The 54,141-nt window shown below is 38.5% G+C and overlaps 1 protein-coding gene across 1 annotated transcript; it reads left to right on the top strand.

Annotated features, from left to right (window-relative positions):
* The first annotated feature begins 11,275 nt into the window (after window positions 1-11,275).
* On the top strand, window positions 11,276-45,362 carry LOC104519003 (cAMP-dependent protein kinase type II-beta regulatory subunit). The gene is made up of 10 exons (XM_029086677.1): window positions 11,276-11,427; window positions 25,467-25,521; window positions 26,671-26,754; window positions 37,974-38,080; window positions 40,204-40,357; window positions 41,672-41,773; window positions 42,378-42,452; window positions 43,226-43,291; window positions 43,453-43,591; window positions 45,098-45,362. The coding sequence occupies exons 1-10, from the start codon at window positions 11,276-11,278 to the stop codon at window positions 45,229-45,231; spliced, it is 1,068 nt and encodes a 355-aa protein (XP_028942510.1). The 3' UTR covers window positions 45,232-45,362.
* Window positions 45,363-54,141: the final 8,779 nt, after the last annotated feature.

Here is a 54,141-nt window from a genome sequence, read left to right on the forward strand (position 1 = left end):
CCCGGGTGAAGGACTCTGCACTTGCTCTTGTATTGTCATTCTTTAATAATTCTGATTTTTCTTCACTAAAATATTTCAGTATCTATGTCTATGAGAAGCTCAACTTTGGTTGCTGTGCTCTTTTGTTCTTTGACATTTGTACGTAGATCAGGGAGGTGTGCTACCTCCGCTATAGGCGATAGAGCATGAATCTGTAGGCCGTAGTATCTGCTTACCAATTTTCTGTAATAATTCCATTCCGTGTCTGATTTCATGTGGTTTGACCTTTGTGCTGTAGAAGATTTTTTTTATAGAAGATTTTTTTCTGGAGGATAAGAGATTAATAAGACAAGACATGTTTTATGTAGTGAGTTGTTCAAAATGGAGTAACAGTATTTGTGGAACATTTTGCTTTGCAAGTTTTCTTGTAGAACACCATAATACAAGTGACTTGGCCTTGGCCTTTGACCTTCAAGTTTGGCTTAATATTTGGTAAGTACTGCTTCTTTTAAATACTGTGAAGTCAAAGAAAGGGCAAAAGTGTATATATTTAAACTTCTTTGCTAAATACCGTGGTGTTTAAAACACCAGATGCCATTTATGCACACTGTATAAAATGAACAGCAGCCCGATGTTTTGCTTCATAAATGTTCCATGTCAGTTCCTTATGTTTCGTAGGAAGCACGATGCCTTGAGCTGCGGGTTGTACTTCTCAGTTGTTTAAACAAAATGTCCTTTGTCAAAGCACAGCCTAAGGCTTTCTTGCCATCAAACAATCCCTATTTCCTACACCCACCCCCCTGCCACCACAGAATCCTGTTCTACAGCATCTTTGCTTCATGTGTCTTTATCTTATATCTCTCAGATCTGCTTCTCCAATGTCTAGTTTGGAGGGTATAGAACAGTTTAAAGCATGGGAGGAAATATAGGATAAAGATAGCATCTCTGAATCAGTATTTGTCTTCTTGTCAGTAGATCCTACAAGTGCCCCAAAGCCATTCATACTTCTGTGTTGGACATGCATATGAGTTTGCCAGCCAAGCAGATTGGTGCATCCCAGTGATAGTTTTGTTGCTAACTTGGAACCATATTTGCTTTCTTTAACACTAGGCAATGCCCGTTTTCTCATTTCAGATCTTGCTTCCTCTTCTAGATAAAGATGTGAAAAGTTTTATTTTTTGAGAACTCATTGGATATCTGATTTTTACATCTAGTGTGTATGTGTGCTCTTCAAATGGGATTACTTAGAACTGGGCTAGGTGAGTCAGTATTGCTATCATTATATACAGTGTCTTAACACTTATGGATCCTAGCTCATCACTCTTTTGTGCATTACACAGAATCACAGAATGTTAGGGATTGGATGGGACCTCGAAAGATCATCTGGTCCAACCCCCCTGCCAGAGCAGGAACCTAAATGACATCACACAGGAAGGTGTCCAGGCGGGTCTTGAATGTCGTCAGAGATGGAGACTCCACAGCCTCCCTGGGCAGCCTATTCCAGTGCTCCATCACCCACACTGTAAATAAATTTTTCCTTAAGTTTCTATGGAACTTCCAGTGTTCCAGTTTTTGCCCATTGCCCCTTGTCCTGTCACCAGCCACCACCAAAAACAGCTCGGCCCCATCCATTTGGCCCCCACATTTCAGCTATTTATAGACATTGATAAGATCCCCTCTCAATCTTTCTTCTCCAGGCTGAAGAGTCCGAGCTCTCTCAGCCTCTCCTTGTAAGAGTAGATTTGTTTGGTTTACTATGGTATACAGAAACTAATGGGAATGGTTGTGTGACCATTGCATCCAAACAGCTGGGGCAGAGCAAAGCATGAATAACTAGCTTTTGTACTGTGGGTAATTGTGTTTTACCAACATGAAATGACAGGGGAGCATGGCAAGGCATATTGCAGTGAGGAACGAAAGACATCCTTCTGCATGCACTATTTTTACTCTCACTTGTCCCATTTGATTATTATCTTACTATTTAGCAGTCCCCTTAATAGATTTTGAACTCAGGACTTCTCCCTCTGTTTCAATCTTACACTGACTGTGTAAGTCAGGAAGAGTCCTGCTCCCTCCCATGGTGCTTGATCACATGGCAAATGGAGAAGAATCTGGCCATTGTGTGGCAGTGGTGTTCATGTGTGTGTAAAGCAGGGTATACATAGTTTTTTAGTATAAAATTTGTAAGAAAATTGTAGAAGGGCTGAGCATGAATTTAAAAATATCTCCTGAGTTTTAGTTTAAGAATTTTTTCTGAATAAATAATATAAATATTTTTCTTCCGTATGTCTCTCTTACCCAAATTAAATCCCTTTTCTTCTGTAAGGGAAAATTAAATTTAAAATTAATTATTGTATTAAATTATTATAAATTAATTTATTGTATTAAAGCAAGGCATCTTTAAAGGTTTTGTTTTTAAGCTACTGATGTAGATCAATAACAAAAAGGTGAATAATTCCTGTTCTTGTTCTTATCATTGCTTTGTGTGAAAGTGAGAAAGATTGTTTTCTGGTGTCGTGTTGTGGTTTAACCACAGCTGGCAACTAAGCCCCATGCAGCTGCTCGCTCACCCCTCCCCTGTTGGGATGGGAGAGAGAATCAGAAGACTAAAAGTGAGAAAACTCATGGGTTGAGATAAAGACAGGTTAATATGTAAAAAACTGCATACACAAGATAATAGGTTTTGAACTCTACAAAACAAGGAATTAATTCACCAGTTCCCATTGGCAGGCAGATGTTCAGCCATCTCCAGAAGATCAGGGCTCCATCATGCCTAACAGTTACTGGGGAAGACAAACGCCATCACTCTGAATGTCCCCCCCTTCCTTTGTTTTCCCCCAACTTCATGTGCTGAGCATGATGCCACATGGTGTGGAATGTCCCTGTGGTCAGTTGGGGTCAGCTGTCCCAACTCCTTGTACACCCCCAGCCTCCTCACTGGTGGGGTGGTGTGAGGAGCAGCAGAGGCCTTGACTCTGTGCAAGCACTGCTCAGCTGTAACTAAAACATCCCTGTGTTATCAGCGCTGTTTTCAGCACAAATCCAGAACACAGCCCCATACCAGCTACCATGAACAAAATTAACTCCATTGCAGCCAAAACCAGTATATGTTTTCAGAGTTATTGTGAAGAATTATTTTGAGCCTGTGAGAATGAAAAATTGCTATATGCCACAATCCACTCATGAAGAAAATTACATGTATACATTTATTACATAGTTAGAATAGGTAACAGGACTGGATCAGAAAATAAAGAAAAATGAACTTGTCAGAGCAACGCATTTTAAGTGGAAGTGTTAAAGCCTTGCTTACTTTTCTTGGTAAATGTCAGGCTGCATGGGAACACTAGCTCTCTCCCTTCTCTATACACAAAGAAATAATGAAAGTGTGGAGATTCAGTTTCGAGCAGCCATTCACACAGGAGGGACCCCCATCAGCCTAATCTCAAAGCTTCATTCAGCCTCTGAAACAGTCTTTCACACTGAACATCAGCTGCACACTGCAACAAAACTGGGAGTTTTAAAAACCCTTAAAATTCCTGTGCTTGCAGTCTAGTAAGTGGTGAGTGCATCTTTTAATTCAATGCCTACTTGCCAGCCTTGGTCCTTCCTGCCATCACAGTCTGTGTTTTGGAACTACAGCTTTACCGTGGAGCAGTACTGTAACAAAGTGTGCTCTGTGAGCTGGGGACTTAAAACACTGAAAGCGGGGGAGTCCTAAACAAGAATTACTTTCTGCTCCCTCCTATTCTTGCCAGTGAGCAACAGGAAGAGACATCTTTCTTCCTTTTTCTCCTGATAGCATGGGTTTGGAAACTCTTTTCACACCCATTCTGGGTGGGTCTAGAGCAGAGTACACCTTTATTTTATTTTTTTTTTCCTAATATATGTCAGTATTGTGCAAAGATAGTCATGGAGGACACAATTTTTTCAGGCATTTTCTATACTGAAAAGATAGACGCTAATCTTATTCTTTATTTTAAAAGAACCACCCAATTCATGCTAGTCATTTGGGAATCAATTTCTGGGGAATGTCAGTCATCACTAGTTTGGGGTTTAGGCGGAAATAGACTAAGTCAAAGAATCATCCATCAGCAGACAAAATGGTGTACGTATTTATATAAAACGTGGCAAAAAAGGCTTACCTGCTGTCCTGTAGGATTTTTAGGCACATCACGTGGAGTCAATCACGTTTTCTCATTGTCAGTGTGAAGGAATGCTGCAGATGCAAGACAATTAAGAAAGAAGAAAAAAATACTTAAACCTACTGTGTGGCATAATTACACTGAAAAAGATGAGGTCCTAATCTAAAAGATCCTCCCAAGGTGTGCTCCTGGGATCAGTTTGTTAGTGAGTAATTACAGAGGAGAATCTAAATTGTCATCATAGTTCAGTAGTTACCAACGACACCGGTATGTTGTTGCATGTCAGTGCAGACTGTACGTTTTGCTAATTAATTTTCTTGCTTGCACAAGTCAAATCACGCAGCAAGGACAAGTATGGAGTGCCCCATACTTCATCTTAATAACCCCCATACGTATGGAGCTTTTTAAACCAACCTCATTGGTTTCTTTCGTATGTCATCCAAGAAACTGGTGTGCTGGAAGAACGAGGAAAGGGAAGTTGTACAATTTTTATGGATCAGCTCAAGAAATGCAATCCGCATGTAGAGGATGGTGTGGAAGAAAACAAAAGGGTTATTGGAGAACGTGGTCTGGCAGCTGTCACAGTAGCAAAGCAGAGCCAGAGAGGAATAACACAGTGTGACAGTAGCTGATGCACCAGGTTAGTAAGGGTGTAGAAGAGGAGAGTAGGAAGCCTATGTTTGATACAGTCAAAAAGAGTTAAGAGGGGTTTAGACCCTTTGTGGCATGCCTGCCACCAAACGTTCAGCAGCAGTGCTCGTTGGGTGTGAGGCATCCTCATTTCCTGCACTGTGCACATTCCCATCTCTGCAGAGAACCTGGTCTCAAAGGGAAGAAAGATTAAAATGAATGATGACATAAAAGTTGTGTTGCATAAAGGAGACAAAGACTGTCTGCTATTAGAGAGCAGTTTGCTGCAGTCTGACAGAGGTGGTAACTATGTGTATCCCTATGCCAGCACTCTATGCTTGCTGATGCAGCTGTGGAGCTCGTGGTATCCTCACACCTGACTCTGGATGCAAGTTACTTAAAACCATTTCACAGTCAAGTTGCATAGATTCAAAGTTGTAAGTAACAGGAATAAATGCATTCCTGTAGATGCTCTGGCCCCCACAAAGATGGAATATTACAGTCACCCAACATAGAACAAAAAGCTGACCTGACAAATTTACTTGAAAAGCTGTTAATTGAATTCACAAGCTGGTCATGACACACTGGAGATGATAAACAAATGCACGTGGGACTGTACCCCAGATCACTGGGAATTAAAGCTCAGGCTTCTTGTGTTGTTATATAGCAGCAAAATAAATGGTGTCTTGAATAAATAAAAAGCTAAAAATTAAATAATCTGTATAACTGTTCACTAAATGGTTGTGAATAATGTGCCTGGAATGAGGTACAAGAGTGGCCTCTAAGGGACAAGAAAATACAAAGAAAAGAGACTTTTTAAAAAAATTATTTTAGATTTGCAGAGTAGTGGACTTGTGTTCTTCTAGTGTAAGAAGTCTTGGTCCAGGTTTGTGAGCAGAGGGGAGTAAGAAGCCTCTGGCAGTCTCAAAATACTCTAGAATGTGTCTGTGGACAAGGGAACTGTGCGAAGCAGGGAGAGGACTAATACGTGTGTGTGCAGGCACGTGCGTGTGCTCACACACAGCCTTTGCCATATGTGTACTTCTCTTCTAACTGTGCACTAGTGAATCTGCAGGGTTTGGGCCATGTGTGCGTGCGTACAGGCATGGCACACAACCTCATATTTTATGTTTTCTGGCTTTTTAAGTTCCGTAGCTCTAAGTGGAATATTTGCAGAGTGTGTGACTGCTAGTGTAGAGAGATGCTTTAAGTGGAACATGGTTTATGTTCATGATTTTGTTAAAACAGAAATGAATTTGGAAAAAAAATTAATAATAGATACAAACCATTAAGTAACAGTATTTGCTAAATTCTCCTAAAAACTGCAATATGTTTTGTCATGTACTGTTGTTCATTTATGTATTTTTAGTTTCTACGTAGAATTGCTTCCATGTTTTCTTCCCCTTCTTGTGTAATTGTAATTTTGTTGTCCTTAAAGTAATACTTGGAGTGTTTAATCTCCTGTGGCAGGTAGATATTTACAGTTTTTTTTCTTTTGTTTTTGTTCCGTTTCTATTGTTTGTGTTACATTTTAAGTTTCTTTCATTCTGAAAGAGCAGAAAAGATTTCAGAGGTGCTAACTGCCTTTCTCTGTTGGTTGGTGTGGTAATGATTTACCAATTGTTTTTTTTTTTTTTATTAAATTTTATTTTTATAGTATGTTGGTGATCCTGTTGGGGGGAGAAAAAACACTTGAAATGGTGATACAGTGCACTGACATTTATTTGAAATGCTTGGTATGAATTGCAGATTTTTCTGGAGTGAATGTACCAGCCTTAGTTTTCATAAAAAACAGAAGTTTATTGAGTTTCAGAATGTGTTTTTTCTATTAAAGAACTCTTTAAGTAACTGGACTTATATCATTATGGTTACTAAAAAGTGCCAGTGACATCCACAATTCTGACATACCCATAAATTCCTAGCAAATAATTTTTAGGATATTTTGTAACATTTTGTGGTTTGTTTCTGACCAGAATGTAATTCTTGTTTGGAGTTTGACCAGAGTTCTTTCAACATCTATGACATTTTCAAGGGTGAAGCAAAATCAGTTTCTGTGTAATGTGATTTTATTTTAATGACAAAAGAGCTTTTAAAATTTATGGTTAAAAGTTCTTTGTTAGAGTTGAATTATTAAGTAGAAAAAACTTGTTTACAAAAAGTTAAAACTGACTGAATTATGTTTTCTATCATTAATTTATTAAGCCTGGGTAATCAGGACTAGATCTTACTTTTTTAAAGTGCTAAATATCTCCCACCAATTTCAGTGAGAACGAAGGTGCCCAGTTGGATGGAGATTGAAGTGGCAAGTAGTTGTACTGGGCAGGAGATGAAGGAAATTTCAGGGGCATTTCTGCTCAGTTCACACTTTTCTCACAGGACTCCTTAATCAGGACACAACATGACTGACGGATCCTTTTCAAAGACGTTATTTATATGAGCGATTGGAATTGTGTCAGTTTATAGGCTGGGTGCGATCACATCTGACTACTGGATTGCTTAGCGCGTTTGTCACGTGAGCGGTACCAGCAGGAGCTCTGCATTTACATCCCCGTGTTGCCATTTTTAACGAATACTCCTTTCTAATGAAACTTCTCCATTCTTCTTGCTTGCATTGGTTTCATGACTGGAAAGTTAAAACTACCACTGTCCTTCCTTCTGAAGATAAAATCAACACACTTTAATGATGAGGTAATGAAGTTGCACATTGATGCAAGTGGGTAGAACTTAAGCAAGTGGCTTCACAGAAGGGAATAATGTAGCCCTGGGCTGGCTGGATTAATGGAAGCTCTTTGTTGCCAGCCATCTGGGATATGCATATACACTTCTTTCTCTATTAAACAAATGTTTAGTGTCAGAACTTTGGGATTTTTTAACCTACAGTTTTATTTTGTGTTCCAAACAAAATGAAGTGGGAGCAGCACAACTGTTTGCTTCTTCATGTTGTCCTCTTATTTTTGTGGAGGATCAAGTCCAGGGAAGCCTCAGAATTCCATTTTCCACTTGGGTTGTTGTTCCTTTAGTTGATACAGCCACAAACATATTTGGGGAACTGCATGCTGTTTTCCTTTACCTCTGACATGGGTATTGGGGAATATAATTTAGAATTTTAATTTCTTTTTGCAGGCAGCAAAACTGGTGACTAGAAAACTTTCTCTTTAGCTTTTGAGGGTTCTTTTTCCTTTCAGTTCTTTCGATCTTTGCTTCCTTGAGAAATCCAGTTTTATTCATACTGTCTCTTTTGTGCTTATCACAATATATAATTATAGTGATAAACATTACAAAACAGATTGGGACAAGTGCCTGTAACTGTAATCCATTCAGCAGTGGTCCCCTGCCTTCTAAAAACTGCATTAAACATAAACATTTTGCTCCATGCTGTTATGGCCATTAAACTTTAGAAGTTTGTTCTTCATGATGGAGAACTGAAGGTCCAGAGTTGTTGTGTAGTACCTGGGTGAGGGAGTGGAGACTCTGAACCATGTGTTCCCATCTTCTCTCAGGTCTTGAAGCACCCTGTTATGCCTTTTCTTTCTATTATATTATTGCAGATATAAGGAATGGCTGGGGACTGCGGGGGACAGATGCACCAGTATGAGGGAGCGAAGGCTCTGTATATGGTGTATCCACCATTCTCTGGATCCCACAGGCTACTCATGCTGTATGTACAGTGCTTTTACATGGTGTCTCTTAACTCTTATATAGTCCTATAGTTATTACATGGCTTCATCCTTACAGGTGTACTGTGTTAATAATATTTAACTTCATGAGGGCCTAAAAATATTCTGAGGTCCCTCTGTCATGCCCACGGAAACCAGTGGTAATAGTTACACTTTTTTTTTTTTTTTTACCAAGTTTTGCCTGATTTTTTTAAGTTTATAATTTACAAAGGTCAGTGTAGTATGCTGATGAATTATGAATGGGTTTATATGATCTGGAAGATTTTAAAATTTCCTTTCATTAGCGGCTCACTGACTTTTTTTATCATCCCTCTTGTACTGTGCCTTCTGTAAGTCAGTAGATTTTCAGTGGTGACAGCATAATAGCAAACACTTTATTCTGAACTGTTCTTGAAAAAGAATAAAAGAATATGAAAGGCCTTTTCTTACTGGGTGTAAGTGTAACAGTAGGAATTCATGTCTGGATTAGATAGTTTTGTTAGCATCAATAAATAATTACGTCTTTCTGTGGTGATGCTCTAAGTGAACATTGACAGTGTCAGTACACATACTCCTCCTCACTGCAGATCACATCATTATTTTCCCTTGGCCGTATCTGTAGAGACTCGATGCCTGACCCTTCCTCATCCTTGGAGGGAGAAGTGGGTTACAGCATGACCTGTAACATGCTCAGAGACATGTCTGCTCCTGCAGCCACTCTGCAGAGATGAACCACTTGCTGCTTAGGCAGATTTTCTTCCGCGTGGTGGATTATTCTGTATCCTGTTCTCTTTGTTTAAAGCAGTAATGTCTTTATAATTTGTGCCTATTACTGCGAGACTGGGGAGGTTTGAATTCCATCTTTGAGCTGTATGTGAAGTATTTTTATTGCTTAAAAATCCTGCTAAGTGCTCTATTTGCGGTTCTTTTAAATTTAGCAGGTGAAGGGATCTGATGCTGGTGTTGCACAGGAGTGGAGCTGAGAAAGCCACGAAAGGCTTCATCTGGTTCAGGTGTCTGAGGTTGCAGTGAGCCTCTTGGTCACTGCCAGGGACCAGCACCACACTGTGCACCTCTGGGACCAAAGTGATTGGGATGCCTGACTGCCTCAAGGAAGTGTCTGTCTCTTTCTTGAGACTTACAATAAAAACAAGACCAGTGGGGCCCGTGGAGTTACTGCAGAGTCCTGTGACATGGATGAAGCTTGTGTATTGGCGCTGAATCTGTAGCATTTGGCTTACCAAATATACACAAAGATGTTAAGCACATGTCAGCTTTCTCCAGTTCAGCAACTGTGTGATTTATAGCTCTGTCAGATCCCCCGGCACCAACTAGGGATACCTCTGTAAAAGTGACACCTTGTTCTCAGTAGAAGCACACAGATGCCTCAGGTAAGGCCTCAGATGGTTAAATTAAAGGCTATATCTGCAAAATAATAATTTCAGAAGCAGATAATTTCAGAACACAGAAGCAGAAGTTTCTTTACCATAATGCAGTACTGAACTCCCAGTAATGAACTTTTGCCCCTCCAATCTTTTAAGGGCACTGGAACATAAACACCAGTAATGTGCTGAGGGCTACAATCAATAGCATTTTTATCCTTTATGCATTTGGCTGTCTGCAGTTCCTGCAGTCTTCACCAGCATGCTGAAGGCAGATGCTGTTCATGTTAAGATTTGGAAAAATTTTTTTTCAATGTTTTGATGGTCGTTCTTCTGTATATCCCATTATTAACCAGACTTTTCAGTTTCTCCGTACTGATTGATTTCTCTTTGTGCATCCGGTTCTCAAGATAAGCATTTAAAAGTCAAATTTTGTATCACTACAGATTATAAAGTTCACTTGATCAATTGTTGACTTTGGAACAGTAAATTCTAGTTTATACTAGCCATGTATCAATGGTTTACCTTCTGGTCAGCTGCTCAGCATCAGTGTCTCCTGTAACAAATTTGAATGTACTGAATCTTTGTGATACTTCACAGTAGATTTTACTTCCAGTTCTGCCTTCTGTAATAAATCTACACAGCAAGCAGGTCACTATACTTGAGATTCTGCGACACCTTCCTTGTGACAGGACCAGGCCAAAATCTGCAAGGGAAGGTCTCCAATTTTTCCACCCATCTTCAAGAACAGTGACATGAGATCTGTCCTTTTTGCAGTGATGACAGAGAAGCCTTGAGCTTGCCTGTGGCACTTCCTAAAGCAGTTCTGTAGTTGCTCTATTCGATAACCATTCAGATACCCTTTGCCAGCTAATTAATGGCATCAGGAGGACAACTTGGAACTACAGATAGTGTGAATATAATTGTGGACTCAAAGTAAAAAAGATAATTTAACAATGACTGAGTTCTTCCGGATCTTAGGATAATTCAAGTTGGGAGGGACCTTAGGAAGTCTCTAGTCCAGCCTCCAGCTCAAAGCAGGCCAGTTCTTAGACCAGACCATGTTGCCAAGGGTTGGTTCTTGAAAACCTCCAAGGACTGAGAGAGACTGCAAAACCTCGCTGGGCAACCAGCTCCACCACCTGCTTGGCCTCGTAATGAAAAGTTTTCCTTAAATCCAGTCTGAGATTGTCTTGTTCCAACTCATGCCTTTGTCTGTCATCTTCCCACCATGCACCAGTGTGCAGAGCCTCAGTGACCTCCCCATGGGTACTGCCAGGCTGCTGTCAGGTGCCCAAAGCTGTCTCTTCTCCAGGTTGAACAAACCCAGCTTCCTCGGCCTCTGCTCACAGGCCAAATGCTCAGCCATCGTGGTGGCCCTCCACTGAGCTCGTTCCAATTTATCAATGTCTTTCTGTACTGGAGGTCCCCAAAGTGGACCCAGTATTCTAGATGTGGTCTAATGAGTGTGGAGCAGAGGGGGACGATGACTTCTCCTGTTCATGCAGCCCAGGAGGAGCTTGGTTCTTGTTGGTCAGCAGCTGCCCACCAAGACCCCCAGAGCCGTTCTAAGGGGAGTGGCTCCCTGAGCATGGGGTGCATAGCCTATGCTGTTGCAGGGCTGAGGATGAGGACAAGGTATGTTTGGGTACGCATGCCTCTTCTGAGGGTAGTCTAAGATTAAAAATGTTCACCAGACCTGAATGATCTATACACTGGCTTATGTGTACTGTGCATCTTTGAGAGCTTCAGCTAGTTGTAAGTGACTTTACCTTCGCTTTACAGGTCGGCACATTGAAAGGCCCCCGAGGGTGTAAAAAACCATGTTGATTTGTAAGTGCTTACACTCAATGTAGTACCTTAAAATTAATTTGTCTCCATATTCCAAGCCTAGCACTGTTTATTTTTAACACTTGTAGCTTTTATTTTGTATTGCTTTTCATTGTTTTCTATTGTTTTAGAATTAGAATAGTTTTATTTAATATATCATCAGTGGATACCTCAGTAAGCAAAAAGTCTGGTTCATTCAACTAGAATATTTTTGTTATCTCCCAGCTGTGCTGCTATCTTGGTAACTTTTACACTGCATGATTATTTAATCATTAAACGTGAAATTTCTAGAAGTGTCAAGGGAACTGTATACAAATTAAATCATGAAGTTCTTCAGTACTGCTGTTTAAACACGGGGCATCTATAAAGGAATACAATTTCCTTGGGTTCCTTCAGCCAAAACAGTAATTTGTAACAGAATGTTCTTTTAGAGATAAAACTTAGAGGAAATAACCAAGGCCACAGAGAAAGCTGAAGCTAAATGCAGCTCTGTCTTACCCCAAGAGTTCATTTATTCTCTTTTGATATTTAACATAGTTGTTGCTGAAGAGTATCTGTAGGTACTTCCTTTCCCCAGAGAAAAAGACTGAACTGTAAGCCTGAATTCTAGCACCCTGCAAGCGAGCTGTTAACTTTTTGTTTAACCTGTGCTGTAATTCTAGAGGCTTTTCTGAAAAGTGGTCACGTGGGATACACGATTTCCTAGGGTCTTGGTTTCAGTAAATGTAAGCTGTCTGGCTCAGGTTAAGATCTTTATTTTTTTCCCCTCCAAATTTTAGAGAATTGTAGTTTACAGAGGGGATGTGTGTTGTTATCTCTCCTTTCATGAAGTAAAAATAGAAATAAAAATCTTTCCTGCCTTCCATTCAGTAAGAATAAGTTCATGAGTATGCTATTTCCCTGGAAGGTTGGATCTGTTTTGGGTGTATAGCTAACCAAGAGGAAACTGAAGCATTAGAAGCATGAATTTTACGTTTAATTTTCAAAATGGCAAGTCCACTTTTATTCAGAGGTTTTCTGATGTGGATTCAGTTGCTGAGAAAGTTGCTGCATTTTCACTCATGAACTTTGTCTTGTTGTCCGAGAGTTTCATTTTCTGCTGAAACAGTGTAAGGTCGTGGTTGTGCAAGGGAACGCAAGAGCCATTCCCAGTGGAGATCTTGCTTATTAAGACAAGAGATTATGAGTTGAGGTTTGTGTAAAACAAGGAACTCTGCAGAAAATGGAGAATGCTGGAACAGGGACTAGAATATAGCAGCAAAGTATTTGTGGAGGTGTGTTCGGCTTTTTCCAACATAATGTGGTGTAATTATGAGAGATTTGTTGCAGAAGTCTGGACGCCATTCACGCATGGATCACTTTGGTCCTTTCTTCATTAAGTGGAAAGAGCACAATCTTGGTCAGCTGCAAGTGGATGAGTGTGCTTTTATCATCACAGCCATTTGGGTATGAAGTTGAATGGGAAGTCCAAACCGTCTTGACAATATGAGGCTGTTTGAGGTCATGTGGCTGGGTGTTCATCAATGATCTTCTCCTGAATACATGATGTTAGTTTTTCCTAGGTTCATCTTTAGCCAGCTTCTCTTCAAGTGCAATGTGGTTTTAAGTAGGTACTGAGAAAACAGAGTTAAGTAGTGGTGACCAGCATAAAACAGTAATACAAACTGGGTTGTCTTACATGTGTTGACACCTCATCCAGTCTTTCTGCATCTTCTTTTAATAGTATAAAACAAGAGGGAGTGAGACAGCACTGTGGAAATCTGAAAGATCCATAGATAGAAGAAGAAATAAAACTGGTTTTACAGTATGCAGGAAAAAGGTAGTTTCGCATCAGTTTGTTCACCCATTTAGCCTCTTGAATACAGTAATATTTAGTTCACAATGGTGCTAAGTGTGTATGTGTGGGAGGGGAGGAGGGTGTTTAGAAAGCTGGGAATAAAGATGCTTTCTTTTCAGTCATCAGAGTACACTGTCTGCATTTACCTTTGGCTGAGGACTTTGTGAGAAATACTGGTTGCAAGTAGTAACAGCTCATTAGCTGAATGAGCTGTTTCCTTTAGAAAAAAAGATTAACTATTTCTGTGAGACCTTAATGACTTCTTTCTTGTTCTGAGTGGTAAGTAGTCACACAGTTATGGACAACTTCATAGAATCATAGAATGGTTTGGGTTGGAAGGGACCTTTAAAGGTCATCCAGTCCAATCCCCCTGCAGTGAGCAGGGACATCTTCAACTAGATCAGGTTGCTCAGAGCTCAGTCCTGCCTGACCTTGAATGTTTCCAGGGATGGAGCTTCTACCATCTCTCTGGGAAATCTATTCCACCCTCATTGTAAAAAATTTCTTCCTTATATCTAGTCTAAATCTACCCTTTTTCAGTTTAAAACTATTTCCCCTTGTCCTCCCACTACAGGCCCTGCTAAAATGTTTGTCCCCATCTTTCTTACAGGCCCCCTTTAAGTATTGAAAGGCCACAATAAGGTCTCCCTGGAGCCTTCTCTTCTCCAGGGTGAACAACCCCAACTCTCTCAGCCTGTCTTCATAGGAGGGGGGTTCCATCCCTCTGATTGTTTTTATGGCCTCCTCTGGACACACTGCAACAGCTCCATGTCTTTCCATGCTGAGGACCCCAGAACTGGACACAGTACTCCAGGTGGGGTCTCACCAGAGCAGAGCAGAGGGGCAGAATCACCTCCCTTGACCTGCTGGACCCACTTCTTTTGATGTAACCCACTGCCACCTCAAGTCCAGCTTTTCATCCACAAGTACCCCCAAGTCCTTCTCCACAGGGCTGCTCTAAAATGCCTTCATCCCCCAGCTTGTATTGATACTAGGGATTGCCCTCACCCAGATGCAGGACCTTGCGTTTAGCTTTGTTGAACCTCCTGAGGTTCACATGGGCCTACTCTCAAGCTTGTCCAGGTCTCTCTGGCTGGCATTCCATCCCTCAGGCATGTCAACCACACCACTCAGCTTGGTGTCATCAGCAAACTTGCTGAGGGTGCACTTGATCCCACTGTCTCTGTCATTGATTAAGATGCTAAATAGTATTGGTCCCAGTATGGACCCCGAGGGACACCACTCATCACTGGTCTCTATCTGGACATTGAGCCATTGACCACTACCCTCTGGACGTGAACATCCAAGCAATTCCTCATCCACTGAACATTCCACCCATCACATCCATATCTCTCCAATTTACAGAGAAGGATGTTGTGGGGGACCATGTTAAAGGCCTTCTATTATTAGGGAATATGTGTGTGTTAATCTATGTTCTCAGGGTGATTACAGACCCAGTTATTGGAAGGGTAATATTTGTAGTTGATCTTTTGGCTTGTTACAGTTTTTTGCACCATTACAGATGGAGGTGAGCATGTGGTGATTGCTATGTTGGGTGCTTGCTTTCTTACCTTAGTATGTAGTACCAGTATTATTTCATAGCAACAGTTTATATTTTGACTATGAAGAAGTAAAACACCATATATTATTTCATAGTTATGATTTGTCTTCTAAACTTGCTTTGGCTATCTAAAGAGAATCCTGTCAGCAAAAAGTCTGAAATGGATTTTCTGGAACTGTTGAGAAACCAGATGTTCAAAATCAACCTTTTCAAAATTTGGCAGAAATATTTTCCATAATGTTTTTTGTCTGCCTGTCTTCCTGTTTTATCTGGAACCTGTTTAGTAAATTTGGTTTATCATATTTCTTATATGTAGGATTATGTGAGTATGACTTACCCATTTGACCAACATACCTAAAATCAGCATGCTAAAATTCCAGGAGACAAACTCCTTTAGCTTATTACTGCATTTCATTTTGCCTAACAGCGTAGAACCACGTGGAGGAATGAAGAGCATTACAGAGTATTTTCTAATGTAGGACATAGGGCACTTCTGGAAAGCAGGGAAAGATGAGTTCAAGCTTTAATTTATTACCAATCAAATCAGAGAAGGATAATGAGAAATTAAAACATATCTTAAAACACCCCCCCCCCCGCCCCTCCCTTCTTCCTGGGCTCAACTTCACTCCCAGTTTCTCTACCTTCTGTCCCCAGATGGCACAGGCAGACGGGGAATAGGGGTTGGGGTCAGTTTGTCACATGTTGTCTCTGCTGCTCCTTCCTCCTCAAGGGGAGGACTCCTCACACTCTTCCCCTGCTCCAGTGAGAGGTCCCTCCCATGGGAGACAGTCCTCCATTAACTTCTCTGATGTGAATCCTTCCTACTGACTACAGTTCTTCATGACCTGCTCCAGTGTGGGTCCTTTCCACGGGCTGTAGTCCTTCAGGATCAGACTGCTCCAGCACAGGTCCCCTGCGGAGTCACAAGTCCTGCCAGCAAACCTGCTCCAGCGTGGGCTCCTCTCCCCATGGGTCCACAGGTCCTGCCAGGAGCCTGCTATGTTATCTGAGAGGCGCTACCACCGTTGCTGATGGGCTCGGCCTTGGCCAGCAGCGGGTCTATCTTAGAGCCGGCTGGTGTTGGCTCTGTTGGACATGGGGGAAGCTTCTGGGAGATTCTCACAGAATCCACCCCTGTACCTGCCCCACCCCCAAACCGTGTCATGCAAACCCAATACACTTACTTTTATGATTTTAATATTTTCCTTTTTTTGCAAATAATTACCAGTTCTTTCTACCCACCCTGTCCTATCTCTGCTTCTTACATCTCACCTTCAATGTCTTCTCATAACTCCAAAATTTGAGTACTTCCTTTTCTGACTTTTCTCTCTACTTGTATTTTTCTTCCATTTTCTATTTTTCTTTTGTTCTGTTGTATTAATAGGTTCATGTTTTACTCTGCTAGGCTTGTACATTCAGTGGTTTCTCTCTGCATACGTCTTTTGTATTTGACCCATCATTAAAAGTAATTATTTTTAATAATTAAGCCCCAAAGACAAATATTTAACAACCAAACCTAATGCCTCCTTTTCAGATATTTTGCAAGATTGAGGGCAAGACAAGAGTGGACAAACCAAACGAGAGATTAAAAGAGATTAATGGGTAATAAATTCATTTGAATATCTATTTCTGTTTCCTCTTTGAGTTATTCAATAGATACAATTTTGCCATCAAGTTTGAAAAATTTGGCTTTTCAAGTTTTTCAAGAAGTGGCTAAGTGTGCTATTGACCACTTAATCTTAACATATATTAGAACTCATCTAAATAGTTTTTTGTTGAAGTTTACATAGTTTAGTAAAGATCAACAGGAACTATTTTATCATTTTTGGCTCTATTATATGAAACCTGACATCATGTACAGTATAAATTACAAACGCTTTCAGGCTGAGCAGGTAATTCATTTTGGGTAAAAGTAGGCTGCTGTTGTGGTTTCCTGCATCGTATAATATAGTTTCCTTAAACTGTCCTACTACATTACTAGTTTAAAAATACAAATATATACATTTCAGGATGTTGGCTCTGGAGATGAACAGCAGTAGCTTCAATTTTTAAAGTGTTTGTAGCAAATCAGGTTTTAAATCTGTTTAGTATTTGAAATGTATTTAGAATCCTGAAAAATATTTTTATGTAATATAATACTAAATCTGATTGCATAAAGCAGATACAAAATAGGCAAAAAGATTAGGTTGCTTTGTTGATAATATGTTTTCTTAATAGTTGCAATTTATATTTGCTCACTTTCTATGTAAGGGATGAGTTTTCTAGTGGGAAAACAATGGACACTGTCTGTGTGTACAGATGCTGACTTTTCAATAAAAAAAATCTGTAGTTGATGGCTATGAAGTACAGTTACGTGAGGAAGAGCTGGGTGCAGTTCTGGTTTTATTCTGTAATATTAGCAAATATAAAGTTGAAATATATGCAAAGAGCTCTGTGTCTGCTCAGACTTAGTCAAATATTTATGCATATTTCAGATATGTCCCAAATAACACACTGTAGCATTGTGAACTGCTTGGACTCATATGAGAATGGGAAGAGAAGGTTATACAAGTCAACAGCAGAGTACAGGACGCTGCTATATGTTATGCTACTCCATATGCTATATTGGGAAAGCTTATAGAGGAAGTAGCATAGTACATGGTATATACTGGCAAACTCTTCTAGTAGAAGTGCATCTTACCTTTGTAATTATTTTATTGTTTAATAACTACCTGCAGTATTCTGGACACCATAATGTGTGTCTGTGCTGATTTTCAGTAGCCAGACAGATGAAGTCAAGCACTTCCTGAGAAGCCAAGCAAAACTGACTCCTGCCATCAGCCAGAAGCCTGGTTGGTTTTTTTATCTCCATCTTTACAAATTACACAGTTATGGAAAGAACTGAAATAGGACTAGAAAGAGGACCAAGTACTATGAAAGTCCTTAGGGAAATTCTGTTAAAGCCCCTTTCTGGTTCCCTATTTAAAAATAGGGAAGTCTTTTCAGCTACTTGTGAAGTTTGCTATTTCTGTGGAGGAGCCTATTCAATGATTCAAACCCCTATGATTTCAGGGAAGAGCATCTTTGACCCAGCGATGAGCCTGCTAGCTGTGATGCAGAGTGCTTTGGCCTCTGGAGTACAGGAAGTTACTGTGGTCTAACGCGTCTCAGTGTTCACTGTTATATACCAAATAAAACGTGTGAATAACTCAACTGGGATAAAGTTATCCAAGAATGTCTTCTGTGGGCCATCATGTTTCTTCAAATGAGCTTTCATAGTGTTCGGTACAATCTTGATGGCATCCCTGCTTCGGTGTGAGGATTGGAGAAATATGAATAAACCTCATGTGGACTTTTGAACAGAGAATCTTTGAGAGGTTCTGTGACTCACTATTGGCATGGACCTTATTCAAGATGCTACATGTTATATTAGGCACTTCATGTTATTTATAAATGCTGGAGGAAATATCTTGCAGTTTGACTCATTAGAAATAACATTGGTAGCAGATGGACAAGAGAAAATACTGTAGAAAAGTTGATTGTGTGAATCTTTGGTTTCCTGCAAGCTTGTAGTACAGGCTGAGCAAGGTCTTCCAACTCTGGCAAACGGTTTTGCCATTGAGCTGCATAGCTGAGCACAAACACGGTTTTTGGTATGTGTTGATGACTATCAGGCAGTCTTTGGAGAATTTCAGTATATACACTAAAAGCAAAAGTAGGTAACTGTCCTTCATGAGCAGCTGATCTTGAAACAGACTGTCTTGACAGTGGTCCCAAGAGTCCGATTCAGTTAGTCCTTGACTGATGAACTGAAGGCCACCTTCCTGATTAAAAGGAAACAAGTTGCCTGAATATTATGCAGCTTTGGATTTTTAGGCTGGTGTCCTGAGCACTTAGTGATTTGTGTTAAGTAGTGGACCACTCAAAAGTTGTTACCCCATAAATCTGGTAGATTGGAGAGGAATTTTTTCAATTTTTGGTTTGTTGCTTGTGAGGAAATCTCAAGAATATTCATGTCTCTCTGATTACTAGACCTTTCTTCTGAGCATACATACTTTTATTGCAGTTTGGATAACATTTGTAGTGTAAATGCTTTATGTCTAAAATAACAAGGAATTGCAAGGTATCAGGCATTCTGTGTATTAATCTACCTAATTATGTCTAGATAAAGTTTCAGTTTGGTGACCCTATAAGGTGTAGGTGTTTCACAGATGCCTTCTTTTTGACAGTATTATGGGAAATGATAGCCTCAGTGATCATGCTTTGTTCAAAATTAGCTTATATTTAAAGTAAACCTAACTCCTTGAAATATTTCAGAGTTTTGCACAAATGGTGGATCTCAGCAGCAGAGCCAGTTGGTGTTGCCTTATTATATCATGGGGAATTGGAAAAAATTTATCTCATTTATTGTGTGCTCAGATAGAGGAGAAAGTGGATATCCTTTCTCTGAATTGTTCTTCAGTCCTTGTGTTTACTTACAGCTCTTCAATCTCATCTTCCATGTGGTCCAGCCAAAACCAGGTCTGGAAATAATATGAGATTTGATAGTTGCAAGCATCAGACCATGACCAGTTATTTCTTACTGCTACCATCACACAGGGTTCCTTTTGTTTAAATATAAGCTACTTATGAAATTGGAGTTTTGGGGTGCAGAGCTGTCTTGCTAAGTGCTCCTGCAGTGGTAGGAACTGGTGAAATGTTAAAAAACGGGTTTCCGTGTCAGAAACTTTGGAGGTCCTGTAGTATTTGTAGTCCAATTTGGAACTACCACCTGCCATGCAAGCAGTGTCTGTGCACCATGTTTCTAATCTATGTTTAGTAGATGAAGAGATGTACGTCCTGACAAAATGGAAAAAAATGTCACGCTGCCATTAAGTCACCTTAGCAATTTCGTACCAGAGAAGTGACATTCCTGAATGAGGGAATGGGCGGAGCTGTCGTAGTTAGGGATGTTTGTAGGGATGTATGGCATGCTGACGTAGCTACAGTGACTAGAAATGGTCTGTTTTCATGCTCCAGCTTGATAGTCGTGCTGGCAAAACTGTAGTCTTGATTTGCCCTGAATGGGATGAAGAAATATTTCCACAGCTGCTCTTCTCTTGTAAAATTCTTTGTAATAGGCTTTATGACTCAGGGGTTCTGTGCTTTGGAAGGGGCACATGCATATTGATTGTTTCTCCTTCTATGTTTTGAGTATAATACATTATTTTATTATTATATATGGATTTTCATTCACTTCATTATTGATAGCTTCTGATTTCCTGATACATTAAGAGAATAGAGAGAGCACAACTAACATCTTTGTGATCTTGCATTCGATAACTGTATGTTAGTTTTCATTTTAGAATTAATTCATATCTGAAGTGACCATTTTTCTGGTTTTGAATATAAAATGTATTTACTGGCTGAAAACCAGAAAATTTACTTTACCTGGAGTGATGAGTTAGAAATTATAAAAGCTTACCTCTTCTTGCTGACAGAGCAATCCACGTAGGGCTGTGTGCAGTTTTCAGTGCATGTGTATTCTAATAATGCACTGCAGTTTGACAATTCAGATTTTTCTTGCAAATACTTTATGTTGATGTGTTTGGGCTTGTTGGTATTTGTGTCCATCTTGGGCAATTTTATGTGAAATGTAACTCTCAGCTGGAAAAACTGAATAAAAATAGTTTCACTTAGTTGAACTTAGCAACTAAGGTAGAAATATGTACAGTGTTTGTATTGCTATTTTTTAATGCCATAATTACGCGCGGGATGAAATAGGTGCCTAAGAACAGTATTAGGACTGCTTTTTGAGCAATGATGTCAGTATAGCATTCAGTAGTGACACACAGCAAAATGTGGCTGGGCATTTGAGCATGATAAAGTCACCATGTACTGTGTACCGTTGGGAATGTGGAATGAGCTGGAGAGGCAGAAAAGTGAAATACTGAACGCTGTGAGTGTTGCAGCCACCAGCAACCAGTAGAGTGGTTCAGAATAATTAATGCCTGTGGTGCCAGTCAAGCCTTAGACAAAAGAGATGGGGACCACAGACCATCTCTCTGAAATATATGAATTAATGTGCTATTGTGTGAGCATCATCAGATGATGAATTTTGTTGTTTTCCAATAAATAAGGACTAAATGGAGAAGTGGGGGAACCAGTCTTGCAGGTAGTTGTAACATACAAGACTCATCTCAAGGGATAGGATTTATCACAGCCTATTAGACATATTTTTAATTAATCTCATCTTAATCTGGACATGCAATACAGGTCAGATGAATCACTTCATAAATGTGCCACTTTCTCTCCACTGACTGTAACTGGAATCCAGATGACTTCTGCAGATGTGGATGTCTACATAAGAGGCATCTGACTTAGTTTTAGGTGCTTTATGTCATTGGGATCCTCATGTGCCAAACCCCAATGTTCATGTCATGAAATTCAGTGGACCATAGCAATGTCAGAGACCATATTTTATGAAGTAAAATGTATCAAGTGGTATGCCCTTAGAAATTAATATGTTACTAGACTATAAAGTCTGTAGGACAGGCTACTGAAGTAAGTAGTGAAAGAAAGAAAACTCCATAGTTAAAACTGCAGAGCCACAGCATTGATATAATCTTTAAGTTGCAACCCAAATGAAAGATGCATCCTTGGTTTTGGCAGTAAGATAAGCCAAGGCAAAATAAGTACAGAATTGTGACCAGAAGAGTAAATTTCTCATCACAGATGATAAAAATAAATAATTTTGAAATTTGGGCAGATAGGCACTAGCCAGGAGAAATTGCAGTTCTTAAATCAATGTTGTCCATAATCAGTGCTAAAGAAGAAATATTTAATGAAGGCACCTGCTGATGATAGTTAATGAGACTGACTGAAATGAGCTTCTAGCAGAGAAGAGTGAAGTTAGAGCAGAGATACTAGATGACACAGAAGACCTCAGGAACACGCTCTCTTTCTGTACTGATCCTGCTTCAGGCTATGTGCAAGGGACTGATAAGATGATTCAGGATGGGCATGGATGAGGCTAAATTTGGTTTCTTTTATGTGGTCTGGAAGACTATTAAATGTTCAGCCAGGCTCTTTAAGACCTGCCAATTCTGGGGTAACAACATCAAAGCTATTAAATTAAATTCCCGTTTCGTGTAATTTTTTTCATGTAGAGGTTTTATTGGAGGTAAGGACAGGATGTAACTGTCCCTCAGGCTGAGACAGACTATTCATACACCCAGCAGCATGCTGTACTGTAATACAGATTTGTTGACTCCCATGGAACATACATGCACTAGAGCACAGAGGCTGATACCAGGTGAAACAAAATAGTCATTTACATTATGATGGGTTATGGTGCTTACTTCCATGTTACTATTGTTCCTATTTAAATAAAATCCCCTCAGGTTTATTTCAGACAAGACTGAAGTAACTATAATACCATAAAACAGTTGGTAGGAACATTTTGTTTATGTAGAGGTAAAATATTGTAGTTGTTCAACAGATTGCAGACTTCCTTTTGTGGGCGTTTGTAATTATTTGGGACCAAATCCAGTTCCTAGTAAACTTGGTAGGAATCTTTCTGTCAGTTCCAAAGGGACTTGTATAAAATTTCTTTATAAAACTTTGCCTCTTCAAAAACTTAAAGTTGTCATTTTGGTGTTTTCTGGGTGCCTGATACGACGAGGACCAAGACTTTGTTTGGGACTCTGCATAATATGTGAAATGATACCTTTTGTGATTAAATTGTCTTCATTGGATGGGGTAATGAGGATGTCAATAGGTCTACCTGGTTACTACTTTAGAAGTTGTTTGTATAATGCTATAGGAAATATGGCAAATAAACAAGAGGACCTGAAACCTTAATCCATCAGTGACAGTGTGACTGAACTAACATAGCAAAGATGTGGTGGGAGGACAGGGAGGAGGAAGAGGCTGTTGCTGTTGTATATCGGGTTCAGACACTTGTGCTGTGACCGAGCTGCAGGGGGACTTGGATGTGCCAATGGTCCATGAGTCATACTAAAAGGGGAGAAGCTCATGGGCTCTATCATTGCACAGACCACCAAACAGATCAGGTAGGTGAGGATTTTTATTAGCAGAGTAGAGAAGATAGTGATGATTGGGGATTAACTAATCAGTCATCTGTTGAAAACCAATGAAGGAGAATACTAACTGCCCAACGTGTTTTACAGTGCACTTATGACCAAATTTCGATAATGGGAAAAGCAATCAAAGGGGAAGTTATTCTATTTGATACCAGCTCTGGGAGAGAAACTGCTCAAGGACAGGGAGAGAAAAGGCAGCTTGAGTGAGAATTACCCTGGGATGACAGACCTCATGGATTTCAGGAAGGGAAAGAGGTTGAGTAAAAGAATCAGAACAAAAGGTTTCAAGGAGATACAGGAGGACTGTAGGCATAATCTCATTGGAAAGGACTCTGGAGAAAAGAAGTTAAAGGGATTGGGTGCTCCTCAAAGAAAAAAATATAAAAAGTGCAGACTGTGACAGCACAGGAGAAGGACAAAAAGCATAGTAAAATAAATCTCTCTAAAATATAAGCACTTTATTTATATCAAGCACAAGAAGGAACCATGTAGAAAACTGAAACTAGTTTGGATTATTCAGAATGAGTGCAAAAGAATAGCACAAGATGTAGACCAAAAAAAAAAATAAAAATTAAGCCAAGGCCAAAATATATGAACAAGACAAGACTGTGTACAAGAAGGAACTTGAGAAGTAACAGAAATTGTCCTGAAAGTGTATTTCTGGTAAGAACGTGTTCCAGGAAAGTGTTGCTCTACTGCTTAACAGAAGCGCATCAGTTTTTGCTAGTGGCATTCACAGCATATGGAAAACTCAGCCTAGAATAAAGGAAGGACAAATCAGAGCGTACTTAATGTGTTAGGTGTTCCCAGGTTAGCTGTGCCTGAGACACGCTATACTTGGAAACTGGAAGAACTGGGTAAATAATTTTCAGCCCTGTTAGCAATTACCATTGAGAGTCTGAAGAAGAGAAATGAGAGATTGTGAAAATACAGCAAAATAGAAAAACTGATCCTTAAAAGGATGGAGGAGCTACACAGGGAAGAGGCCTGTCACAACTTTACAAACCATTTTTGTTCCTAGAGAAATTGTAGCCAAATACTAAAATATTTTGTATGTACCTGAAGGAAAGCAACGAACAGCAATCAGCATGGGTTTTTTGGAAGTATCTAATACCCTGTAATGAGAGATTAAAACTTGTGGATAAAATAAAAGGAGCAGATGTCCTACATTTCCACTTTTTAAGAAACTTCTGAATGCTGTCTCACAAGACTCCCTTATAACCAAGCGAGGGAACATCAGGCAGTGTAAGTTAATGTAAGTTGTATGGGACATAGCTGCAAAACTGGTCAGTTAAGGTAACTTCCAAGCAGCTACTGCTGTTTCACTCCCATTTGTTTATTCCAAAAGAGTTTATTTTTAACACTATTCTGTTTTTTCAGTAATAATCTGTATAAGGTATTAGAGAGTATGCTTATTAAATTTAAAGTTGTCACAAAGTTGAGAATGGGTTGGAAGGATGCTGGAGAACAGGATTAAAATTGAAAATTATCTTGATACATTGGAGAAGTGGCTTGGGGAATAAGGTAATATTTAATAGGTGTAAGTGCATGGTACTACACTTGGGCAGAATAGCTGTGTACAGGACACAGGACAGCTGGTTAAGCAGTGGGCTTTGAAAATGGGATGTAAGTCATGGATATTACATGAGCAAACATAATCAATTGTTGTGAAAAAGGTATGTATGGTTGAAAAAGTCTGCAAAATGTGTGGAGTAATTAATCTTTTGTACTCAGTACTCTGCTCAGATCAAATACTGGGTCCAGTTTTGAGAATCACACTTCAGTAAAGATAGGGCTAATTGGTGGGAATGCAGAGAACAGCAATGAGGATAGTTAGAGAGCTGAAAAACATTACTTGTAAGGGAAAAAAAAAAAAAAGAACCAGAATTATTTACCCTAAAGAGTAAAAGATAGGTAGGAGAGAAACATTGTATGTAAAACAAACAAACCCCCTCAAAATCCCCAAAACCAAAAAACCCAAACCACCTTGAACTTACACAGATGAAGGGAATGATCCGATCTCTGCATCCAGTATGGATAGCTTAAATTCTAACAAGAATTAGTTTAGACATCAGAAAAAAACCCCAAAAACCTGATAGGAAGGTAAGATCACTTAGAACAGCTTAGGTGGGAAATTTGTAAGTATATTAGACATCTTTTAAAACACAGAAAACAGGTCCAAAAACAATGTGTAGCTTTTTTTCAGGGGCAGTTTGGACATGACCTGCTATGGAGCCTATCAGCAGTATCTTCTGTGATTCTCTATTGAGTGTTCTACATTACTGCATATTATTACTGCACCGCACAATGCATTTTCTGTTCTGTAAATCTTGTGAAACATTACTGTACTTTGAATTAAGATTGTACCTTTTTTTTTTTAAATTTCAGTGTGTGCAGAAGCTTACAATCCTGATGAGGAAGAGGACGACACAGAATCTAGGGTATTATTTAATGCTTTGAGTCAAATACTTATTCTTTCAGTTCTCAGGCATTAAATTTAGGAAGAAAATAGCACTGATGTGAGTTATGTAACCAGCATTACCATTCCTTTCCAAAAGCATCCTTATTATAATATACTTTAATAATCTGTGGGGTTTTCATGTCAAAGGAACATTTAAAAGTTAATAGTCACCCTTGTAGGTCCTGATGTATTATTCTAAATTACCACGTCTCTGATGCATTGTCTGTTAAGGAAACGTTTTTGTGCAATTATATTTGTCCAGAGAGTGCCTGCTCCTAAAAGTACTTATTTAGTGTCCTTATAATCTTGCAGTAGTTTCCTCAATATTCTCGTATTTTTCATAAGGCAGAAAAAAGGTAAATTATAAAATTGTTAAAAATTTCAGATGTGCAATGCAATAGTTAGTGAACTATATTTCTTTTACTTATGTCACCCTTTTAAAGGCATTACTTAGCTTTTAGTATGAAATAGCATAAGTATGACTTTAAGACAAGTTTAAATGTTTGTATTCTACCTAATTTCTGGCTTGTAAAACTGTCAAAAAGGTTATCCTATAGTATCACAGCTTTGAAACCTAGCGTATCTTTTTAAGCATATGAGTTGAATTAACACCTCAATTGATACTCACATTAACCGGACATTGGTAATTTAGTAAATCTTTGGCTCACTTCAGTAGTGTCAGGCCTGTTGTTTACTCTGTGAAACTTCTGATATAAATTTAACACAGATTCTATTTCCAAAATATTCTTTGGGAAGTAGTCAGGGCAAATGGCTAAATGTAACAGAGGTTCTCTTTATAAAACGTAAGTGCTCCAAATAGGATTAGGGAGTAGTAGAGTAATGTTTATGCAGCAATAGTTGAGATATCTGGAATGGCTTGCAGAAGTGAACTGGATTTTACAAATGCAAAGATTTTGTTAGCTTAAATACAGCAGTGCTTCATTTGCTAATGCTCTGGTGATATAATGTTATCATTGAGTGTTTATTCAGATCCTGAAGGTTTTGACATGAAGGTGTTATGAAGCATGGCCAAAATATTGTGTAAAATGCTTAGCTGAATTAGCTCAGTCCTTCAGCTGGTGCTGCTATATGATAACCACTTTAAAGGTTTTTCTATTATATCCCTCAGATTATTCACCCTAAAACAGATGATCAAAGAAACAGACTGCAGGAGGCATGCAAGGACATTCTTCTTTTTAAGAACCTAGATCCGGTAAGATATTCTTTGCAATGAACAACATTTAGCAGTGCTGCTAAGAATTCTCTTGAACTTTTGAGCAGAAGTTTACAGATTTGACTTTGTAAGCACTTATGTATGCTTTCTTGACCATTTCATAAACTCCAGAAATGCCATTTTTGTAACTGATGCATCATATATAGAGGGCCTTTTGCTCACCACCATGAATGATAGTTTTGAAGTACATTAATATGAATGTATATATTAACATGATTGTAAAGTATTTTCTTATTTTAAATTTTCTTGCTGTACATTGATATATATATAAACTCATCAGTTAACCGGAATGTTTAAGTTCTTTCTACTAGTTACTTTTTATCATCCAAAAGTGTGTTGAATGCTCCATCAAAACCTAAAATTACCCCCAAAGCCTACAGTTTAGCTATAGATGTAATTGAACAAGCAAGTTGTGAAATAGAGGGAAAAAAAAAGAGAAAGGCAAAGGCAATATATTTATTATTTCACTTAATACAGATACCATAAAAATGCTACAGATAATTTTCTTCTGTGCAGATAATTTCCTTCTATTGCCTATAAAAACAATTATGGGCTTCTAAGAAAGCTTAAATGGAGTGAATGAGTGATCTGGATCAGACAAAGGTGACAATTTTACAAAAAAGCAAAGGGTTGTTTAAGGGAAAAGGTGAATGTATCTATCAAAACATGCACACTGAGGTTGGGATGACTCACAACACACCAAATGCTTTCTCAGGAGAATTGATTCAATGCTGTCGGGGAGGGAGCATGAGGGAAAGGGAAATAATTATGTGGAGTTTTAAGCATGAGAACAAAAAGTTTCAAATTGGATTCAAGAGGGAGCTAATGGAAAGACCAGCCTGCAGCTCTGTTTGGAAGTCAGGTGCTGTTACAGAGAATGTAGGTTAATTTGTGCTGCAAGTTTCCAGCTCCTGCTTTTGTCTGCACAAAGGCTGAGCCCTGACCCTGGGTGCCTGTTCCCAGAGAGGCCCTGAGGAGCAGTGAGCCACAGACCCCCAGCTTTGCAGCTATAGAAGGGCATCAGAAGTCTCCATGTAGGTGCTAATATGTGTGCATTCTTGGGACAGTAGGGATCCTGACACAGAAGATTTCCTAACTCCCTCCCTCATGCTGTCTGTTTAATGGGTGGTTAATTAGCTGTTCCACTATACTGGTTCAAGCTAAAGTCACACAAATATTTGCCCCTTCTGCTCCTGAATTATTTTTTCTTCATAACTGCGGGGACACAAAGTGGTTTGTGGGCATCTGCTCTGGATGTGAAATTGCTTTATTGTATATTTTCCTTATTGTTGCTTTGTCCTGGCTTTCACTTGGCTGTACCATCATTTCATTAGCCTGCCAGTGGCATTTTGGCAGACCCCTCTTGAGTCTCTGAGCGTTTCTCTCTTAAGAGCCCTGTGACCCAATGGATTATCATCTATTCCTAGGATCTGCTGTGATGTTAATTTTGAGCTACTGCTTTCTTGATTCTGGCTTTACACAGTTTCTTTGTAGTATTTACTTATACTATCAATTCTCTGCATGAGATCCTCTTTGCCTTCCAGTGAGAACTAGATCTTCTGTCCAAATAGTCTTCAGCCACTTGGTCTGCAGGACAGGGATCTATTGGCTTTGGATCAGCTATATTGTAATGTTGTGTAGACATAGAGCATTAAACTCTTCCAGCATGGGCATTTCATATAATTCTTCCAAGGAATACTGAAGGATTATTTCCCCTGTTTGTGGAGATCTTCTCAGGACTGTGCTGCTGTCTCAACACCACATCCCCTTCATGTTTTGAACTCCTTTTCTTTTCTTTTTGCTTCTGAATCAGTTACTTCTAATTGCTAATAGTTCCTACAGTCTCTTCCAGGTGTTTAGCAGAAGACTTCTTAGCCGAGTCCTCCCCTTGCGGAGTTCTGCAATCCAAAGCCTTGATATCCACTCGTGGGATCTACCAAGATTTGTGTACCCCCTTTCCCCTTTGCTCAGATTGTCCAGTGGATTAAGAACGCTTCCTTCTGCTTTAAGTCCTTCACAGACAGTGTTCTGGAAAGTTGAATAAGATAATTTTTGTAAAGGAGTCTTTCATTATAATAACTTTTCTCATAAAAGGCATTGGAAAGCTACTGAGCTGTGAAGATAGCCAGGGTATTAAAATGTAGCATTCTTCAGTCTGGCTTGCTCCTTCCGTGGAGCCAAGATCTGTAATCCTCTGGGGACTTCTCCCACTCCTCCTTCTTGTTCTGCTGCTAGGCAGTGACTCAAGAACTCTGCCACTGTAGTTGCAGTAATTTAAATGTTCCTATCCCAGCTCTCTTCCTCACCTCTGCTTCTCCACCCCACAGCACAAGCGCATGTGGTGCCAGCTGCTGCAGTTTGCTCTCTGGTGTATTAGCAAAAAAACTCTTTCATCTTGGAGAGAGATGATATCTTCAGCTTCTAAAGCTAAAGCCTCTGGAACAAAAGTCAAGCTGTGTATCTATAGTGTCTCCTACTCCCACTGTTTGTTTTTTCTTGCACTGAACTTCAGCTATAGTTCTGTGCATGAAAAAACATTGTTTCAGAGGTCATTGAGTTAGAGGGGAAGAGACAATGTAAAGTGCTTAAGGGCTTTTCCCTGATGGCCTTTTAGCAAGGAGTCAAACACCATTCCTAGATAGGGCACCCCTCCGAAATACAATATAACAACATGTCCTAAGGCATGATCAGAATTGGGTTCAGTACATGATGCTAAATTGAGTCCACATTTTCTTGAAACTTCACCCTGCTCTAACACACTGTGTTTTAACTTGAATGGAAGGGTAAGAGAAGGGTATCATTAAAGCAGGAGAAGTTGCAGTAGTTATGAGGTGACTTACAGTACTCCTCAGCATTTTAATTAAAGAGTCCATCTGAACAGACCAGATCAGGAAAGAATCAAGAGAAATTCCAGGAGTAGAACTGTGTGGATAAGTGAATGAAAAGTGAGAAAGATGTTCATTTTCCTCTCCCCACACTATTAATCTAACCTTTGTGAGATTAACCCATTCCTCTTCTGAAGCACCTCTTCCTGTTCTTCCCAGAAATCCTCTTCCTATTAGACCATGGTATTTTCTATTGTTCTTCTTGATTGTCTGCTACACCATTGCCAGAAATCCTAGTATTACCTTTGTTCTCCTAGTATTGCCATGGTATGCCAGTGTAGTAGTTTAGCTTGGCTGGCAGCCAAACACCACATAGCTGCACACCCCCTCCTTTCCCCCAGGAAATAGGAGAGAGAATCAGAAGGGTAAAGGTAAGGAGACTTGTAGGTTGACCTAAGAACAGTTTAATAAATGGAGTAAGATAAAATAGTAATGATAATAATAATGATAATGATAGTAATATATATATAAAAATGAGTGATGCACAGTACAATAGCTCACCCTCTGCTGATAGCGATCCTAGAGGGGCAAAAAGGAATCCTGAACTTGAAACCACAGAAGAGTGAGCCTTGAGCGATTCCCAAGAGAATCCCCGCTCTTTCTGGTCAGCCCTTGTTAATATGCTGAACATGACATAATATGATATGGAATATCTCATTGGCAGATCCAAATGCCAATTCTGGGTTTTGCTAATTACTACACTTTCCCTCTCCCAGCCCTTTGCACTTGCAAACTACCCAAACACAGAGTCTTTGTACCTTATCAACATTCTTCTCATAACAAATCCCATACTGAAACCAAAACAAAGTGCTTTCTAGCTATTAAGAAGAAAATTAACTCTGTCCTAGCAAAACTAGGACAGCCAGGCTGCTTGCTTTACATGCATGCAGAAAGCATGTTACCACATCTTCTCCTTCATGCTCCAGATGCTGGAAGTTACTGTCAATGGAATCAGAAGCTCATCCTCAGTAATGGCCTTGCCAGCAAGGAGAAAACAAGATGATGACCAGATACCTTAGGCCATTACTGAGGATGAGCCTCAAGTTGCTGTTACTGGAACTTGTCTCTGTTCAGCCTAACTACTGTTCTATCTCTGGGAGGAACAGCACCAGCTACTAGTCTGGTGGTCAACGCAGCCTTCTACACTTCCTTTTTACAATGCAATTCAGATATGTTATTCTTTTGGCTTTATCTCTTAAAATGAAACTTTGCAGGGGCTGATTAACAACCGAATATTTGGTTTGGCTGTATGGCCCATAGGCCAGCAGTTTAAAAATGTGATGAACCTATTATCAGAGTGGCTCAAGGGACTGGTACCATCAAAGCTGTGCCCGCACCATTGCACTTAAAATCTGAATCCTTTCTTTAGTAAGAATTCACAAGCAGTGTTAGATCATATATTCTCTTTCAGGGAAATTTTATTTTGGAGAGCTTCTTTGCCCTGCTAATGCCTGTAGAGACTATTTCAAATAGGTCTTGACCCTTTTCTAAAAGGTAATAAACTATACATATTCTTTACAGATATGCAAGAGCAATTTCTGGGCATATTGCCACTCATGAACCTGGGGAAAAATTGTGAGAGCACAAATATTGATTAATCAATTAGAATTTATTAACTTGAAGGAAGATGAAAAAAAGCATAATGCAGCTGTGTTTTATGAATAGTGGACTCTTACATTTAAGGCCAGAGTATTCCTTGAGAAGTGCTACCAACAGAAGAGGCTCGTGATGCTTTTATGTTCTTGATAGTTTGGATGAATTAACAGGAATACATATATGTAAGAGAGAGCCCAGAATGCTTGAACATGTTAATACTCTGCCCTCCTTGATGGCACAAAACTCTTTGCAAACTAATGAATTCCCAAACAAATAGTACAGCACTTAATCCTTTTTTTTTTTTCCTAAGGCAAAATTAATGCTACATCAGATCTAGCAAACAGAGGTTCTCTCTGCCTTGCATATAATCAGTTATTGAAGATGTTCTGCAAAAGAACTGCCCAATGTGAGGTGCCTTCAGCTTAAGAATTTTGGAAATGATTTGCAACTCCAAATTATTTCTGCTGTTTTTCAGCAAGCTGATAAAAAGTCATCTAATTTGTGCAGAGGAGCTAGTTACAAAATATAAAAAGTGTTACTGGGCCTGATTGATGGGCATGTGCATGATGTATGAGAGACAGAATACTAACTTAACATATAACTAGGTGGAGGAAGGTTAAGGTAAATTCTCAAGGAGAATATTAATACTCAGAAATATTGATTATACATTGAAATATAAATTAGGTTCTTTAATAGTGAAGAAATAAATGGCTTTTGATTAGTTTACAAGTGGCTATTATACAAGGGAGCTAAACATTTTGAACTGGATCAATAGTGTTGCTAACATTTATATCAGAGTTCCAGGGGAGTATATGTACATGAATTTGTTTTGGAAAACAAATGCAGAGAGCCTGAGACATGAATTCTGTAATTTACTCTTCCTCCCCAAGGTCCTAACTTGTTGATTAAGAACTTCTTTTCTTCCCATGGTTTCCCTGCCTATGTTTTGCTGGCTTTTTCCATCTCAGTTTTTGGTTTGTGCTTTTGTTTTGGGTTGTCCCCCCCATCCTTCCTATTCTGGTATTCCATCTGCTTCATTATCCTCTTAATACCATGCTGAGCATTAATTTGTTGATATCTCACATTGCTCAAAGTGAGGATAGGTTGGCCAATGGGATGCTGTTTTAACTTGGGCTCATTTTAGTAAAATGGTTGTAGGAGTAAAGAATAAACTGGTTTGTGAACTCAGTTTGGGGTAATGGAAGAACCGTGGATTCAGTTTGGTCATATGATAGTCTTATGGTTGTGTCTCAGAATGTTGCAATTTTTACAAGTCATATGAGATAGGCAAGTCTTGTTACTACTATTGTACTGAAGTGCAAGGCAATCTGATGCCTGCTTAAGTTCTGCAGAATGTCTTGGATGTAAAAGGGAAATTAACTCAGATTTCCTGTCTAGCAGAGAGCACTCCAGAAGCACACTCATGCTTCTTTGGGGAAAATTCCCAAAGCATATATAATCCTAACATATCATCCAGTACTTTTGGGACTCAGTGCAGTGGGTTCAGTAGTTGTTGGAGCCTTACAACTCCTGTCAAATGCCAGATTAAGATTGTCTTGGTTTGCTGTCAGAAGCCACAGAATTTTAATTGTACAAATGTAACTGTGCCTTCTGTATCCCGAACACCTTTTCTTAAATAATAGGGAAGGATATTTTTCAGAAGTTACTTTTTATATTTGTCATTGTCATGACTTTTGGTGATGATTGTGTCCTACTTTCCATTTTATCTACAGTGCCTTCATTGATTCAGAATGGGTAGCACTTTGTCAGACAACAAACATTTGTATCAGCAATTCAAACATTGATGCTTCTCAGAAGCCCCGGTGCTTAGGAATTATTGAGTTTAGTATGGAGAGCTTTGTTCTTTTTCCTTTACAAAATGGCTCACAGTAAATCTATAAACTGGTATTAAAAAGACACATACCTGGCACAGTGGTAGCAAATCACTTGGTAGCCTGGCAGTTAAAAGAACCGTTGGCATTTGGGAAGGACATGTCATGGTCTGCTAGCTCTCCTGAATGAATCAAAAGCTGTTTTGCAAGGACATGCGAGTGACTGGATTTTTAATCTGTGTGAAATGTATATTAAATAAAATGCAGTTTTAATTATACTCAGTGTCCATTATCTAACTGATTTCTTTTTTCCAAGGAATTGTCTTGAAATGAAATTGCCTTGTTTGTTTTGTTGACTTGAAAGAAGTTGAGGCTAACATATGCAACATGCATCTGGAGAATGGTACTTTATGTGATACAAACTATATATTAGGAGAGCTGTGAGTGATTATTTGCAGTTTTTCACTTGACCTGTCAAGAAGGTTGGAGTCAGACACTGTTCCAGGGGCATGTCTTTGGTTAACCAGGTTATCATTACTGTCTGGGACTTTGTTCTTTTGGATTTCATGGCATGTCTTTTGTTTGTAACTGACTGTAAACATGCACACAACTTTGTACATTTCAGGTGTGAAATGGCAATACATCAGACTTGCACACATCTTACTTCTGCATGGGTATCACCACAAGTCTAGATTCATAAAGATACCTGGTATCTGAGTTTCTCTTTGGGCACAGTAAAATATTTCTTGACTCTAACAGAATGATTCATAAAACCTCTGCTTAGGTGCTATGCGGCTCATACGATCCATGATGACTACAAGAGGTATTTTTTTACATTGAAGTTCTGCTTCAGTGGTTGAGGTTCATATGGCCACCATAGGATAAAAGGGAAGACAAGGCAACTACTTTTTGTCACGAGTGTGTGTGTGTTTAGAATATTTAGCACATGAAGACTGTCAGAGAGCGTCAGACTCTAGTGAAGTGTTCATGACTATAACTGCTGTTGAGGAGAGAGAGCTCGCAAATCACAGCAAACAGGACAAACTAGCAGAGACTTTGCAGTTGAGGTAGTTTTTGCAGATGGGAGTTTGAAGGGGAACTGGAAACAGTGCACAAGATAGTGGGGGACTGCTAGAGTTGGTGCAGTGACAGTGATGACAGGCCATAGGGAGTAACTACTGAAAAAGAAACCCAGCTCTGTTTCAGCTGAAAACCAGGACAATAAGAAAAGTCTTTTTGCTGTGGGGGTGTTCGAATGCTGGAACAGGTTGCCCAGAGAGGTTGTGGAGTTAATTTACACGTTTTGGTACTAAAAATCAAGGAATACATGCTAACTGTTTTTGATAGTGATCAGTCATAGTCACATGACCTTGATATTAAATGTTTCCTTAGCTCAGTATTTTGAAGGCTTTAATTACAGGGAAAATGTCACTTGATTGAGTAGAAATACAGATTTTGTTTGTCAGGAAATTAAGAAGGATGCCCAAAGGCAGAGTTTGACTGTCTGCAGTAGATTATTTTTAAATTTTCCATTCTTGTCACCTTTATTCAGTTCAGTAATCGTTAACAACAAACTAGAGCAGAGGACGTTCTCTGTCCCTGAGGCCATGCAGTGCAGTATGACATACATACGTACAGCTAAACTCTCTTGCAACTTCCTCTCCTCCTAACCCCACCAAATGAAGGTGGTTTTACTTTTACTAGGAAGAAGCCCTGATTCAAGCACTCCTCCAAGCCGTGATCAGGGTTTGGTAGGAGTGATAGCTGGCACAAACCAAAACTGTACCAGCTGTGCTGACAATTGCACCAAGAGCAAACCAGCCCACATTATACCACGTCAGTGCTTGAGTCCATCCCCTGCTCCTGTTGAGTTTGTACTTCATAGTTGTAATCTCTGATTCTGACTGATCTAAATATGCAAAAGAACTTTACTAGCACAGTTCATTTAAGCTAGTATAAAACCAGGGTAGGTACTGTCTTGGTCTAAGTAAGAGAGGAAAGAAAACCATATCATCTCCAGTTTAGGTGATATGTGGGGATATATCATGCTGGCTGATGCTGGTGAGGGAACTAATGCTTCTTTGCACCCCTGGTTCTCAGCAGTTAAATCTGCACTTGAAAGCAAAAGCAATTGTAATGATGACTGTAACTATGGCATGTTTATTCACTTGTATGGTAAATTATTTTGTGAAATCAAACTCTGTCTTAAAAAGTCCAATTGTTACAAAGACTTTTTGCAAGAAATTCAGTAGCTACACTTAAAAAAAAAAAAATCTTTCTAAAGAAAATCTTGGTACATGAATTTGGTTTGTATTGTGAATGTGTCTTTCAGAAAACCTAATTTCCCATTCAGCCACCTTGCTTTTAGGGAAGTTGAAATAAAAATATTTCAATCACCTCTATCACAAAGGATGGTGATCAAAGTATGCTTTCATGGCAACAACCCAAGGTTCCCAGAATTTTCTCAAAAATGTTCCTTTCTCTAAGCATTTATAAACTTCACAGTTTAGAATAAACAAAAAATACCACTATGTGTATTAACCAGAGTATGTAAACAAACATTATATAAACAATCATACTTCAATGAGTTAAACTTTCATTTTGATACTTTATATTTGTGGAATGCATTATCCTTAAGAAAAACAAATGCTTTATTAGAAAAGACATGGACCTGTTGCAGTGGATCCAGAGGAGGCCACAAAAACAGAGGGATGGATCACCCCTCCTATGAGGAAAGGCTGAGAGAGTTGGGGTTGTTCAGCTCAGAGAAGAGAAGGCTGCAGGGAGGCCTTATTGTGGCCTTTCAGTACTTAAAGGGGGCCTATAAGAAAGATGAGGACAAAGTTTTTAGCAAGGCACTTGCAATAGAAAAAAGGGATCATGGTTTTAAACTGAAAGAGGGTAGATAGACTAGATAGAAGGAAGAAATTTTTTACAGTGAAGGTGGTGAAACTCTGGAACAGGTTGCCCAGAGAGGTGGTAGATGCCCCATCCCTGGAAACATTCAAGGTCAGGCTGGACGGGGCTCTGAGCAACCTGATCTAGTTGAAGATGTCCCTGTTCACTGCAGGGGGGTTGGACTAGATGACCTTTAAAGGTCCCTTCCAACCCAAACCATTCTATGAGTCTATAATTCCATGATTCTATTTGAAAAGCTGTATTAAGATAATGAAATTTTAGCAGAAGTCACAAAGATTTTGCAACATGCATGTTTAATACTTCACATTTTCTATAAATTTCATCATGTTTATAAAGTATCATTCTTTAGCATATGGATTACAAGGTTACCACAGCATTATACCTAGGAGATTTACAAACGCTGATATAAAAAACCTTTTCTTGTTTCCATTTTGTATTTTTTTTTTTGTTTCATACCAGAAGTGGTGTAAGAAAGAAAAGCTTTCAGACTGCACAATTTTACAAAAAAACAGAATTAATTCTGTGGATGATAACAGATTGATTCCTTGCTGGCCTAGGTAGTCTGTGTGATGTCTTACTGTATTTTACCATGATCAGCTGTACTGAGGATGGATGCTGGCATTCTGTTGTTCTTTGTGCCCACACACAATGAACTCTGTGAAGTAAAACTGTATTTAGTTTCCGTTTTTTTGAAAAGGCTTGGATAACATGGTACCACTGATATTTTTAAAACTTTTGAGAATTCATTCTACCTAATTTCATCTGTCTAAAAACTGTCTAAATGGGAGTTACAGTAGATCTCTCTATCATCAGAGGAAAGAAGGGAGAATCTAGACAATGATTCTGAGCTATCTAGTGTGGTTTATCTGTCCATAGGTTGCAGAAGGATTCTAGAGGTCTGGCTTAGGCTGGTCTTGTTTGGAAAGGCAAATGCCATTTTTCAGTGGCTGGAAATGGTATGAATTGAACCATTGTAAAATGTGTGGGGATCTAAATCTACAGGCTTTCTTTACAGTGGTTTTCACTAAAACCTACTTATTCCAGTATGTTACATACTTAATAAGTTTCAAAAAGTAGAGGATAATTTTGTGTTTCTTGTCAGAATTTTAGACATATTGCTGGCTAAACTGAAAATAAAATCTGAATTATTAAGTTATCTTTTTAGGATTCATATCATTAATCCACAATGAACTGTGTTTGGGTATTTTTATGTGAATAGTAAAGTTTTAGCAGATTTACACCAAACAAGACAAATTATGCAAGCAGTGATTTGGTTTTGCTATTAGACAGTCATAATTCAGATGTTGACATTTGTTAGTCTGTTAACATTTCTCTCTAAACATTTGTATTCCATTCAAATTTAAAACATAGTTTTATATCCATGTGTAAATTCCTACTTCCTAAGGAGTCCAGTATTTTCTTAGTGAACTAAAGCACTGCAGACCTTTATGGTTACATCCATCCCAACATTGTGCAGGCATTGTGTAATTTAGACTTTCAAAACATACATTTACAAATTTTACAAATATTTACATTTACAAATATTTACATTTACAAAATTTTACAATAATTTTGAAACTTTAAATTCTGTAAAATATTTCTAGAGACAAAACCAGGTAAGTATATTTTTTGCAATAAGGGATACGTTTTTTTCTTTTAACTGTATAATGTTATGCTGTTCTGAAGAGTGAAATTCTATCTTTGGATGCATACGAGTAATTTATATTGCAGGTAATATCTACGTTACCATCGGCAGGGACAAAAAGGGAAGCTGGGCTCTGAACACTGGAAGAAGAAAAAGCTAGTACTGAATACAACTTTCTGATTGATCCACACATTTCTGTAGCACAAATATTTTTATATCTCTCAGCTTTATCTGCATATTTGGGAGGCTGAATGGTTAATTTGAAGAGTAAAATTTTTAAAAACAGATTATAATTTCTTGCCTTTGTGTCCTTTTAAATAGGAACAGATGTCTCAGGTGTTGGATGCGATGTTTGAAAAGCTGGTTGAAGGAGGGGAACATGTCATTGATCAAGGGGATGATGGTGACAACTTCTACGTCATTGATAGGTGAATTGCTTTGTCTTATTATAGCACAAAGTATTATGCAAAAGTCCACTGAGAAAAATTTATTTATCTACATACTTGATTTAACTCTTACTTATGTTTGCATGGGAGAAAAAGAAAAAAACACACATGAACCAGTACATCTCTGTCTGAGCTATAGAGAGGTGTTTTTGGAAGGAGGCAGATTTTTCATATGGAAATATGTCCCTGTCCTCTTTCTGTATTGCTAGATCCCAAAGATTTTTTTTTCCCCCACACGGAAAGAGATCTAACACAAAACATAATGGGAAAAAGTTTTACAACTACAATATTTGAAATCTTACAGCATTTCATTACTGTCTGTAGACTCATTCATTATCTCATTCACATGAACATTATTAGACCTTGAGTAGTTAAGTCACTACTCTTCATTTGCAGAGCTGTACTGGAAAAGGCAGGTAACTAAGTAAAATCCTAGATATTTCTTACTGCTCAATCCAATGAGTTAGGAAAAGCATTTACTCTGGCATCTTTCACTAGTCTGTTGGCACAGGCTCCAGTCAGTTAGTCCCAAAACACATTTTCTTATTTGTACCTTTAGTTTTAGGCTAACACAGTGATTTATGAAAGTGTTTGAGAGGAATATCGTGCTAGAACTCTAAAATAGATGCAAAGGCTTTTGGTCAGTGTAGGTCAGTATAACCAGCTGGTCAAAAGAGGTGATTGTCCTGCTGTATTTAGCACTGGTACAGCCTCACCTTGAACACTGTGTGCATTTCTGGGCCCCACAATTTAAGAAGGATGTTCAGGTACTCAAATGTGTCCAGAGGAGGGCAACAAGGCTGGTGAAAGGGCTGGAAGGAAAGTCCTGTGAGGAGTGGCTGAGGACTTTGGGTTTGTCTAGTTTGGAGAAAAAGAGGTTGCTCTTTGCCCTCTACAGCTTCCTGAGGAGGGGATGTAGAGGAGGGGAGGTGCTGATTTCTCCTCGCTGGGATCCAGTGGCAGGACACTGGGAATGGTTCAAAGCTGCGCCAGGGGAGGTTTAGACTGGACATTAGGAACCATTTCTTTACCAAGAGGGTGGTCAAACACTGGAACAGGCTTCCTAGAGAGGTGATTGATGCCCTAAGCTGTCAGTTTAAGAGGCATTTGGACAATGCCCTTAACAACATGCTTTAACTTTTGGTCAGCCCTGAAGTGGTCAGGCAGTTGGACTAGGTGATTGCTGTAGGTCCCTTCCAACTGGAATATTCAATCATAGAAGTGTGTCAGGATTCTTTGCTTTAGAGTCAATGTTTTTCATCTTTGTGAGGTTACAGTTTGTCATCTCTTAGCCAAAAACCTGCAGGCACTTCATGATATTCTGTCAGCCTTCCAGTTTTTAGGTGCAGTGAATCACCTCCAAGTCCTTTATCGATGAAATAATTGTACATGTTTTCGCATTAAATTCACATGATTTATCAACATGTACCATACAAATAATCACCACTGAACAAAATGATGGCTCAGCATTGGTGGGGATGGCTGTATCATGTTTTTCAAGATACCAAATTTTACTGCATTCACAAAACAATAACAAGTTACTAATTTAATGATAGTGAGAAGGAAACCACAATGTATTAGATAAATACATATCTTTATTTCATAATCTTATGTTGCTTTTCATATATATTCCTTCTGTTTCCTGCATCTCCCCTATTTATTATATTATAAATTACTACTTTAAAATATTTTATATGTGAATAATTTGTATTATTATTTCAGTGATCATATCATAGCAATTTTTGCAAAGACTTGTTATATTGGTATTTAGTGTGTTTAAATTAAGTAACAGATAATGTTAGATTTTAATTTCTAATAAATTGATCCTGGTGATCAATACATCACTGTAAATCCAGTCTATCTCTAAACTGAGTTAATGTAAAAACTAATAATCCTATCCTTCCCTTTAAAAAGGAACTGCTTTTACTATGTATGGAAGTGATTGTGATGTCTCTGCAACATGTTTAATATAATTTAAACAAGCAAATGTATATTTCAAATGCTTTATCTTTGGAATTCATTATATTAAAAAAATATAGTAAGAGACTATTTAGCAAAGACCAGGACTGGATTCTACTCACTGTATTTCTATATTTTATTAACAGAGGTACATATGATATTTATGTAAAATGTGACGGCGTTGGGAGGTGTGTTGGAACCTATGATAACCGAGGAAGCTTTGGTGAGTTGGCCTTAATGTACAATACACCCAGAGCAGCTACAATAATAGCTACCTCTCCTGGTGCCATCTGGGGTTTGGTAAGTGAAATATTTGTTTTAAGATATTATTTGTTTTAATTATTTTACATAAACTGCACTGGTATGCTATATAAAAAAAATGAATTACAATTTTAGAAAGTTTAATTTTAAAACTGAGAACTCCCAAGACAATACTATCTTATTTCCAGAATCTGCAGAAGCAAATGTGAGACTTAAGAAAACACTGAGGTTTTAAAAAAGCATTTTATTTTATTCTATTTTAATGATAATTTCCCAAATTGCAAACCACTTGACAATTACTTAGACTCATATATAAAATATTTTCCCACATCTTGACAGGAAATGCCTTTGGTTCCAGAGTAAAATTAAAATATTAGGTTATTTATCAATGTTATACTATCTGGATCTTTGACAACAGTAATAGAATTTACCAAAAGAGTAAAACTGGGATAGCCATCTTCTTTGAGACATACACGCCAATCTAATGACTGATCCCAAGACAGTATTTTCCTGTTGAAGTGAAGAGCATGTTTTTTCACCAACTTAATCCATGTGACTTTGGGGATCATGGCAGAGTTTAGGACACTATAAGAATGGTTTTAAATTGGATTGGGTTGTATTGGCCAGCAAGTCCCACCTGTAGCAGTGAAGGCTTGCAGAGCATTTCACCTCGTGTCTGTCACCAGGACACAGTCAGAGGACGTTAAGAGAAGAAGACAGTATACATGTAGTTTTTCCATCTGTCTGCTTCACTTGGCTTGCCAAATACTAACGATTGTCCCCATGGCTGTTTAGGGCAGCAGTGAGTCTTGTTCTGCTGAAATAGCAGAAAGTGGACTGTGACCTAAGACCCAGACTCATGTATTTTGGTTTTGTTTGCATAATAAGATAAAAACCTCTTTGCATACATATCAATTATGTATGGGACCTCAGGATAATGAATAAACTTTGTATATTCAGTATTTAAATATTGAGGATTTCTTAAATATCAAGGATTTCTTAAATATCTTAAGTTACCCACTCAGCATTCATTAGGTAGCCAACCTGTTTAAGGTAAACTCTCTACTCGCCACATGTAAATCCTGTACGTGTTCTCTGAGGAAGGGCAGAGAAGCTTTTCACAACTTCACAACGTGAATCAATTCAGATCAGGAGCTTAGCTTTAGGAGCTCTTGATTGACCTCTAGAGGAATCTTTCTCAACTGCTGTATGGGGAGACTAGCCAGCTAGTTTGATGGCTCCATTGAGTGACTAAAATTTGGTAATTAGAACATATTCAGCCATTTCTGGAGTATTTTATACTACATATGTATTTTCTGTTAATAAACTCTCTTTTTCTCTTTGTGTTTACAGGACAGGGTAACGTTCCGAAGAATCATCGTAAAAAATAATGCCAAAAAGAGAAGAATGTATGAAAATTTTATTGAGTCACTGCCATTCCTTAAATCTTTAGAAGTAAGATTTATATTGCATTATTTTAATGGCGGTATCAGAGGTACCTGATAAGATTCTGCTTCAGTAGAGTTTAAATCTGGAATTAATTTTTTCTCCACCATAAAATTTTACATACTTTTGTTTTGGAGAAAGATCATATTTTTTATAGTTATACATTTTCAGGATAAAGAACTATTGTTAATATTGTATTTAAAAAAAACCCCAAGCAACAAACCAAAAAAGAAACAAACAAAAAACCAAACCACCTTTACCTTCATTTTCTTAAGCTTAATTTTACTAGATATCAGCCAATAAAATTAAACAATGACTTAGGGAATTTAAAAATATTTTCATTTAACAGCTATATTTTTACATGCATGCTTTTCTGAAAATAACTTTTGAAGACTTGGGATGGAATCTCTGTCAGAACATCTAGCTGTTAAGACTATAATATACCCTCTGGAACACTATTCAGCAGTTTTTCCTTTTTTTAATGATTATCAAACCAGGAAAATAAAGATATGCTATTCTGTGCTATTCATGGAAAGAAATATGAAAGGGCTTTCTAAGTATAATAGTGTAATGTCAACCAAGTATTTCTGACATTCTCTTTTTTTAAATGAAGGTATCTGAGCGCTTAAAAGTGGTTGATGTGATTGGCACCAAAGTGTACAAAGATGGAGAACAAATCATTGCTCAGGTACAGTTTATTTCTAGTTTCAGTTTTTCTTTTCCAATAGGGGTAACAGTTACCATGTTATCTACAGACAATACATACTTTTAAACTATGTTTTTCTTTGTCAAATGAAACAAAACCAATGAATTTTGGATCTAAGAGGGGTGATTATTTTGCTTCAGAAGCTAATTTTTAACTTACGGTACTTTGAAAAACATCCCTCTTTGTTGATATGAGTAAAGGAGTCAACATTTTTCATACACTTAGAAATTCAAACTATATAGAAGAATGATTGCTTGCAATAAGGAGCACTGAAGACTTACCTTGGTTTTGTTGTTAAAATATTGTAATCTTTCGAAGAAGAATGCAGCAGTAAACTCTTCAGGGCAGGCAACCGAGATTGTCTTGCTCCAAAATAATTACTGAATATCAGATAGCTCTTGGAGGCTTTTTATACTGGTAACTCTGTAAGGGAAATAATTTAGAAGGAATACAAAGGCAGAGAAACAGGAGTAGCGATCCTAAAAGCTTCCATAACGTTGTTTTTCTCTGCTTTGTGTATAAGGCACAGTCAGCTACATCTTGGCATGAAAAGGCATTGCTGTCAGTTCGGTATAGATGTTTTGGTTATTATGTGCCTTGAGTATGGTTTTCACATTAGAAATTATTTCTTTTGCAACAGGTATCAAAAAGATGAGCTTCAAGGCGCTGGCTGCAAATATTTTAATATTACCATGAAACTAAAAAGGAAATTTCACATTTCCTTTACTCACTTTATTTTTTTTTTTCTTCTACAGGGTGACTTGGCTGATTCTTTCTTCATTGTGGAATCTGGAGAAGTAAGGATTATAATGACAAGGAAGGTAAACATCCCTGAAACAAATATATATATTTTTTTTAATCTTTATGTATTCTAAGTGTTAAACAGTAATGCTACCATTGTTACTAATTTTGCTTATGTGATCCTGAGTTCAGCAAATCTCTTTCATTCTCTCCCTTTTTCTTTTTTTACCTGTTTTTTCAGGGTAAACAAGATGTAGAAGAGAATGGAGCAGTTGAAATAGCTCGATGCTCAAGAGGACAGTATTTTGGAGAACTTGCTCTTGTAACTAACAAACCACGAGCCGCTTCTGCATTTGCTCTTGGCACTGTCAAATGCTTAGGTATTATTCAATCATATTTTATATCTAATATAAAACGATACATAATCTATGTGGTTGTTGAACTGAATCTGTTGTTATTGTGAACTCTGTCTTCAGAATATAAGATTTAATTACATTTACCCAAATAAGACTGTTTAAGTACATCATCTATTACTGTGCACTCCTATTTATGTATCTACCTGCAGAAATTATTTGCAGTTGATAACTGGTATTAAACACAAATTCTACAACAGTTCTCTGATTGCATGGAAGTAAAAATTGTTTCAGGACAGTACAGATATTGCTGCAAACCATTCTTAGCTATCAGATAAATGTCTAATACTCTGCAGAAAGTGAAAATATTTCTTTTCGCAGTACACTGACCCTCATGCAAGAAATTATTATGGTAAAAATCCTGTCCTGCTTTATCACCATGACTTAAGATTTAACAAAGTCTTTGTCTTCACAAGATGTTAATTTAATCATTCTGTCACACCATAGCCTCAGGCACGGGAAAAGCAAAGACCATAGGCGCTGTGCTCATAGACAGCCCTTTGCATCCATTGCTTTTCATGATCTAATGTTTAGCTCCTAAATATTTGTATCTAATTAAGGGAAAACTGCCAACTGCAAAGACAGATTTGGCATTTTTGAATGACAGTTTGATTACCAAGCCAGTAACCAAAAAGTTTCTCACTAACTTGTAGAGGTACTATTTTTTTAAATCCTTATCTCCAAATACACAGAGGTGATCAGACAATAAAGAGCAAAGATGACAGAGAGGAAAGAATAAGAGGCAGTGGTGAGGAGGAGTGTCATTACCCAGTATGGATGAGTTGCTAAGATCTCTGGCACTTCCTAAATAGAAGAGGTCTTGAACTTTTCTTAGGAACCAAAAGACTACAGGCCACCAGGTTGGAAGCTGGTTAAGTATGATGTTTCCTCCCTGGCCTATTGGCTACAACTATAGAGGATAACATTATGTGATCAGGTAAAGAAAATACTCCGGTCAGCTATACATTGACATTGCATGTGGATTACTGTCTCCAACTTTTTGTACGTTTGCTGGGAAATAATTTTCTATTACAATTTCCTCTGTGAGTAGAAAGAAGCAAATAGCAAGGAAATATGCTAAAGTAGACCCCAAATACAGGCAACAACATCAGCAAAGAATGTGGGTTTTTAAAATCTCGATGGTCTTAAAATTGTATTCTGTGGAGGAATCCAGGCCCCTCCAAACTCCTTCAGCAGCTCTTGGGTCACATAAATCTTAATATGAAAATGTTTTCAAGATGAGAAACCCAGCAAATTCTAAGTTTATTAATGAAATTTCAAGACAACAATGTGTTGTTTGATCTTGGTTATGCTATGGTAAGTGGTTCACTTCTGTGCAAACAAAGCGTATGCCTCAGTAGTATCTGTCCTGTTATTTAAAATTCTACATTGGAATGTCATAAGCATCAAGATTTGTGTCTGCAACTGATGAGCACATTATATTCTTTCCCTTTCTCTCCCCTTTTGTCTTAGTTATGGATGTGCAGGCATTTGAAAGGCTTTTGGGACCTTGTATGGAAATTCTGAAAAGAAACATTGCAAACTATGAGGAGCAGCTAGTTGCTCTGTTTGGAACAAACATGGACATTGCCGATCCCAGTGCATGAACTAAACGTTGGAGCAACAAGATCTGTTATGAGAATATAGCACAGTACTGGTTAGTCCACTGAGAAATTGTCTTTCTTCCTATAGATGCCACGCATTTTCTGTGATTTTAAGAGTGGGTGTGGGGTATTTTTTGGATGTACTACAGTGGAAATACCGGTAAATGAAATAGGAATTTAATAAATTGTGGACTTGATTTTTGAAAGTGCTTTGCATTGATGGTTCCATCTGGCATTAAGACAACCTGTAGTAGCACAGCACCTTTGAAAATCAAGTCCTTTAACATGGCATTTCCTTGAAGAGTAGATTTGAGAAAACCCACATGCGATGAACTTGTTAAACCAGCTTCTGTTCTTCAAAAAGGTTACAACTTTTCTGGAAAGACTGTTAGTTTGAATGTGATATGTTGGAAGTATTAGTGCCCACAAAGTGTTTATATGTATTAATACAGAAGATATACAGTAGATACTACTTTCTGACTATGACAGTTGTCATGATTTTCTGTTGCATTTATCACAGATGTAGTGAATCACAAGACTAATCGTAAGATAAAGCATGACAATGCATTTTGTGTAACGCTCATGACCCAGATCTGATTTTTAACATTTTGTAATTCGTTTTAAAGTCCTCTTTGTGTACATGTCATGTTTCAGCACGACATTGTAATATCTTATGCAATTTGGAGGACTTGTATATTTTTGCAATAAACTGCATTTTTTTATTAGTTACATGCATTCTGTACAGTCTAGAGTGAGGACAGCTGACAAATTAACCTTAATGCTTTAAAAGCAAAGGCATAGGTCATTGTCATGTTCTACCTAATCATACATAACCTCTGCTGTTTTCTCTTTCCCTTGTTTTATATTTATGTATTTTGTCTTCTCTATCTATGCTTGTTCTCTAGTTAATTTTTTTTTTTAGATCTCACCTTTTTAATCTGTTTAATCTTTTACCTATTTCAAATGAAATTATCTCTGTATATCTCTCTTCTTGCAGTCTAATCTTAGCTATCAAAGACCAGATTCAATTACTGAAATGATTGATATTGAAAGCCATGCAAAACTAAGCTTGTACTTGAAAAATTCTTATCTGGAAGTACAAAAATGTTATTAATTTGAAAAATCAATACTTCAGAAGCTTTGCACAAGTCTGGCAAGTATGTCATTGTTAAAGCTAACACGTCCTGCTTTCAAAAACCTGTAGGCCATCATAAAATAATATATTTTTAGCTATAATAGCATGGGATACCTTCTGAGACTGAGGAGAGAGAATATAATCTTAATTAGGAGCACAGGGCTCATTGCTTATAAGGGTCTGTGACTGGAAATTTCAGGCACAGTCCAATTTTAATCCTGCTTACTGACCTATCTGTTGGTGTACATAGAAAGCTAGTGCACATAATGGCGATTGGCAGTATTTCTGCCAAAATGGTACTATAAGAATTGTAGGAAAGCTGCTTGTGCCCTGTTTCAAATGCCTGAATTACAACATTTTTCCTTCTTGGATAATGACTTTTCTAATGCCATATATTCGTGTATGTTGACGTAATTATTATCCTACAGTTAGTTATATGTTCTGACAATTTATATAATCATACATGTATGAAATTATGATTATATAATATGATAACAATGTATAATTTATATCATACAGTATGGTATAAATTATAAATCAGATTTTAAAAAAATGAATCTAAGCAAAATTTAGAAATGTAATTTTTTTTTTACCTAGAAACCTGGTACAAAAAATTGCACATATGATAACTTGCCTTTGTACTTTTGATTTATGGAAAAAAGAAAAGCCTGTTATACTAGAAGGAAATATCAGGTAATCAAAATCTACACTTTTGTCATTCTGTATGCTTAATCTCTGAAAGCTACCTATATTTTGCACTAGCTTGATGTGATTAAGAAAAATGCTAGAAATTACTTGTATGGCAGTAAACTACAATCAAGGCCATAAATGCCAGTCACGATATTTTCAATATTGTTGGTTATATTTAAAGTTTCCTTACAATAAACGACACTTTTATATATAAAAAGCTATGTTTATCGATATTGTTGTGTTTTAATTACATTATCATAAAGTTACAAGTGACGTATTTATATTCATTTATTAAAACATTCACAATTCATAATACTTTCATGTTGATCCTCATAAATGATGCTATGCTGGTGCTCTGGCTACTCAGGATAGATGAGGTGTTGGTGTGATTATTGTCATAGCTACTTTATCATAGAATCATAGAATGGTGTAGGTTGGAAGGGACCTTAAAGATCATCTAGTTCCAACCCCCCTGCCATCAGCAGGGACACCTTCCACTAGACCCGGTTGCTCAAGGCCTCATCCAGCCTGGAGGCCTTTGTATTTGATGATTTGCTTGTAGTTTTTAGCTGGGAAGAAGCTGTGGAGTGACAAATTTAAGATAATCAGAGACTCTGGATTTTCTGAGTCCTGAAGTACAGCTTCATGTTGCAGCGGTTTTATTGTGTTGCTCTTGGGGACTGGATGATTTCTGGAATTTTCTTTGTTGGTGAATTCAGAGGAGTTTAACCAACAGTAATAAACTGTTGCTTTGTAAGTTTCGTCCAAATCTTTATACCCTTGATCAGTCAGCACTTGGGGTTTCTCCTAAATTTATTCATATGTATGCTTCAGGCATGCCAGTGTTCGTGTCATAAATGTGGCAAGTGTTCATCCTAAGAAGAAAATCATACCAAGTCACTGATTGTTAATGGTCTCTCTCAAAAAAAGTAGCTAGCTCTAATAATTTTAAACAATACTACGTGATATTTAGCTTATGAGACAGTGTGTCCATACTTAGATTACCAGATGCTTCTGTTATTAAAAGATTTTTATTATACTTTTTGTAGTCGGGTCGCTACAGGAATGGAGCTTTGGCAATTACTTGGCACCTATGTGTTGGTTTGTTTCTCTCCTCTCTCCCCAACCTCACCAGCAATTTTTAATTCTGCAGATGATTTAAATGAGTTTGACAGATGGCTAAGTTCTAAAGAGGGGGAAAAAAAATAATTTAAAAATGCTCCAATGAGTTTGTTGAAAATTTTCCCCACTGAGTGAGGAGAGAAAAGCCTGAGAGAAATCCTGTGTGAGAAAGGCATTCATGGGCTCCCATGTTACTGTGCAAAAGAGAATCCACATGGCAGCAAGTGTTTACAAATGCCTTAACCATGGGAAAAAAATTTGACCACAGCCCTCAGTCGATCACAAGACACAAACCCTGAGGAAATCAGGCTTCCTTGGTCCTAGTGCTGATGCTGTCACTTTTTAAATGTCATTTGTTCGTGCTTCATGAGATTTCATTCAAGTTCATCTGGAATAAACACTCTGAAATAATTCCCTTCTGGATCTCTTGTTTGAGGTCCAGAAGTGACTGATTGTGAAGTCTTGGGGCAAAGCTGTGAAGAGCATTGTGAAACCATCCACAACCTAAACCACTGTCACTCCATCTTCTTTCCTTGTGTTGTCTTTTGTATTCAGTAAGGACTATTCTGGTCCTTGCTGGACCAGCGGGTTTGTTTTGGTTTTGGTGGTTTTGTTCTGTTTTGTTTGAAATGTTTGGTGCTTTAAGCTTTCTGTAAGGTGACTCTGGGGTCAGTGACACCAGGATTCGTGTCATTTTTTTTCAGTTTATGACACACTTTCCGTGGCAAGCATTGTTGTTTTTTAATACAAAGAGTTTCCAGATGTGCTAAATCAGTATCTGCTGGTCATCCTTCACAGACCTCGCACATCAAATTCCTAGTCTTCTTTTTTCAGACACTTGCTGCATGTGATAGCTTTTGCTGAATAAAGTGCTTTGCTGAAAGTCAGTTTGCCACAGCATGGACATTCTTACACGCTCTCACTAAAGGTTTTATGTTAGTTCAAAGCTCTTTTTATCCATTCATACACATGACGGTGATAGGGTGTATTTTTTGGATTTCTAAGATACTTCCCTTTGTCTTTAGTCCCCAAATATGTATTACTGCAGTTTTCTCTGGGAGGAATTGCCTCTTTGTATGCTGAGTATGTGCAGATCTGTGCTGTTGACTGTCTTAGAAAACTTAGGATCATTTTCAAATAATTCTGAGAGTTGGATTTCCTTCAGATATATACCAAGGCTGTTTCTAATTCTTAATCTACTTTTTGGCACAGAAGGGTGCTTAACAGGTTGGACACTCTCACTTCATGGACTGAAGGGAAGCTGAATAATCTTGGTAGGATATGAAAAGCCCAAAGAAAATTACATTTTAACATTGTCTCTTCCTTCACCCCATTTCTCTCTTTTTTCTGACAGCCAGGTGAAGAAACAGTGGCAGTAGGGGTAAGTGGCAGTATGTAAGCCAAGTGGAGTTACTGGAGTGCTGGGACGCAGTGGTCTGGTTGTCTGGGCGGTGACTCCCTTCTTCATCCCCTTTGTCCTGTCCCTGTCTCTTCTACAACGGCAAATCAAGCTGAGCTGGAGTACCGTAATGATGTTGCCATGAATACCATGCGTAGGGTTGTGTTTCTTCCTTCAAACTGGTAGAGGTATATGTATGTATGGGGGAATGGGGAAGAGAGAAAAGCCAAACTATTTCATAAAGGAAACTGTGCCCAGTCAAGACCATGTGAAAACTCTTACACGAGGTTACAGTAGGCCATTGAGACAGTATCTGCTGACTCAGCCTTCTTTATTTAAGTAAATTAAATTAGGATGACCTAAAAATAGCATCATGGCATGGTGTGAATACTTTGTCCTTTCTTCTTTGAGAGTATTGAATTTTTTCAGCTGAGCAGCTATGAGGGTTTGGGAAAGGATAACACTCTGTGCAGGTCTCTCTGTGGAGGACTAATCCCTGGCAGCTGAGCAAGCCTCTGGGACCTGTTCACTCACATCTCCAAAGATGCTGGAAACTGAGTTCTGATAAAAAGCTATCCAACTTATCACCAAGCTGTATCTTCTTTTTTTCTTTGTTGCTTTGTCCTTGTGGAGTCAGATGGTGTTACTATCTTAAGCAACCTTAGCTTCACTGTACCTTGAGTTTTGGGCTGCATCTGTGTGGTTACATCCATAGTAGGAAGTTTCACGTGCCTGACACTATTTGCTAGTACAGAGGCACTGAATGACCAACATTCATACTATTTTTCAGTATTTGTGTGGGCTCATTTATAAGCTGTCTTATAAGCTTTTTTCCAGCTTTCCACATGGGGTGGCCATATGCAGATGGCCAACTGAGAATAGTCCTTGGTCTATGGTAGCTCCCAAACCATATCTCAAAATTATTTGCTATTGGTCCATGCAAGAACTATGCCAGGACTATTCTAAAACAATTTAGAGTGCAAATTATTGTATTCCAGTGCCTAGAAACACTCCCTGGCATTTTAATTTACCAGCCAGCATAGAGGGAACCTACAGATCATCTGTAGTCTCTTCTTGACTTGTTTCTCTGCAAGCTTTGAGCTGGGATAGAGGGTTTTCTTATTTATTACTCTTCTGGATTGTTTCTTGATATATCAGGTCTTCCTTTTTTCCTGATACTGTTGTCATTTTTTGTCTTGCTTTATCTTTATTGGTGATAAAAGTTTAGGTAAAACTCAAATCTTTGCCATAATGACGTGAAATACATTTCTCATTAATTCCTGACCTGTCTTGGAAGAAAAAAAAAACAACAAACCACCTCTCTGGCCTGTTATTTGTTCTGTTTCTCCCCAATTTGAACCACTGCAGGAAGCAAGTGAAGTTTTTCTTCTAGCACTCAAGAAAAAAAGATCTTTCCTGGCAGCAACAAGTCCTCTGTTCCTCTGCTCTGCATTCCCAACAGCATCCTCTGTGAGGAGATTAAAGAGGTGAAATGTAGGGGTGGACATGCCTAGAGTTGTCGTTGGGAAGGTGGAGAGAGAAGGTGGGGTATTTAGTTAATTACTGAAGGTGAATGTCTACATGTGGATGTGAAAGCTCCTGTAGCAGAATTAAAATAATGATACGCTGTGTGTCAGCAGTAGCGGCTGTGTTGTAAGGGCAGGACAGGACATTGGCTTTGGACAGGTGAGATTAAAAGTAGAGATAGGCACAAACCTATATAACCTATAAAACACATATATAATATGTATTTTACTAATATGACTTGGAGTGTAATATTGTGCATTTTTAAAATCTACCTTGTGGTTTCTTAGCTTTGTGGCTGGCAATTTTAAGAGGTAACTTAGCTAGGATGCAAATGTATCTCTGTCTTTATTTGGTTTGTGTAGTCTCTCCTGCTTATTTTGTGCTTCTTGGAAGCCAGTTGTACTGGGACAAGAACTCGCAACTAACACTTCCCAATCCCACACCTTATTTTCAACCACTCTTACAACAGCAGAAGCAACTGAATCAGCAAAGCTACCAACAATGTCCGTGTTACACAGTATTGATTCATTCTGTGATCACCTATTCATTTTGGGCATGGAGTAAGGCAAGGTAGGGTGTGTGCAGGGGGAGTAATGATTTAATTAGAGACTAGGCGTACAGAGCAAGGAGTATGGCACTGACATAATCTTAATTCTGAAATTTAGAAGATACCAAGGGGGTTAGTAAGTAAGCTTTGATACAGTTTTGTGTGCCCTTCTGCCATCTACTACATGGACTACCTGTCCTCTTACTCATTTTATCTTACATACTCACTGAGTAAATATTCATTTACTCTATGCAGAGGAGAAAAGCTAGATTTGAAAAGCTGTTATGTGTCTGGTTTTAGAATCTTAAAACAATTCAGACACTCATCTTTACAGAATTTTGATCTCAGTCCTAGGTAGGATTCATATTTTTGTGCTTTCTGGGTATGTCATGGATGGTGTGATGTTGAGGCTCTAATTCAGCAGTGGTACTTACTTGTCTAGACCTCTGTCTGGAATCTGTGCCACTGGATCTGAGCGGACTGGGCTTCCCACCCAACACTCACATGTCAGTGAGGACTGTGAACCTTCACAGCAAATAGATTTAACATTTAGTTTGGGAAAAATGCTTTTCCTTTGGGTAGAAAATGTGCATAGTGGGGTGGAAACACGCTCTGTAACACAGTACAAACCTTTAGGCCCACAGTCGTTTTCTGAAGAATCTGATGGGGCCTTCCACGCTGCAGCAGACTGAGCTTTCAGAAGAGAAAACTTGAGTTTTACCTTGCAAGTGGCTGTACCACAAGCAGAGCAGCTTATTTGCAGAGTGAAGACATCTGCATACCTAGGTCTGTTGCCAAGCCTTGATCTGGAAATGCAGGGTCCACAGTAAAATTCATTAAAAACCCAAGAAGCTTGGGTCTCTCTCCAAAGAGCCTAAAGGCTGTTTAGATGTATAATGGAGATCAAAGGAGAAAAGGGAAGGGGAGGAAGGAACACAGCTTCAAAGTTAATTTTATTCTGAGTGGTATAAAAAAGATGATTCCTGGCTTGCCAGTTTTCAGTGTATTAAAAAAATGTATTTTAGAGAGAAGATGCCATGAAAACTTGCTTATATAAAGAAGGATCAATTACTTAGGAAAAGCCTGAATTCCAAATATAGGAAAAATCTGAGCTTGTGGGATGTAGGGTTACATAGTTGATACTATAATAAGCTGTCTAGTCGCTTAATAGTTGAATCTCAACATTAATGTTCAGATTTTTCCTGGGGGCATTTGTTCAAATAACTTGTGTTTTCAAACAGGGAAAATTATCTCTAAAGGGTTGGTTTGTTGTGTGATTAAGCACAGAAGATTTTTAATTCAATTCCATAGCATTCTACTCTTTTTTTTTTTTTTAAGCTAAACTTGCACATATATGTATAAAAAGTAGTAATTTCCAATTCACTCTGCAGAAGATACTGCATGTTTTTGAAAGTAATGTGTCTCTTTAAACAGTGCCTACAGATGGCAATAACTTTACTAACAAGCAAACTACTCCTTCTTGGACAAGCCAGTTCTCAAACCGATGTGGCAATGCCACCTGCATACCGAGGGTGTTTTGATGCTCAGTACAATCTCGGGGTGTGAAATTTAATTTTTGTTTTCAATTGCATTACCCTGTTAGACCCGTTATTGTGGAAAGAATAAAACCAGCGTTCCCTCTAGTGGCCACTAACAGCGTGTCTGGCGGGACACCAAACTTGCAGAGAACTCTAAAGTGCAGAACCATTTCTATTTAAATGGAAAAAGTTAAGTTTCTATTTTTCTTATTTTCTCACACAAGCCTGGAAGTCTGAGCTGTTGTAGATACCAAATTGCAACAAAAGCTCAGGATTTAGGACACGTTCACGTGATTGGGACGATGATCAAAATACAGTAAGGAAGAAATGCTTTTCTTGGAAAAATCCCAAGTTGCAAAATCTCAAAACTCCGCATCGGTTTCTAAAATCCTATTGATTTGTTTCTGAATTGTGTGTGTATTTACTTTTTATTTGATCATGCGTAGTAATGTAGTTGACGATGAGGATTTGGCCTCAGGAGTCCATCCTTACCTCTGCCATCTCCCAGTTACGGTGTAAGTGGGCAAATCTCCTACTCTCTGTCGTCTCATTTCTCTGTCAGTAAAACAGAAGTAACGTCGAACCCCACCAGGTTGTTATTTTGGCAATAACTGTACGTGAATGTTTGGGAGACGCTAATGGACCGATAAACCTGCCTGGATTAAAAAAAAACCAACGTATTTTTCCCCCACCATGGTGGAGCCAAGCTACCACCGCTGTCTTTAATGAAATGAATGAGGGAAGAGGCCGGAGCGGAGGCCAAGCGCAGCTGCTGACTCATTCTCTGACCTTTAGCAACTTCCCTCCACCTCGGCAGCCGCAGCCCTGGTCGGGGAAACGCCGGCGGGGCCCGGTTCCTCACAGCGTTTTGGGGCGCCGAGTCACGGCGGTACATCCCGGGAGGGGCCGGGCACCCCAGACCCTTACAGGCCAGTGGCCCTCTCACCCTGGCCAG

Source organism: Antrostomus carolinensis, unplaced genomic scaffold (genome assembly GCF_000700745.2).
Source record: "Antrostomus carolinensis isolate BGI_N321 unplaced genomic scaffold, ASM70074v2 scaffold2069, whole genome shotgun sequence".
In the NCBI taxonomy this organism is placed as follows: Eukaryota; Metazoa; Chordata; class Aves; order Caprimulgiformes; family Caprimulgidae; genus Antrostomus; species Antrostomus carolinensis.

Excerpts from the sequence above, each read along its gene's own strand:
- LOC104519003 (XM_029086677.1), top strand. The coding sequence starts at position 11,276 with ATGACTTCTCCTGTTCATGCAGCCCAGGAGGAGCTTGGTTCTTGTTGG. Across the intron at positions 25,522-26,670 it reads AGGACGACACAGAATCTAGG|ATTATTCACCCTAAAACAGA; the intron begins GTATTATTTAAT and ends TATATCCCTCAG. Across the intron at positions 40,358-41,671 it reads CTGGTGCCATCTGGGGTTTG|GACAGGGTAACGTTCCGAAG; the intron begins GTAAGTGAAATA and ends TTGTGTTTACAG.